This window comes from Triticum aestivum, chromosome 1D (assembly GCF_018294505.1).
Source record: "Triticum aestivum cultivar Chinese Spring chromosome 1D, IWGSC CS RefSeq v2.1, whole genome shotgun sequence".
Classification (NCBI taxonomy): Eukaryota; Viridiplantae; Streptophyta; class Magnoliopsida; order Poales; family Poaceae; genus Triticum; species Triticum aestivum.
This window is the reverse complement of record NC_057796.1, coordinates 330,338,269-330,409,844: the sequence shown is the minus strand read 5'-3', so window position 1 is coordinate 330,409,844 and position 71,576 is coordinate 330,338,269. Positions and strand designations below refer to the sequence as shown.

Below are 71,576 nucleotides of genomic sequence, written 5' to 3'. Positions count from 1 at the left end.
TAGACTGATACATTGGTAAATGTATAGCCTCTTCTAGCTTCCATAATCACAGCTTTCTGTTCTTCAGAGTTAAAAGTGGAGTGTTCCATGTTTTATCTGCAATCAGATTCTAAATTTTTCTATGTCACTGTTCCTAGTTCCTATATTGCCTCAAAATTGTTTACATTTGCAACGATAGTTTAATATGTTTGGTATGTTCGCTTGTTTCCAAAGTATGGCGTTAACACTTAACAGGCACATCCTGTGTCTTGATCCCATCTTTATTCTTTCTTAAATAATTATTTGTTATATGTGCTTGAACTTATACTGACAGAAATTCTTTTGCAGGAGGGTGAGCCTCTGTTGACAGAGAGAGTATGGGATGCAATTGTTAAGGCCTTTGCAAGCCAGCTGAAATCTGTCTTTACTGCGTCAAGCTTTGTCAAGGAAATATTTACTCTTGGATATCCAAGACTGTTCTCAATGATTGAGAACCTTCTTGAGAGGATTTCAAGAGATACTGATGTAAAGGGTACCCTTCCAGCACTTACTCCCGAAGGAAAAGATCACATGGTTGCAGCCATTGAGATATTCCAGACCGCCTTTTTGGCTCTTAGTCAGAGTCGTCTTTCTGATTACATCAATAGCATATTTCCTATGTCAAACCGTGGAAGTATACCATCAAAGGATCAAATATCAAGGCTAATATCTCGCATCCAAGAGGAAATTGAAGTTGTGCGAACTCATGGGCATTTGCTGCTTCTTGTTCTACGTGAAATTGGAAAGATCTTGCTTCTTTTAGCACAAAGAGCTGAATATCAGGTACACACTATTTTCTACTAATTATTTTTATAAGTCTGTAGGTATTTTCTGCTTTCTAAGTTTATTCATCAAATTTTAGCAAATGCTCCTCATGTCAGGTTGCATTGAATACAAGTTCCCAGTAATGTGTGTGAAACTTGTCTATACTTGTTTTTGCTGTCGTTTTAGCTCTTCCACATTGTTGAAATTTCTCCAAGCTTGGCTTGGCACATGTGTCGATTGACTTGAGCAGTTGAGCTCCAGCTTTAAAGATGCTTTGATCTTAATCCCTTCCAACTAGGGAGAAGCATTTTCCCTTGGCTTCTGCCGTATGCATGGTGTCCGCATGCCCGAGAAGCAGGAAATCAGTGTTGTCTCCTTAGGCGGCTATAGTTGTCTGCGAGCTCAATGTCTTGAACCGGTTGGTTTTTCATTCCTGAGTTGAGTGGGAACCTAATCAGTCACCTCCCGTCCCGACCTTTATTACTAGATGCCGCTCATCGTTTGATTCTTCTCATCTTCTGGACTTCAAAACTCCTGCTCACACTTGTCAGAAAGTCAAGCTTACCCATTGAGACCAATAAATATGCAGGTTTTAGTCAGGTCTGTGATTGTTTGGGTTAGCTTTCCCCTAGGTTGTGGTAGCTGTGGTTGCATCCATAAAAGTAATGCTTTCTTGTTGTTTTCGTTGGCTAAACTTTTTGTTCTGTTACAGCCGTATTGAATGTTGCAAGTAATGGAAGAAAATAAATAGAGTACATCAAACAGGAGAAATCATGAGAAAATGCTGTCCTGTAGCACACTGCTTAATGTGTCCCTGTCTTCATGTGCATTCCGATTCAGCAGTGTCAGCTGTCCCTCATCTTTTCCTACAGAAAGGCTGGATTGCCTTTCCAGGGAAGTAAAAGGGGCATGCATCATCTGAGCCTATAACTGCAATGGCTATACCTGTTGGTGCTGCTACATGACAGTCTTCTTTTTCGTTGTCTTATTTATAGTCTCACTGCCTGTCTATCCTTCATATGCATTTGATAATGCCTCCCTTCTTTCCTCGTATGTGCTGCCTTGTATATGTGCATACACTTGTGCAGTTATTGGCATCACTTCCATTATTGCGCGCATTTGCTGACATATATTTTGCTTCAAATGTAGATCTCTACTGGCCCTGAAGCCCGTCAAGTTACTGGCACAGTGACTCCAGCTCAATTAAAAAACTTTGCTCTGTGTCTACATCTCCACGAGGTTCACACACGTATTTCAAGCATCCTGTCAACACTCCCAAATGTTGCTTCTGAAGTCCTTTCCCCATCTCTTGGGGTCATATATGGGGTTGCTTGTGATTCGGTGACCTCCCTATTCCAAGCAATGCTCGATCGTCTGGAATCATGCATTCTGCAAATGCACGAGCAGGACTTTGGAGCTGATGGAATGGATGGAGCGATGGACAATAATGCATCAGCCTACATGGAGGAGCTTCAGAAGTGTGCCGTCCACTTCCGCAGCGAGTTCTTGTCAAAGCTTCTGCCATCATCAGCCTCCCGCTCGGAGACCATATGTACCATAATGGTTAGAAGGATGGCTTCAAGGATCCTTATATTCTTCATAAGACACGCTTCTCTTGTCAGGCCACTCTCTGAAGCAGGGAAGTTGAGAATGGCTAGGGACATGGCCGAGCTGGAGCTAGCTGTCGGTCAGAATCTGTTTCCTGTGGAGCAGCTGGGCTCTCCATACCGGGCATTGCGTGCGTTCCGCCCCGTCCTATTCCTGGAAACATGTCAGCTTGACAAGTCTCCACTCCTTCAGGACTTACCACCCAGCGTGATCCTCCACCACCTATATTCGCGAGGGCCGGATGAGCTACACTCGCCCTTACAGCGAAACAAGCTGACACCGCTGCAGTACTCTCTGTGGCTTGATTCACAAGGCGAGGATCAGATCTGGAAGGGCGTGAAGGCAACCCTGGACGACTATGAGATGAAGGTCAGGTCCCGTGGAGACAAGGAGTTCAGTCCAGTGTACCCTCTCATGTGTCAGATTGGATCTGCATTGTCACAGGCCACACCTTGACATGCGTTCAGTTCGGCTGTGCAGCGTACATTTGTATCACCATCCTGTAGGCATTGTTCTTGAGAGATCGCTTGAGCCCCGGCATAGATTTTATACCCATGAAATAGCACCTATATTTCTCTTTGATCACAAAAATGTTGAAAGTACAGAGCTTGTGTTTCTGGTGGGAATTGCCATGTTCTGAATTCTGATATGTTTGATCATTGTACATCGCTGGAGAATCATGTGAACTGAATCTGCAAACCTCATTAAGATGCGTTATGAAATTTAAAGTTCTTTCATTAAAAAAAGAGAGTTCTGAAAGGCTTGGAACGAATTTGCATTTTTTTTTTATTTTCTGAGAATCATTTCTATTCATCTCACCAAGGTACATGTTTTTTGTGTGTACTCCCTCCGTGAAGAAATACAAGAGGGATAGTAGGTGCTGCAACATTTGTGGTGCAACCGGTCATGTTCAATGGGATTGCATTGCATGTCGTGGGTCTTCATCGAAAATTGTTGCGTGGGTCCGGAAGGACCAGGTTGTTGACCGTTCTGTTGGGGCTCGGGTCTCAAGTAAGGAACAAAAGATTTGGCGCAGAAAATCTCGGAATCTGGTTCAACAGAATAAGGATAAAAAGCAAATTTGGATTATCAAACGGAACGGGAGGGATCCGGTACAATCTGTTGCCCGCTACACCAAAAATACCCCGGCCGTTTCGCCTCCTCACCAACCTATCACCATTGTTCAGATTCCCGAGACCACGGTGCCGCCCCTGTTTTCCCCGTCACCTTGCGCCCCTGTGCTCTCCTCTACCCCTAACCTCGAGCTCTCCTCCACTCCAATCCTTGCGCCGCCAATGGCTAACCTACCAGTGCTTCCCTACCAGTTTGTGCTGGGGGAGATGGACATCCAGCACGGTCCGGAGGGGAGGCTGCAGCGGAACATGGTGATCGTGGATGATCCCCCTCTGGATCACTCGCAGCATGCATTGGTCATGGTGGTGCCGCCCCCTGGAGATCTGCAGCGTGAGGAAGTCCTGGCAGAGGTCAGAAGGGTTCTTCGTGATGATCATGCTGCTCCTACGGTTGAGGGTGAAATCTATCCTTTCTGTGTTGGTTTAATCAGATTCAGCGACAGTCTTGTTCGAGATACGATGATTAGCATAGGAGAGCAACCTTTAGATGAGAACTCTAGCTTCTATTTGTTGCGCCATGATGAAGGTCCCGATATGCGTAGGCCTGTGATTGAGAGGGATGCTTGGGTTATGTTGCTTGTTTTTCCCCTGAATTACCAAACTGAGCATTACATCATCAAGGCGGTGTCCTGTTTTGGGAGATGTATGTATTGGCACCGCCCAGGTCATAGAAAATCGCGTGTGCTTGTGCGTGTGCTCATTAACGAACTTGCTCCGGTGCCCTATAGTCTGGGTGTTAAGAGATTCACTGATATCAGCGGTCTTGGCACCTCGTGGATTGTCCCTGTTTATGTGCTTAACGGAAGAAATCCTAGCCAGGGTCTGGTGGGTGATGAAGAGGCGCCTCCTCCATTGGGTGCTTCTCCACACCCTGAGCATCTACCTTTTCTGAATGCAATGCAACAGGCACAACACAATGCGCAGGTCTGGCAACTTCAAAATGCTGCCAATGCTTGGGAAGCAGCTCCACCGCCTCCTCCGCCACAGCAAGGCTGGGGTGAGTGGCCAATTCTTCCCCCTGTTCCACCTGTGTATCAAGGCTTTAGCTATAGAAGATTCACTGGTTATGAAGGTCCTTCTATGATGGATGGAATTCAGACTGCAGACTCTGGTTTTGATGATGGCTTGCGCATTTGGAACGAACATGTGGCAATGATCGAAGATGTGGCAGAAAGATTTATTCAGGGCAGTCCTAATGGAGATCTTGCTTTCCAGCAGGTGAACTCACATGAAGTGGTTGTTGAAATACCAGAGGAGGAGAACTGGCTTTCATTCATGATCTGTTTTTACTGCACGGTGTACACCCCGAGGCTTTGTTGGAGTTCTGAAGATGATAGCAGGACTAGTCTCTGGATAAAATTTGCCAATGGGCTGCAGAACACTCTGGTGGATCTGGTAGGAAGTGCATGCTTCACATCCTTCCCTTTTTCACCATTTGAACCAGGTACTAATGTCATTTGCTTGCCTGAAGATGCTTGGTCTTTTTGCTGTGATTTTGTGGCTGATCAACTTAACAAACTTCTGCATCTGGATAGTTGTGAGTCAATGACTGTGGAAGTCAACTCACAGTTGGAGAACGTACCTCATCTTGAACAGCAGCATGATATGATGGAGCTTGATATGGTCAGACGAAGTGTGAGGGCTAGTAGGTACCAGGGTTTCAAGCCACCATCTCCGGCGGACAACAAACGTAGGCCCTCATATGTTAAGCCGAGAAGGACTCCTGATTTCCTGGAGATGCAGCAAGGAAATGGAGCTGAGGAAACTTCTGCTGCAATGCACGTCCCCCCTCCCACTACGATTGAAACTCTGCAATATCTTGGCACAACCCAGTGTGTTATTCCTCAGGAGGAGCTCACTATTGAGAAGCTGCTTGCTCCTCTCAAGGGCAAGGAGAAGAACGAGGCCTAGGCCCTTATTTAGATTCCTTGTTCCATCTGCTCTGTTGCGTTTTATCAGCGTATTTCTGAACTCTTTTATACGCTTTATCTAGCTTGTTTCAAGACTTTAATGGCCTCGGTTATGTGGAATATTTTGTGCTGGAATATCCGTGGTTTGAATGCTACTACCAAATGTGATGCCCTTCATAATAAGATTGATGAATCAAACTGCTCGATCGTTTGCTTGCAAGAAACTAAGAAACCTGATTTTGATCATTCTTTTATTAGAAAATGTTGTCCAAGGAGATTTGATAAATTTGAGTTCATTCCGTCTGATGGCGCTTCAGGTGGTCTAGTTATTATTTGGTGTAGCAGTCAGTTTGTGGGCCAGATCATCCATCAGTTTTCCTTTGCGATCACAATTAAAATGACCTTGGTTCAAACAAATGAGAGTTGGCTTCTATCAAATATTTATGGACCATGTGATGGGCCTGAAAGATTAGTTTTCACAGATTGGATGGATAATTTAAACATTGAAGCACGGGATATGTGGCTTTTCATGGGTTCAACTTCATACGATCTTTGGATAACAGAAACTTACCTTGTGGAAATGTGGATGATGTGCTCAAATTTAATGAGATCATTAGTCACCTCGGATTGCTTGAAATTCCAATCAAAGGAAGGAAGTACACTTGGAGTAACATGCAAGAAAACCCCTTACTTGAACAACTAGATTGGTTCTTTTCTTCTCCAGAATGGATTCTCAAATTCCCAAATACCTTGGCAAAACCTCTGGCTCGACCAATCTCCGATCATGTTCCTTGCATTCTTTCAGTGGAAACAAAAATCCCAAGATCTAAGCTTTTCAGATTTGAAAATTTTTGGGCCTCTCATCCTGGATTTTTGGATGTAGTGAAAACATCTTGGTTAGCACCAATTAGGGCCTCTTCCAGTGCCACCAGAATCTCAGCAAAATTAAAGAGATTAAGATATGCTTTTAAAAAATGAAGTAAGTCCATCTCTAAGTTAAAGCTCTTAATTGAGAATTGTAATAAAATTCTGTTCCAGATTGATAACCTTGAGGAATTGAGACAGCTCTCCACCCCAGAAGCTAATTTCAGAAACATTCTTAAAGCACATGTGCTAAGATTGCTTAAATACCAAAGTGAATATTGGAAAAAACGGTGCACTTTTCGATGGGCAATCCAAGGTGAGGAAAATACCAAATACTTTCAAGCACGTGCAACGGAAAGGTTAAAGAGAAATGCCATCACAAATCTGCTCATGACTGACCGTCGTTTGATTGAGAACCATGATGAAAAGGCTGCGGCTTTTTATGACTGCTTTAAAAGAAGAATGGGGGTCTCTAACCAACTTGAGTTTGATTTTCAACTCTCTGAGCTCATTCAAAAATGCCAAGGTCTAGAAGAACTTTCGGTACCGTTCACGAAAGAGGAAATAGATAATGTAATTAAGATCATTCCAGCTGATCATGCACCAGGACCAGATGGCTTCAATGGACTTTTCCTTAAGGTATGTTGGGAGATAATCAAAGAGGATTTCTATGCTCTCTGTGAAGACTTCTGGAATGGTACAATAAATCTTTAGTGTTTAAACACATCTTTAATCACGTTGATCCCAAAAAAATTGACTCCTGAAACAGTCAATGATTATAGACCGATCTCCTTGCTAAATTGCGTTCTCAAGGTTATCACAAATTTTTTGTCTGAGAGGCTTCAACGCTGGATTTGAAAGGTAGTACATCGTAACCAATATGGGTTCATTAAGACTAGGACAATTCAAGATTGCCTCGGATGGGCATTTGAGTATTTGCACCAATGCAAACACTCGGGCAGGAAGATTGTGATTCTAAAATTAGATTTCGAAAAGGCCTTCGACACGATGGAACATTCTTTCATTCTGAAAATGCTAGAATGCAAGGGTTTTGACAAAAGATGGTGTATGTGGATTAAAATGTTGTTACAATCAGGATCTTCCTCGATTCTTCTAAACGGTATACCTGGCACATAATTTAAATGCAAACGGGGAGTGAGACAAGGTGACCCGATATCCCCCTTGTTATTTGTGCTCGCGGCAGATTTATTGCAGTCCTTAATTAATAAAGCATGGTTAGATGGTTTAATTAACCTACCAATCAATCAGCTTGCTTCAGAAGATTACCCGGTTGTGCAATACGCCGACGATACATTAATCATTCTCCCGGCAAATCAACATGAGCTCCAAACAATTAAGGGGATTCTTGACTCATATGCAAGGGCAACGGGTCTGAAAATCAACTACGCAAAATCACAATTAATGCCAATTAATGTGAATGCTCAAAAAGCTATTGATCTGGCCAGTGTGCTAGGCTGTCAGGTAGGAGATATGCCGTTTACTTATTTGGGACCGCCCCTCGGTACTACAAGGCCAACTGTTAGAGACTTGATGCCATTGGTCGACAGAATTGAAAGGAGATTGACTGGAATGTCTATCTGGTTATCCTATGGAGAACGAGTTCAACTGATCAACTCTGCACTTTTGTCACTTCTATCTTTTGCCATGTGTGTTCTTAAAATTCCACTAAAGTTGATCGACAGTTTTGACCGTGGGAGGAGACACTGTCTGTGGAGGAAAGAAGTAGACATAGATGCCAAAACTCACTCCTTAGCAGCTTGGGATATGATCTGTCGCCCAAAGAAAAAAAGGGGGTCTTGGGATCTTAAACTTGCAAATTCAAAACAAAGCATTACTACTCAAATACCTCCATAAGTTTATTCACAAAAAAGACGTGCCATTGGTAATGCTAGTCTGGAATTCTCATTATGATGAGTCACCCCCCGCGCAAAACCAAGTTGCGGTTCTTTTTGGTGGCGTGATGTTTTCTCTCTGATGGATATCTATCGCGGGATCACCACCTGTATTCCTGCTGCGGGAGATACGATTTTACTCTGGAAAGATGTTTGGTTGGATGAAAGACCGTTGATGGACACACATGAACACCTTTTCTCTTATACCAAAAACGAAGATATTTCATTGGCACAATACTACAACAACATTGGTCATGAGGATAATTTCCTCTTACCTCTATCAATGGAAGCCAGAGCTGAGCTGGACAACCTGCAAGAGATAATGGAAGGAATAACCTTGGAACCGATGGGGACAGACGAATGGATTTTATGCCGGGGAGATACAGATTTTAAACCTAAGAAGTTCTATAACTTCATGTTCAGAAATATAGTGGCGCCACAATGCATCGCCTCCATTTGGAAAACAAAATGTATCATGAGACATAAAGTGTTTGCATGGTTAATGTTGAATGACAGGGTCAATACAAGGGACATGCTACTTAGAAGACATTTCAACATTGGGGATGATCACAACTGTCCGGTGTGTGACATGGAGGTTTTGGAAACAAACACCCATCTATTCTACGACTGTCCATTTTCTACAAAGTGTTGGGAAACGGTGGGAATTCATTGGGATAATCAACTGGACATGCAGCACAAATATGAAAGAGCTAGAACAAGCTGGCAGGGTCCTCTCTTCAAGGAGATTACCATATTGACACTATGGAACATTTGGAAGCAACGAAATAGAGTGGTGTTTGATGGGGAGGTGGCCACCCACTTTGAATGGCTGAGGAAGATCAAGGAAGATTTTGTGATTTTGGCTTTCAGGATCAACCCTCAAAACCTATCCTTTTTGGAGGGTTTTAGCAACTCTCTTACAGTTTAAACCTTCTTCTTTGTAGTCTAGCTTATTTCTTCTTTTACTTCCTTTTGGATACTGCCGTTGATTGGCATATCTTTTTTGTGTATAACCATGTAAAACTTTCTTGTACCCCCACCCCTGTTAACCATAGGTTAACATTTGATTAATAAAAAGTAACAGTAGGAGTCTCTCCTGCTGTTTTCATTGGTCAAAAAAAGAAATATAAGAGGGATTAGATCACTATTTTAGATCACATGTATAGAACGGGTTGGTCTTTCATTCTTTCGTTTGTTTTCGTCTCTGGGAAGGCCTGGGGGTGATTGAAGAAGGATCTTTATCTTTTTTCTGTTACCGTGGGAAATTAACTGCACTATTCAAGTATAGTTCTTGCGAAACATAGTCCAAAATAACATAAACAAATAGGATATCAAGTGATATGAATTGTTACAGAACCTCAAACATAGGGAATTTTGAAGTGGTGTGATGTCTTTGAATGGCTCACAGAAAATAACATCCAAATTTTAGAGAAACGAAAAGAAGATGGACAAAAGTCGGACTTATAAAAAGTATACAATAGGTTCTGAGATCATGTAGGCTGTCAGGTACAATTGAGTGTAAAAAGGGAGAACTCTAATCCTATGATATAGCCGTTCTTGGCACATTTACTAAAGAATAAATTTCAAAATTTCATAGAAAAATACTCAAAAGGAATTCTCCAGGGAGGGCATTGTCTCATTTCGCAACAATTTTACTTTGAAATTTGAACACAACTCCCCACTCGAGCTCAAGCAGGCAAAAGAATGCTAAAATAAATCAAACACCATTTTTTTAATAATGTGTCTCATCATTTTTTAAATCAAGTCTAGGTTATATTAGATAATGACATCATCGAGTCTAATAATGGGGGTAACTGAACCACATACACAAAAACAACCATAAACAAATGTGAGACTACAACCACGAACGCGTGCCTCAAGAATTCCGTCAAAACTGCATCCTAACTTATCATCGTTGGTCACCATAGTTCTGCTGGTGATAGACTTTTTTTTGTCAAATTGAGATTGCTTTTACCACGCTTACCGCGTGGTCTCGCTGGTGATAGATAACATCAAGAAATTCAACCATTGAAATACTTGCAAAAACCTATAGAGGATCAAATCTTCGTTGAGTCATGTGTATAACAAGATTGACAATCGCACATTATACTATGGGGACACCACCCTGATTTAGGTTGACAGTCGACAAGTAGCACCAGTCAAGGGTGATGACCTTGCTCACAAAGGCTTGAAAGAAGGAGTTAATGAAGGTGACGAGGATATCGCGGATAATACCCATGGACCCACATCGACAAAGAACATGGCGGGAATAAGAACATCTAAACTCCTCAACAACGCCTGATCAAGTGCGTGAAAGTTGAGTTGAGGACTTTGAAGCAACACCGCCATCACCGCTAGAGCAATGTCACCACGACACCAAAGCCGAACAAAAAAGATCTTACTACACAACAAAAGAGGGACAATAATCCCAGCGTTCGAGCCGAAGGGGAGATTGATCTGGAATATAAGAGTATAAACAACAAATAAGTATTTCCTCTGTAAACTAAAACTAAAACGTCTTATATTAGTTTATTTATAGGTAGTACGATGATGAAATTAATTTTATGCCACATAAAGTAGATACACTAATGGAGTAAGTGATAGTCAAAGATTTATCCTAGTGAAACCTAAGGTTCAAAGTATTTTATATGGGAGGAAGTATTTTTAATGGAAAAAGAAATAGAGGAAGGGGGAATGAACTCAGTCCCCAACTCCCCATCTCCTCCAAGCAGGAATCGTCTTGACGCTGAGGAAGGGGAAGTAAGAGTGAGAGCAGCATAATGGGGCGGTGGTGTTCGCCGGCGTCGGCGGAGCCGCGGTCGGTGCAGCTGCTCCTGCTGGGCGTCGCCCTCGTCGCCGCCTCCTTCTACGCCGGCACCCTCTTCCAGTCCTCCGCCTCCCCCGCGCTCATATTGCCCCCTTCCGTCTCCCGGTCGCCCGGTTCCCCCAATCCCCAAGGTACCTATCTACTCTCCGCTCCCGGGCCTCAGTGCACGCCTCCCCTGTCGATCCGCCGCTGGATCGCAATTATTTGTTCAGTTCTGTCCAATACCTGCCGCGGCTTTAAGCTTCCTATTCAGGTTATCTCAGATGCTCCTACGTTGTCACTAGAGGCGTAATGCTTGAGAAATTCACTCTCCGAAATTGCTGCACTTGTCTCCGACAAGATGTAAATCTACTGGGCCTTGACATAGTTTGTTTCAGTTCATACGCAAAGTTATACTGTCAGTTTGGTCTTGACAGTTTGCCCTGGTTCTAGATTTGTTTTTCTCTTTCTCTGAGTTGCAGCTTACGCCAGAAATGTGCCATATCGCGCATCTATCCTGAACTCCTAGTGTACCATGAGAACGTTTCCATGCCAAAGAGGTTAAACCTGTTTGATTTCCACTTGCAGATGCTTCAGAGTTCACGAACAAAGTTGGTGTTAGTTACCGAACGGCGTCAATCTCAGTTCCTGATTATGGACTTGATGTGTGCCCTTTGGAATACAACGAGCATATTCCCTGTCATGATGCCGCCTATATAAGAAGCTTAAGGAACCTGGATAGATCTAGACATGAGGATCTTGAAGCTAAATGCCCTCCACGAGAGGACAGCTTGTTCTGTTTGGTGCCCCCACCAAATGACTACAAGATACCGATAAGATGGCCAACAAGTCGGGACTATGTATGGCGTAGTAATGTGAACCATTCACACCTTTCTGAGGTAAAAGGAGGACAGAATTGGGTGCATGAGAATGGTAGGCTTTGGTGGTTTCCGGGTGGTGGCACTCACTTCAAGCGTGGTGCATCAGAATACATAGAGAGGTAACCTTGGATTGCTTGCCTAATTTCCTGGTGTGTAGTTTAATATTTAGGCTGTATAATGGTCTGATCCTTGTATATCTTGTATATCAATATTTGGATGTGACGCCTAGTAGCAAAATTCTGAGCATTGTCAACTTTGATCTGATATTGCTCCCCTTTAGCAAACATCCTACTTGAAGCATAAACACCAAATAATAGCAGTCTCATGTTGCTGCCCTCTTGTATCTCGTACAAAAGATCTTGCGGTGAGATAATTTCTGTAAATGGATCAATGCAGGCTAGGAAATATGACAACCAATAGTACTGGTGATCTCCGCTCCGCAGGAGTTGTTCAAGTTTTGGATGTTGGATGCGGTGTTGCCAGCTTCTCTGCTTATCTTCTTCCCCTAGATATTCATACTATGTCATTCGCACCAAAAGATGGCCATGAGAATCAAATCCAGTTTGCTTTAGAGCGTGGGATTGGTGCAATGATCTCTGTGTTGGCCACAAAGCAATTACCGTATCCTGGAAATTCATTTGAAATGGTTCATTGCTCCCGATGTCGTGTTGACTGGCATGAAAATGGTAAGATTCACATACTGTTAGTGTTTATGCTAAGCTGCTGAGCACATTTCAAAATTTAAGATGTGGCAGTGTTTTTATGTGGGATCTTGTTAGTTATATTCTGTTTTCAGTTTATTGTAACAAGCCCTTAAAAGTAAGTTGGTTCGCATAAAAATGTGTCCTCTTTCATCATTGATATTTTTGTTCTACTAAAAGTTCCTTCTGATGATGATCCTTTGTTTATGAATTCTACTTTAGAAACGCACCATTCAACCAGTAGCTCTTTCCTTTTTTGCAGATGGAATATTGCTCAAAGAGGTCGATCGTCTTTTGCGACCTAATGGATATTTTGTATATTCTGCTCCACCAGCTTATAGAAAAGATAAAGATTTCCCTATTATTTGGGAGAGGCTAATTAATATCACATCAGCAATGTGTTGGAAGCTTATTGCTAAGCATGTTCAGACTGCTATATGGATCAAACCTGAAGATGAATCTTGCCGACAGAAAAATTCTGATACGGGGATCCTGAATATCTGTGACCCCAGTGACACTTCTTCATGGCAATCTCCATTAATGAACTGTGTTCGGTTGAACACGGACCAACCAAAAATTCAGAAACTACCTTCCAGACCTGAACGCCTGTTATTTTATTCGAGGAGTTTGGAAATAATAGGTCAGTCCATTTCCATTGCCTACAAAAGAGAAAGAACGAGCTAGTTTTGGTTCTGCATGTTTGGGCCATGTTCCATTCTGGAGCTCAAAATTTTGAAGTGAAACTTATTCCTCTATGTTTAACATATGTTTGAAAATCGGAAAAAAAGCGAGTATGCTTATTGGCTGTGGTACCTGCAACTAGCTGACTGTCAGCGGCTTACTGGAGTTTTTCTGAGTGTAGGCCTGTTGTTTAAAGCTTTTTTTTTGTCCCTTCAAATATTAAGGTTTTTAAAGAGCTGACCATTTTTGGAGCACTGAACATCAACCTTTCCTTAGTGTTAGCAAGCCAATCCTAAGGGAAGGGTAACCCCAGCACTTAGACCCCGGAAGGGAATTGGGTTAAGAATTTCCCAGGTTGGGATGTGGCGGTTCACAACGACGTTAGGAAGTCCGGAGACACCGGTGGGGGCCTCGAGAAGAGTTATCTTTTCTGCCTAATGGCCTGTCAACCCTGGAAGTCATTCTTGTGGCAGAGTCCTATTTGACATTCCTTGACCTTACTATTGAAATGTTGATATTACTGCTCACATAAGGCTTTAATTGAGCAAGACAATAATTTTGAGTAATAGGAAAACAGTTTGGGTGTGGCACTTCACAAATATGACATGTTACTTCTTGAAGCACACAAATATTTCTGTAAATTGCAGATATACCATCTGTGATTTAAATTGTACTAATATTTTTTTAGGTAAATCTAGTTTGATCTTTGGCTCGATCATGTAGCACATATGTATAAGTATAAACTATTTTCTGGAATATGTTTTCTAGGAGTTACTCCAGAGAAGTTTGACAATAATAACCAGTTCTGGCGGGACCAGGTTCGCAAGTACTGGTCATTTCTTGGTGTTGAAAAGACTAGCATACGGAATATCATGGACATGAATGCTAATTATGGTGGATTTGCTATGGCACTAAGCACTGATCCTGTCTGGATTATGAATATAGTACCCTATACAACCATCAACACACTGCCTGTTATCTATGACCGGGGGTTAATTGGTTCCTACCATGACTGGTTAGTATTTCTTCTGAACATATAAACCTCTATTTCCCTTGTTATGACGAAACAAAAACCATTATGCTGCAGGTGTCAGCCATTCTCAACATATCCTAGGTCATATGATTTGCTGCATGCTTTCCACCTCTTTTCACACTATCAAGGTCATGTAGGAGGTTGCTTATTGGAAGATATCATGCTAGAAATAGATCGCATCATTCGTCCACAGGTAATATTGATATATACTCCCTCCTTTTTATATACACAACTACCTTGTATTTTGTGTCTATCTTTGACCGTTGTTTTGACCAACAAAATATGAGTTATATGCCACAAAAAGTATATAATTGGATTCATATTTGAAAAAAGTTTCAAATGGTATATTTTTTAGTACATATAGGTATATAACATATGTTTTAAGGGCCAAATCGACGGTCAAAGTTAGACTCGAAATATGTGGCCTTGATTCAAATATGTATTTACACATTGCATATCATATCTAGGTTGCCAATGTTTGTAAGAACAGTATTTTTCTTCTTCCTTCTACCAACGGTTTTAATTTTTGAAAGAGTGATTCATGTTCATTGAAAGAGTGATTCATGTTCATCTCACAATAGAGTGCCTAAGCACAGTCTTGTTGCTTTAAATATCTAATATTTTAGGTATATCTATTTGTTGTATTTTCACAGATAAATAGAATGGAAATGTCTTCTCTTGTCATTGGATCTATTTTCTTAAAGTAATCCCTCCGTTCACTATTATAAGATGTTCTAACTTTTTTCTGAATCGGATATATATAGGCGCATTTTAGTGTGTTTGTTCACTCGTTTCAATCCGTATGTAGTCAATACTGAAATATGCAAAACGTCTTATAATAGTGAACGGAGGGAGCGCATCATTTTTCTAGTGAAAACTGCTCCTTCGATGTTTGAACATGCCATCGGTCAGGTTTTTATTTAATCACTTTACTAGATTTGTTAAGGACTAATTTTCAATTTGATTTTAAATTTCCCCAAATGGTGTGGAACATGCCTTATGACGGTTTTGTGCAGGGCCGCTTAAATACTGATTGAAATATCATAAATGGTCATGTGCAAGAAATGATTTCTCCAGGGAAATACGATAGTATGTGGTCTGATCAGCCTGTTTCTCAATGTATAACAATTGGCCATGTGCAAGAAATGATTTGTACCTAATGCAGTATAAATTGCAAGCAACCTTTCTCGCCACTTAGAAATATTTTTGTGTCAGCATGAGCTTCTATGTTTCTCTTTCTCGAATACCATAGATCAAATATGATAATATAGTGATGGAAATTAAATTCATAGACAATAATCCATTCTGCATCACAATAATTTTGGACATGCAGGGTTTTATCATTATCAGAGATGAGAATACCACTCTCTCAAGAATCAGTGATCTCGCACCAAAGTTCCTATGGGATGTCACCACTCACACGTTGGAAAATGAGGAAAACAGGCCGGAGCAGGTGTTGATTTGTAGGAAGAAATTCTGGGCTATAGTTTGACTGGTGCTTGTGCCTGAAGATTTTATCTTATGTCCTATCTTACCATCCTGTATCTTGCTGACACAACATAAGGAAGATTTTCGGGTGTACAAAAAAGATTTCAAGATGTTCCTCCAGTATGCACAAGACATTTTGTCGCGGATTCTTTCCAGCTGAGGTCACCGCATCACAGAAAAAAAGCAGAGGACATGACTGGGATTTCCTTCAGGAAATCTTCAGCCTGCTTTTCAGTGCTTGTGATTTAATGCCAACTTCTTATCTCGGAATGACGAATCGGCAGGTGTAGGACAAGATAACCAATGACTGTTCTAGATTTTCATGTAATTTGCTAATTTTGTAAACTAGTTTAGTTTAGTTTTTTCCTCTTCTTCTGGAGAACCTTGGTTACGACATACAGTTATGCAGCAAATGATGAGGCATAGTTTTTTCGTTATATCTGTTGTTACTGTTGCGGATCCAGTAAGTGTGAATCAGGCACTCGTGCTTTAACACGTACTGCCCAGGCTTGGATAGTGTGGAGAGAAATGGTAAAATCTTCGATTTGGTGAAACTAAGAGCCTGTTCACAATTCCGGCAGCTCCGCGAAATCCCGGGAGCTGCGGAGCCGGGAAACAGCAGCTTCACGATTTTTAACAGTAACCCCACCCGCTCTGGGAGTGGAGTTATGGAGCGGAGGTCCTCCAAACAGGTTCTAACTTGCGGTTGGTAAGCTTGAAATCTGGAAACAAACATCACGAGTCGGTACGTCCTGAACCCATGGGCATATTTTTTGTTGTTGAAAAATGCACCCACTTTCTGAAAAATGCATTTTAAACACATTTTAAAATGTCAAAAAATTCAAAAGAAAATTCCATGCATATATGTTTGCAAATGTGTGTGCGCGGCATAAAGTTTTGTGAAAAATGAATTTTCATTTTGTCTCCGCAAAAAAGACAAATTTTGGTGCTTCTAAATAACGTTTTATGACATAGTTTTTTGTCTTTTTTGCACGGGCCATAAAAAAGTTATTTTTTCACGAAAATTTATGCACGCACATGAAACATGAAGACGTATCCGTGAAATCTTTTTCAGATTTTTTTAGCATTTAGAAATGTGTTTTTCAAAATGGGTTCGTATGTACCCGGATTCATCGATGCACTTTCCCAAAAATCAAGTCCTATACATGAGCAGGACCTTTTCAAAGAAAAATTGAATAAATGTTTTTTTAGAGAATGGATCATGTGATCCTGATATCTGAGACCCATCAAGGACTTTTGGGCGGCCTCCACGATGGAAGTCGTGGAGCAGCGAAAACAAGCGAGTAATCCGCAAAGTAGGAATATGCTTTATGAAATATAACGGCAAGGCATAGACATGTCTGTGTCTAGATGTTTGTTTTTGTAGTCGGACCCAGCGACTTCAGCAGTCGCGACTGAAAGTGCTAGTTATCGACTAGAGGGGGGGTGAATAGGCGATTTTTATGAAAGTCTTCAAAACATGAGAGTTTCGAAGACAAACAATAGAAATGAACCTATTGATATGCAGCGGAAGGTAAACTATACTAAGCAACCCATAGTCAAGTATGCAATAGAGTGAAAGCACGAAGACTAATAGCAGCTAGGTAGTAAGGATCAGGATGGAAGATGGTATGAAGCCAAACAACGATAGTAGTCACACAGTGAAGACAAATAGGTAAAGCAAATAGGCAATGACTTCATGAAGACGAACTGTAAGTAAGGAGAGGGAGAGGATAGAACCAGTCACTTGTTGAGGACACAGGATTTGTTGGACCAGTTCCAGTTGCTGTGACAACTGTACGTCTGGTTAGGGAGGCTGAGATTCAACTCAGAAGACCGCGTCTTCACCTTATTCCCCTTGAGCTAAGGACACCCAGTCCTCGCGCAATCACTCTGGTAAGTCTTCAAGGTAGACTTCCAAACCTTCACAGACTTCGTTCACCGGCGATCCACAATGACTCTTGGATGCTCAGAACGCGACGCCTAACCGGCTGGAGGATTCACAGTCCTCAAGTGTAACAAGTCTTCAGGTCACGCGGACAGAAAGACTTCAGTGATGCCTAACACTCTTTGGCTCTGGGTGTTTGGGCTTTGTCCTCGCAAGGATTTCTCTCTCTCAAAAGCTTCGGAGGTGGGTTGCTCTCAAACGACAAAAGCCGTGCACTAACTCTGAGCAGCCACCAATTTATGGTGTAGGGGGTGGGCTATTTATAGCCACTAGGCAACCCGACCTGATTTGTCCGAAATGACCCTGGGTCACTAAGGAACTGACACGTGTTCCAACTGTCAGATTTCAAACACTCGCGGCAACTTTGCTTGGGCTACAAGTAAAGTTGACTTATCCAGCTCTGGATAAGATTTGCTCTCATTGTCTTCGCTCGAAGACATAGGATTTTGGTTGAGCATCACTTCAGTCATTCTGACTTTGTTCACTAGGACCCCACTTAACAGTACGGTGGTTCCTACGACTCAACAAAGAAGAAAAGGAAACAACGAAACAACTAAGTCTTCGCGCTCCATAGTCTTCACGCAATGCCTTCTCTTGTCATAGTCTTCAATGTGAATATCTTCACGTACCACCATTGTCTTCAATGTCTTCATACATTTTTAGGGGTCATCTCCGGTAGGTAAACCAACTCAATGAGGGACTACTACCTGTGTTATCCTGCAATTCTCACAAACACATTAGTCCCTCAACCAGGTTTGTCGTCAATACTCCAAAACCAACTAGGGGTGGCACTAGATGCACTTACAATCTCCCCCTTTTTGGTGATTGATGACAAACTGGTTGAAGTTTTCAACGGGGATAAAAATATGTGAAATTGTAAAGGATTTAGGTATTGTCTTCATAAGTAGCAAAAGGCTCCCCCTGAAGATGTGCATATAAGTAATTTGCTTTTGGAATGCAAATGCACATGGCAGGTTGTACTTGTGGAGATCCTCTTCAACTTATGAAGATAATTCATCATGCCTGATTTGATATAACAAAGATAATGACATGCACAATGAAAAATAGACGTCTGCAAAAATGACTAAGTGCGGAATTTATCCTCGCACATGCGGAATTTATCATCGCATCACACAATAGCAGAAAACGTAGCAGACGACCATCAAGTTTAAGTGTTACAACTCAAAGAACCAAATGTATCAAAAGCGAGAGTTGTAAACACTAGGCAAAATATAAAACAACCGCCCATATGGACCCGCTTGAAGACTATCAACTCATATGCTTCTCCCCCTTTTGTCAGTAAGGACCAAAAAGGTTTGAAGACATAGAGCCTCTACTCGTTCCCAGAAGGAGTAGGAGAGGATGCAGGGTCAGCGTCGGGGTTTGGCGGTGCAGACGAACTTGGTGCGGTGTCGATACGTGCTGAAGTTGGAGGAGGTGAAGTAGCATCATCTTGACCATCGATCACTCTTGCATTCACCGTTGCAACGGAGGAGGAATAATCAGAGTCTTCAAGAGACGGAGTTCGACGCAAGACATCATTCCTTGGAGGAGTGGAGTCAAACTTGAATCGTTCAGTGAAGCCATCGTCTTGAAGATCTGCTTCAGCACTCAGCAATGTCAAACTCTTCCATGACCTCCGACAGGTTTCATGAGTACCAAAGGCATTCTTGGTGGCAAGATTGCCAATACGATTGACGTCCACCAAGAGGCTTTGCATCTGACGCTTCAGCCAGAAGTGATGCTTATCCTATTTCTGATGCAAGGCGACGAGAAGTTCTCGGTCATTGAGAACACGAGATCGCTTCCGAGGCCTTTGAGCAATAGTGCTTTCAGTGGCTTCAGTTTGAGCACGGTGAGGTAAGCGTGTATTTCCAGCCAAAGGATAAACACGAGTGACGGCCTGGACTCCTTCAATGGGTTGCGTGAAGCTTTGGTGATCAGCATTGTGAACACAAACAGGCTCCTTGGCAGGCTCTGGGTATATGGCTTCAACTGACATATCAACCTCTGGCAGAAAGATCAGATGGTTGCGAGCAGAGGGCTGATAGTTAACAGCTGAGTGTAGCTTGATGAGGCGCATGACCCACAGAGCGTAGAACTTCAGTCCAAAGAGATCAGAGCCTGATGCAGCCAACTGCCTGATAAAGAAGTCTTGAGCATTGAAGCTGATGCCGTTGAAGATATAAAAGACCAAAGTCTTCATTGCTCCTTCAAGTTTTGCTGCTGAAGAATGTCCTTTGACAGGCCATAGAGTTCGCCTGATGATGTGATAAATAGTGCGGGGTAGATACTCTAGGTCTTCGACAAAGAACTCCTTTGGGTAATCAGCGTCATGTGGCAGAGGCTTCATCATGCTCAGCATTTGGCTCATGTTGGGCTCTGGCTTATGGAAGATACTCTCCAAAGCATTGCGGTGAAGCTGACAACCAGGTTCATATAATTCTCCTAGAGTGGGCAGGCCGGTTAGCTCAATGATGTCAAAAGCTTTGGCTTCATGATGGACATTGCCGGTCATCCACTCAAGGACCCAAGTCTTCGGATCCCTGTTGTAGCCGCGAATGTGGAGGGTGGCATAGAATTGAAGCAGAAGTTCTTCATTCCAATGCTCCTTATCAGTCACAAAGTTTAGCAAGCCAGCATCACGGAAGCATTCAAGGGCTTTTTAAAGGCATGGCAATCCAGCAATGGCTTCACAGTCAAGACGCATATGAGGAAAGATGCGCCCTTGATCGTAAAGAACACATGAATAATAACTGCGCTTCTGATAGCTCCAGAACCGATCTAATGAAATCCTTGGCTTGGAATAGGGGTTCTTGGCGCTATCAAAGAAAGTGTTGTGCGCAATGAAGCCATTAGCATTGAAGGACCCTGGTAAAGTGGCAGTACCTGGAAACCTGGGCAGTCTTGGCTTTGGCTTCTGGACCTGTGGCCTGTGCGCGACATGATAGTCAAATTGCGGACCAGCAGCAGGAGGAGGAACCAGAATAGGCCATCTGACAGTGACCAGCTGACCATAGTTGTATGCTTGCTCAATAGTATGTGGCCTGGGAGGCGGTACATGAGCAGTGGCAGTGGCAGTGACTTCAGGCTGCAGATTGGCATCAGGTGCAGCATTGACTTCAGGTGCTATCACTTCAGGGACCTCATTGACTTCAGGCGCCACATTAGCTTCAGCCATGACAACGTCATTGGCTTCAGTGTTGGTGTTGGTGGCCGCCTCAATGTTGTTAACCTCCACTTGAGTAGCTGGAGGGTCAGACATGTTCTCCTCGAGAACAACTTGGTTGGTAGGGGGGTGTAGCAACACGTTCTTCTTCTTCTCTTGGTTCTTCTTGGTCATCGGCTGATGCAGCCGGAATATCTTCAGCCATATTGGCTTCAGTCTCGGGGTTGTTCACAGTTGGAGAGGCTTCAGGAAAGACTTGGCGTGAAACGGATTGGCGCTCTTCTCCTTCTGGAACACTTGACATAGTGACTTGTGGCCTTGGTCCTTTGCGAAGCCTGCGAAACGCCGGCGACGCTTGTGAAGATGGAGTTGGTTGGGCCACAAAGTCTTCATCTTCAATCACCAGAGTGGTGACTTGAGTTGGGGGAGTAACTGGTGTTTCTTCTTGACGGGGGGATTCTTGTGGGTGATCAGCCCATGAGTCATCCTGAGCAATTGCGTCAATGGACGACCAATGCTGATGAGTTCGTTGTTCGTAAGAACAGGCGATGATACCACGTTGTGCTCGATCTGAGGAAGGACTTCATCATCTTCAACATTGTCTTGATGACCAATGTCTTCAGCTGCGGTGGGGTCAACAGCTGGAATGTCTTCAGCCTCAGGAGCCTCTGTGGAAGCAGGCTCATGAACTATCATTCGACGTTCTTGTTGTGCAGATTCAGGACGAGCAACAGAAATTGGCTCGACTACAAGGGGCTCTGTGGGAGCAGCCCGATCTCTCTTCTTGGTCTTGCGCTTCTTGGTGGGTGGAGCATCATCAGTGGTGTTCTTGGTCTTGCGCTTTCTGGCCTTGGCTTCAGCTGCCCTTGTCTTCTGAAGCTCTGAAGCCACTGTGGGGACCTTAGGCTTCACGCCTGTCATACTGGCTGGGAAGACAATGCGAGGTTCTTCCCGCCTAGATGGTTCAGTTTGGTCCATAGATGGCTTCTTCTTCTGCTTGGCAGCCATCTTGGGGTCGATGCCAGGACGCCCAAGTGCCTTGCGCTTCTCAGCTTCATTGTAAGCTTGAACACACTTGGCAGCAAGAATCTTCATGCGCTCACGAGAACCTTTGGCTTCATCACGTTTCTTGTGAAACGCTTCCTTGAGCTCATGCAGCATGACCTTGAAGTTTTGGACGTCTGCCACGCTGAGCTTGGCCATGTGCTTCTTGAACTGAGCCTTTTCACAATCGATCTTGTGCTTCAGCTCAACAATTTTCTGGGCAAGAGCCAACTCATGAGCAATGGCGCCATGAAAGGAGACGCTTAGGCCAATGGGAAGTTGTAGATCGTCAAAGCTGAGATTGGGGGTGTCAAACCACTCATCAATGAAGTTGTTCAATACTTCCACGTCAAAGAGAGGCAAATCATTGAAGATTTCTGCCTCTTGCTTGCTCTTTATCAGCTGCTCAAGAGCGTCATCAGCAAGATCGTCGTCACTTGACAGATCAATGGCGTCATTCTCGTTCCTCAGAACAGCAGCAGGGGTCAGAACTGGACCCGTGGTGTGCATAGGCTTCTTGTTCTTCTTCTCAGACTTGGAGATGCGTGAGAGATCTTCAGACTGCACACTTGGTGCAGGAGGAGCAGTGGCCAGAGGCTTCACTCGTGAAGCTGTTGGTGCAGGGGAAGGCTTTGAAGCTTTAGGTTTCTTCAGCTTCTTTGGCTTCGATGGTGCAGGCGCTTCGTCAGAATCAGCGTCGTCTGCAGGCTCATCCACGGTTGTCCCTTGAACCATAATATGTATGATGAGACCCTCTAGGTTGTAGAAGGGCCCAACAAGATTGGGTTCAGCTTCGCGTGTGCCATCGGCACGAGGAGGGCCTGGATTGAAGTCTAATCCCCGCGACTTCTTGTTTTCTTTGGCAGAGTTCTTGGCAAACTGGAAGTCGTGCTTGAACAGATTGTCGTCACGACACCATAGCAATGAAGATGGGTTGGCATCTTCAGGCTGTGGTCCACGGACCATGCAAGGGTAGAAGCCTTGTTCAATGGCTTCAACTCTGGACCTGGGTGGAAGATTTTTGTACAAAATGTCTCCCCATGGTCGCTTGATGGCATTCTTCTCAGCATATTCCTGGGTCACGAACCTGTACTTGTACCATTGTTCTACCCAATATCTTCGAATCCATTGGATTCGGGTTTTTCGCTGATTGTAGTCCTCCTCTGGATCTGTCTTGTATAGCTCATAGAGGTCAGGAGGCAAATCTCTTGAGGTGTTCCCATGGTGCTGTCTGCCACCCTTCCTTGCAGACTTCTCTGTTGCCATGAAGTTCAGACTTAATGGCTTCAACACTGTCAAGGGCTTCCGTCTGCTGGTCAGACAGGAACTGGCTTCGGGAGAGTTGATGTGATGCTGTAAGAATTCTGCAAATGAATGCAGACTATGAGAACCAAGGTATTCTCCCACGGACATGTACCTGTGACAGCACTAGAGATGCGAGGGAAGGGGAAGAGGTCATATGCATTCTCAGAAGATTTTGAAGATAAATCAGTTTAGAAGACATTGACCTCATAGCGCGAAGACATTCACTTATATGTTGAGAGTTGGTTCCAGATTTGTACGAATCCAAGAATAAGTACAAGTGAGGAACCTAACTATGTGTGAAGCATAAGTGAATATACTAGGCATTATATGAGATGCAGACAGGATAGATCCAAATTTGTGGAGGCAGAAACCACTTTTGGTAGAAAGGATGAATCTATAGGATCAAAAAGACGGTAAAAAGAGGGTTTTAATTTACCACACAATGAACTGCTAGACGGAGTAGAAGATGAGGCCGAGCAGTTCGATCTTCCGTGCCCTAACTTGGCGACGGAGGACACCTACGGCGGCGGCGGAGAAGACGATGTCCACGGCTGGCGTGAAGACGGCGTCGGAGAGGTCGCGGCAGCTAAGCGCTTCGTCGCCGGCGTCGTCGAGAGCTAGCGGTGGCGCTAGGGTTTGTCGAGGTGGAAGAAGGATTTTGACCGCGATTGGACAGGTATTTATAGGGAAAGGGGACGGCACAGCGCAATTACGCAGGTGCCCCTGGCGGTTCACATCTGAGGGACACGTGGCAAACATGCAACACATTTAGAGTTGTCCCATGTTCCCACACCCGCCTGGATGGTCGGATGGTTGTTCCGGCTTCTCCGGGTTTCAGGCAATAAGAGTTGAACATTTAAAACAGATTTAATGTTTGTCTCTGTATCTTCTGCTGACAAGGACGCAGTGAAGACATTCGACAGTTTCAACAGAATGCATATGATTTGGATAGACAGAGTTTGAGGTAGGAAGCATAGAGAGGTTATGGTCCGATCACATTCACTTAGTTCAAAGATTCAAACGAGAAGATATAGCTATAAGTGAATGCTGTAGAGGACAGAACACCAATATATGTATATATCAGAATGCAACCAAATCAACATAGTGAAGATAATCATGAAGACAAGTTGAAATTGAAGACAAACCAAATGCGAAGACATAGCAAATGTAACGCCATGAGAAAAACACTTCAAACAGAAGAATTTGGTGGTGGCGTTACCCACCGTATAGGAAGTATTAGACCCAGACACGGCGCACAATTATCGTGGCGCTCCGAAGTTAAATTCCGCGTTAATGTATTCACACTTAGAATGTAAGTCTTCATTGATTGAAGATATACTTTACTTCGTGTGTTGCACATCTAAGTCATCATCATGCATAAGCGTTAGGATGTGTGCCTGATCACAGGACATTTGAGGATTCCAAGATATTTAGCTCACACCGTAACTTGCAAAACCTTTTCTCATCCAAGGGCTTTGTGAAGATATCTGCTAGTTGCTCTTGTTGATATGTATGATATCAATATCTTCCTTCATGAAATGATCTCTGAGAAAGTGATGACGAATTTCAATGTGCTTTGTCTTCGAGTGCTAAACTGGGTTGTTGGCAATCTTGATGGCGCTTTCGTTGTCGCAGTAGAGTGGTACTTGTTTCAGATGGATGCCATAGTCCTTGATTGTTTGCTTCATCTATAGAAGCTGAGCGCAGCAAGATCCAGCAGCAATTTATTCAGATTCAGCAGTGGAGAGTGATACACAGTTCTGCTTCTTTGAAGACCAACAGACAAGTGATCGTCCCAGAAAGTGACATGTGCCTGATGTAGACTTGCGATCCACCTTGTCACCAACCTAATCAGCATCCGAGAATCCAACTAGATCAAACTCTGAGCCCTTTGGATACCATAATCCTAATGTTGGGGTGTAAGCCAAATATCGAAGAATTCGCTTCACAGCTAAGTGATGCGATTCCTTTGGTGCCGCTTGGAATCGAGCACACATGCAAACACTAAGCATAATATCTGGCCTAGATGCACATAAGTAAAGTAAAGAACCAATCATGGAGTGGTATACCTTTTGATCGAACTCTTTACCATTGGCGTCAGGACCCAGATGACTCTTGGTTGGCATTGGCGTCGTGTAACCTTTGCAGTCTTGCATTCCAAACTTCTTCACACAATCTTTGAGGTATTTCTCTTGAGATATGAATATGCCATTTCTTTGTTGACGGATTTGAAGACCAAGGAAAAACTTCAGCTCACCCATCATTGACATTTGATATTGCTCTTGCATCATGTGTCCAAATTCATCACTATATTTCTGGTTGGTGCAGCCGAAGATAATGTCATCCACGTATATTTGGCATACAAACAGTTCACCATCATATGTCTTCATGAAGAGTGTGGGATCCAGGGAACCAGGTTTGAAGCCTTTGCTCTTCAGGAAGTCTTTGAGCGTGTCATACCAAGCGCGAGGGGCTTGTTTGAGGCCATACAGTGCCTTGTTTAGCTTGTACACCATATCAGGATGTTTTGGATCTTCAAAGCCAGGAGGTTGTGCAACATACACTTCTTCTTCAATCTTGCCGTTGAGAAATGCACTCTTCACATCCATTTGATACAGCAAGATGTTGTGATGGTTAGCATAGGCTAGCAGTATGCGAATAGCTTCAAGCCTAGCCACAGGAGCAAATGTTTCATCGAAGTCAATCCCTTCAATTTGAGTGTATCCTTGAGCAACGAGACGAGCCTTGTTTCTGACAACTTGACCATGCTCATCTTGTTTGTTGCGATATATCCATTTTGTGCCTATTATGTTGTGTTTGCGGGGGTCAGGACGCTTGACAAGTTCCCAGACATTGTTCAGCTTGAACTGTTGAAGCTCTTCTTGCATAGCTTGAATCCATTCAGGTTTCATGAAGGCTTCAGCAACTTTCTTGGGTTCAGATATTGAGACAAATGCAAAGTGCCCACAGAAATTTGCTAGGTGTGTTGCTCTTGAACGAGTGAGTGGACCAGGCGCATTGATGCTGTCAATTATCTTCTCAATCTGTACTTCATTTGCAACTCGAGGTGAACCGGACGAAGATTTTGCTCTTGCTGATCATTGTCATCATTAGGAGGATTGTCTTTAGGCTGAGCATTGTCTTCAGGTTGATTAGGTGCGGAAATGATAAGTTCCTCTTCAGGCTATGCATCAGTCGGTATGATTTCTCCAGTTCCCATTAGCTTGATGGATTCACTAGGTGGAACTTCATCTAGCACATTTGGCAGGTGCTCTCTTTGCGAGCCGTTAGTCTCATCGAACTGCACACCCACAGTTTCAACCACTTTATAGTGAAAGAGGTTGAAGACTCTGTAGGAGTGCGAATCCTTTCCGTAACCAAGCATAAAACCTTCATGTGCTTTCGGTGCAAATTTTGAAGTGTGATGTGGATCCTTGATCCAGCGCCTAGCACCAAATACTCTGAAGTAACTGACATTTGGCTTCTTACCAGTGAGGAGTTCATAGGATGTTTTCTTCAGAAGCTTGTGAAGATAAACACGGTTGATGACATGGCATGCAGTATCAATAGCTTCAGGCCAGAACTTTCTTGGTGTCTTGTATTCATCGAGCATCGTCCGAGCCATCTCAATGAGTGTTCTGTTCTTGCGCTCCACGATGCCATTTTGCTGAGGTGTGTACGGAGCGGAGAACTCATGAGTGATTCCCAATGTATCCAAGTAAAGGTCGAGGCCGGTGTTCTTGAACTCTGTGCCGTTTTCACTCCTGATATGCTTGATCTTGACGCCATAGTTGTTCATGGCACGGTTGGCGAAGCGTCTGAAGACATCCTACACTTCAGTCTTGTAGAGAATTATGTGCACCCATGTATATCTTGAATAATCATCAACAATGACGAAGCCATAGAGACAAGCAGTAGTAGTGAGAGTAGAGTAGTGAGTAGAGCCAAATAAGTCCATGTGTAGCAGCTCGAAGGGTTGAGATGTCGTCATGATTGTCTTCGAGGGATGCTTGGCCCTAGTCATCTTTCCAGCTTCGCAGGCACCGCACAAGTGATCCTTCTTGAACTTGACGCCCTCGATGCCTATGACATGCTTCTTCTTTGCGAGAGTGTGTAAGTTCCTCATGCCAGCATGCCCTAGCCTCCGATGCCAGAGCCAGCACTCTGAAGCTTTTGCAAGAAGGCATATGGCAAGCTGTGGCCCTGCTGAGAAATCTACCATGTACAGATCATCTTTCCGGTACCCTTCGAAGACTAGAGACTTGTCAGATTCCATTAGTACAAGGCAACGATATTTTCCAAATATCACAATCATGTTCAAGTCACAAAGCATTGAGACAGACATTAAGTTGAAACCAAGGGATTCAACAAGCATCACTTTATCCATGTGTTGATCCTTTGAGATTGCAACTCTACCTAGACCCAATACCTTGCTTTTACCAGTGTCAGCAAATGTGATGTGACTCTTGTCGGATGGACATAAGGTTGAGTCCATGAGAAGACTTTGATCACCGGTCATATGATTAGTGCATCCGCTGTCCATAATCCATTCTGAAGCATGAGGTGTCATACCCTACAGTACAGTTAGGGGGATAGGCTTCACCAAGAGTATTGTGAAGCATAAACATTTGACGGGCAAGAGGATTATCAAAGCTCAGATCAAGATTAGGACTGATAGGATGATTGGCAAACGATTCAGGAACAAAATACATAGTGAGACCATTTGGGCATTTGATCTTGCGCCCTACAAGATGTTTTAGGTCCCCAGCTATAGCATCAGACGCCTTTGATTTCCGGCTAGAGACCTTTCCCTGCAAAAGAAAGTTAATTCTTCTTAACCACCCACATCTTCAGGGGTGGCTTAGAAGCAATGAGTCTAAGTGCAGCATCTGAGAACTTTGGCTTTGGAGCCCTAGCAAATAGCCTTGCAGGAGAAGAATGATACTCATATGAATAAGCAGAAAAGTTCTTAGTTTTATGAACATAGCGGTTTGAAGACACACGCTCATATTCATAAGTATGAGTATGGTTTCCTTGCAAAACATTGGCGTTAGGGTGACTCAGTTGAGTCATGTATCTGTATGAAGCCTTTGGACCATATGAAGCCTTTGGTCTGGGATTTGTCTTCTTCCCAGGTGGTGTCATGTTGACATTCACGGGAAGATTCTCAAGACAACTTTTGGGAACCCAGATCTTCTTCATAGGTGGCCCATTCCTGCAGTTAGTACCAATATATCTGGCAAACACTTCACCATTCTGATTCTTAAACAGTTTATAGTTTGCATCAAAGGATTCATCAATGATAATAGGGTTAGCATAGGTGAAGCCAGATAAGGTGGATGGATCCACCGAAGGTCCCTTTGCAGCAACCCATGTGGTTTTGGGGTACTGCTCAGGCTTCCAGTAGGAGCCATCAACATTCATTTTCCTCTCGAACCCAACACCCTCTTTCCTAGGGTTTCGGTTCAGAATCTGCTTTTTGAGGACATTGCACAGTGTCTGATGCCCTTTGAGACTTTTGTACATCCCTGTTTCAAGCAATGTCTTCAACCTAGCATTTTCATCAGCAATAGTAGTGGTATCCTCAGCAGAGGGGTTAGTTACCACATCAGCAGTTGAAGATATTGCAACAGTAGCAGCAGTAGAATATTCAGCAACAGAAGTAGCGTTATCACGCTCAAGGCATTTTAGACATGGTGGTTCAAATCCTTCCTGAGCGGAACTGATCTGTTGAGCGCGAAGTGACTCATTCTCTTTTTGAAGATCTTCATGAGTCGCTTTCAATTTCTCAAGCTCTTGCTTCCTTTGAAGATAATCATAGGAGAGCTTTTCATGAGTTGTTGAGAGCGTTTCATGACGACTTTCAAGTTCCTGGTACTTAACATGAAGATTTTTTATGTCTTCAATTAAGGACTGAGAACGGGTCATTTCAGCGTCCAACAGGTCATCGCTTTTATCTAACAGTTTTTGAATATGTTCCATAGCTTTCTGTTGTTCAGTTGCAATTTTAGCAAGTGTTTTGTAGCTGGGTTTGGATTCACAATCAGAGTCATCTTCACTAGATGTTTGAAAGTAAGCATCACGTGATTTTACCTTGGCACCACGTGCCATGAAGCAGTAGGTGGGAGCAGAGTCGTCCTTGTCATTAGCTTCAGCGTTGGTGACGGAGCCATTGTCTTTAGTGTTGAAGATGGACTTGGCAACGTAGGCTGTAGCTAGAGCCAGACTTGCAACGCCAGGGTCGGACACCTCCTCAGACTCCACCTCCGCCTCCTCAGAAGCAGACTCCTCCTCTGAGTCCATCTCCTTGCCGACAAAAGAATGAGCCTTGCCAGATGAGCTCTTCTTATGGGATGAAGACTTGGATGAGGACTTGGAAGAAGACTTTGAGGATTTCTTCTTCTTCTTGTCATCTGAATCATATTCCTTGCTCTTCTTCTTCTTCTTCTTCTTCTTCTTCTTGTTCTCATTGTCCCACTGTGGACACTCAGAGATGTAGTGTCCAGGTTTCTTGCACTTGTGACATGTTCTCTTCTTGTAGTCATGAGTGGAAGCTTCATCATTTCTTGAGCTGGATCGTGAAGACTTTCTGAAGCTCTTCTTCTTAGTGAACTTCTGGAACTTCTTCACAAGCATAGCAAGTTCCTTTCCAATGTCTTCAGGATCATCAGAACTGCAGTCAGATTCTTCTTCAGATGAGGAAACAACTTTTGCCTTCAAAGCACGAGTTCGTCCGTAGTTGGGATCATAGATATCTCTTTTCTCAGATAGCTGGAACTCATGTGTGTTGAGCCTCTCAAGTATATCAGACGGATCGAGTGTCTTGAAGTCAGGGCGTTCTTGTATCATGAGGGCAAGGGTGTGGAACGAGCTGTCAAGTGATCTCAGTAGTGTCTTGACGATTTCATGCTTGGTGATCTCAGTGGCGCCGAGAGCACGAAGCTCATTTGTGATGTCAGTGAGCCGATCAAACGTGAGCTGGACATTCTCATTGTCGTTTCTCTTGAAGCGGTTGAAGAGGTTGCGAAGAACACTGATCCTTTGATCTCTCTGGGTTGAGACGCCTTCATTGACCTTGGAGAGCCAGTCCCAGACTAGCTTCGACGTTTCCAGAGCACTCACACGGCCATACTGTCCTTTGGTCAGATGACCACAGATGATGTTCTTGGCAGTAGAATTCAGTTGAATAAACTTCTTGACATCAGCAGGGGTGACACCTTCACCAGTCTTGGGAACACCATTCTTGACGACATACCAGAGGTCGACATCAATGGCTTCAAGATGCATGCGCATCTTATTCTTCCAGTAGGGATATTCAGTTCCATCAAAGACGGGGCAAGCAGCGGAGACTTTGATTATCCCTGCAGTCGACATAGCTAAAACTCCAGGTGGTTAAACCGAATCACACAAAACAAGGGAGTACCTTGCTCTGATACCAATTGAAAGTGCTAGTTATCGACTAGAGGGGGGGGGGGTGAATAGGCGATTTTTATGAAAGTCTTCAAAACATGAGAGTTTCGAAGACAAACAATAGAAATGAACCTATTGATATGCAGCGGAAGGTAAACTACACTAAGCAACCCATAGTCAAGTATGCAATGAAGTGAAAGCACGAAGACTAATAGCAGCTAGGTTGTAAGGATCAGGATGAAAGATGGTATGAAGCCAAACAACGATAGTAGTCACACAGTGACAAATAGGTAAAGCAAATAGGCAATGACTTCACGAAGACGAACTGTAAGTAAGGAGAGGGAGAGGATAGAACCAGTCACTTGTTGAGGACACATGATTTGTTGGACCAGCTCCAGTTGCTGTGACAACTGTACGTCTGGTTAGGGAGGCTGAGATTCAACTCAGAAGACCGCGTCTTCACCTTATTCCCCTTGAGCTAAGGACACCCAGTCCTCGCGCAATCACTCTGGTAAGTCTTCAAGGTAGACTTCCAAACCTTCACAGACTTCGTTCACCGGCGATCCACAATGACTCTTGGATGCTCAGAACGCGACGCCTAACCGGCTGGAGGATTCACAGTCCTCAAGTGTAACAAGTCTTCAGGTCACGCGGACAGAAAGACTTCAGTGATGCCTAACACTCTTTGGCTCTGGGTGTTTGGGCTTTGTCCTCGCAAGGATTTCTCTCTCTCAAAAGCTTCGGAGGTGGGTTGCTCTCAAACGACAAAAGCCGTGCACTAACTCTGAGCAGCCACCAATTTATGGTGTAGGGGGTGGGCTATTTATAGCCACTAGGCAACCCGACCTGATTTGTCCGAAATGACCCTGGGTCACTAAGGAACTGACACGTGTTCCAACTGTCAGATTTCAAACACTCGCGGCAACTTTGCTTGGGCTACAAGTAAAGTTGACTTATCCAGCTCTGGATAAGATTTGCTCTCATTGTCTTCGCTCGAAGACATAGGATTTTGGTTGAGCATCACTTCAGTCATTCTGACTTTGTTCACTAGGACCCCACTTAACAGTACGGTGGTTCCTACGACTCAACAAAGAAGAAAAGGAAACAACGAAACAACTAAGTCTTCGCGCTCCATAGTCTTCACGCAATGCCTTCTCTTGTCATAGTCTTCAATGTGAATATCTTCACGTACCACCATTGTCTTCAATGTCTTCATACATTTTTAGGGGTCATCTCCGGTAGGTAAACCAACTCAATGAGGGACTACTACCTGTGTTATCCTGCAATTCTCACAAACACATTAGTCCCTCAACCAGGTTTGTCGTCAATACTCCAAAACCAACTAGGGGTGGCACTAGATGCACTTACAGCGACGACCAACCTCTACCCTACCGGTGAATAGTCTCGAGCGGAGGTGCCTTCGCCTTCGCCTGGAGTGTCGCGGTGGTCCTCACAAAGGAACCAAACTAGAAGAAGGGGAAGGGCGCTACGGGTGCCTTTGCCCCTCCTTGCTTCCTCTGGCAACTGGCTAAACAAGGGCGGCTTCCCAATCGTGCGTTGGATCAACAACGACCATGAGGTAAAAAACATTCTTTGTCGTGTATTAGGGTTTTGTTTGATTGAATGAGAGGTCACCGTGCAAAATTGTTGGCAAATGTGCAATGTTTGTGATTTAGTGGTGACATCCTCAATTTGGGAGAATTGACCCTCAACAATGATGATTTTCTCAATATAATGATTGGTGAACTCGGTACAAACGATGTTGATTTCGAGGGCGCATCATTGTCGCTTTCCTATCATGATTCCGTCCAAGATATGGAATTTGATCATTTTGATGCCACCGACTCATCAAAGAAGAAGGCAATTCGGAGAAATAACTTTAAGCCCGATGAGGATGTTGCGTTTATATGGGCATGACAAGATATCTCCTTGATGTGATCGTCAGGAATAATCAGTCGGCATGAAAGTATCAGAAGTGCATTGAGGAGCGTTTCACATTTTATCTTGGGCGGAGAACAAAACATACGCTCAAGTCTCTCACAAAACGATGGGGTACATCCAAGCGATGTGCATCCGTTCGGCGGGTTGCAAGGAGCAAGTGAAGCACGCTCCTCCTAGCGGTTCAACCATTGCTCAATATGTAAGCAATTTTGTTGTTGTTTTATTGCCATATTTCCAATACTTTGAACATTCTCATCACTTTATGCATTCGTATGTTTTAGGACGAGATAGCTCAAGAGAGGTACAAACAAATGGTCATGAAGGGCAAACCATTTTGCCTCCTACATTGCTCGGATTTGTCGGAAGAGCATGAGAAGTGGAAGATGAGGTATGAGGACGACAATCCATAATCTGTGAAGGGCGTCAATTCATCTTTGAAGATGGATGACGACGGAGATGATGTTGATGAAGAGGAAATGAGAAATGTGCCTAGAAGTACCATTCCGGCGGCTAGCACTAGTCGCTCGTACCGAGGGGATGAAGAGAGGAAAAGGAAGCAATAAAAGCTTGAGTTGGAGAAGAATAATGAAGAGAAGGTGCTCCAACTTAAGTCAGAGATGGAGTGGAGTAGGCTTCAAATTAAGGTGGATTAGATAAGAGATGCCCGCCTACACGGTCGGAATCAGTTCATCACCTTTTGCCCTCGTTTAAAAAAAAATCGGTTCAGCATGATGTATCCGGGCACAATGGCTCTAGGGGCTCAAGAATTACGGGAGAAGGTGCGAGATATCATCATACATTCGAGAAACCTCGAAGAAGAGCACAATACTCACCTCGGAGGAGGAGGGGCTGGTGCACACTCTGATGGAAGGGATGGCTCACATAACGACGTGGTGTGATTTGGACATGTCGCTCGTTAATATTTTTGTTTTTGCAACTTCTCTAAAACTATATATGTCCATGATTTCTTGATGTGTCAAACATTTATTTTTGAAGAGAACCTAAGTGTTTGAACGAGAAAATGGGAAAAAAATATGGAGCTTGAGATATGATAACACTATATTTGTGTGTCGTCTCGACAACCTCTATATCCGTATGAAGCACGTTTCATATGTATTATGGCGGTCGTCAATGTGGGACTCTGCTAGAGTTGCTTTAGCCCTCTCTATCCAATGACAGCTGCACCCCTCATTTTGCGGTCAGTGATTTTTTTTAACTTAACGAAATTCGTGAAATAACTAGGATGTAAGATGAGGGTACAACAGCCGTTGGATTGAGATTGTATGGTGGATGAGAGGCTAATCCGCTTGCAGCAAGGCATCAGGCAGCACGGGATGCACGGCCCACCAAGACAGCTCTCAGGGCAGCTGACACCGGGGCCCAAGGAGCGAGCGCAGAAGGGTTTTACTCCCTGCAGAAGAGAAGAACCTTTGCCCCGCCGCCGCCGCCGCCGCGCCCAGCAAGCTTGTATATTCGCTCAGCCTCTCTCTCTCTCTTCTCCTTACCCAGCCGCCTCGTGCCCTCGTCCTCTCCCGTCTCCGACTGCGCCGCCGCCCCCTCCCCCAGCCTCGCTTCGCTCCCGCGGGGATGGAAAACCGCGATGGTTCCTCACTGCCAGACTTTCTTGAGCTCCAGCGCACCCGTGTTCTCTGCAAGGCCGATGCCCCCACTCATGTATTCATCTGCTCCCTACCCCGTTCTTTTGCTTCTTTACGTCTTAGTGATTCTCATACACCTATTCTGCCCGTGTGCAGTGTTTTATGCGCTTAAGTTGTTTGTGGTGACATTTTTTTTCGCAGGAATCATGTCCTCTGTAGTGTAGACTTCTTATTTAATAACCTGATTTCCCATAGGAACATAAATCATTCTCTCTTAGCATCCAATTGGCCTACTAGTATAATACATTGAAAATGAAGGTGATTTTGGTTCCCATCACCGTTTTGATGTGCTATTTTGATTCTGTTCAAAGGCTTGAACATGTTCTCTTAAATATCACTGCTTGTTTACTTGTGCTCGGTTTAGATGGAAAAGGTTGGCATGGTGAGGTATTTACTTGGAGGAATTTGGTTGCAAACCAAAATCATTTTTTTCTTCAGTTTTGCAGTATTTATATGCTGTGTCATGATTGTCCAGTTATACTGGCAAAATGTTGCTACTTTAAGAACAGATTGGGCATTTATGATCTTCATATGATTTTTGAAGCATTTTTTTTTTCTGTTTATTGTTATTGAAGGCTGTCATATGATTATATGGATAGCTCATATCTTAATTTTTATGTTTTCTCTTTATGTTTCAAAAGACAGAAGGGTTTCAATACTCGGGTGCTTTTGCTGCTATGGGAGTTGACACTAGTGTTTCAGTTGAGAAGTTCTGCAAGAACTTTAAAATCGAGATAAATCGACTTACAGATGAGGATATGGAGTTTGATATGATTGGCGTTGATGCATCGATAGCTAATGCTTTCCGGAGAATCCTCATTGCAGAGGTGTGCACATTGTTGTCATCTGCACCATCTCAAAAACTATTTGCTGGGTATTCCAATATGTTTCCTGTTTAACATCTAAGCATTATATATGTATTGTATAATATTAATTCATAGGTTCCTACAATGGCCATTGAGAAAGTCTTCATGGTTGACAATACCTCAGTTATAGCAGATGAGGTCCTTTCACACCGACTAGGCCTTATTCCACTTGATGCTGATCCAAGGCTTTTTGATTATATCTCTGGTCAGTGTCATAAATATCTGTAGTTTCACATTCATAAACGTGGTTGCATCCAGCTTATGCTTTTCCTTTCTTTTGTAGATGATGTCCCAAATGAAAGGAACACTATTGTGTACAAACTGCATGTTTCATGTGAAAAGGGTTCCCAAAGGCTTACAGGTATATATTCTTTGCCTGCAAGCTGGATTCTAGTGCAGTTTCCAATCATCTTACCATTTTCTTATTGGGAACTTTGTCCTTCAAATGTATATCATCAACAAATTATTTCGTCGTCTATAATTAGCTTCAGCTTATTCTTCTGTATCATGTCTGTTCATTGCTTTTGAAACTAAATGCATATATGCCTTTTACTTTTTGAATATCTTGTGTACAACCTAAAGCACATAAGGAAACCTATTTTGCTGATATGTATTAGAACAAAGATTCAAATAGTGGATATTTGGTTCTTGGTACTGTACCTCTGCTTATGTCCATTCTTGTAACATTGTTTGACTTAGAAGTCATGCAGTGCCCAATCTCATAATCTCTTATCTTAATCAATCATCAATAAGTTACTTTGCTAAATAACTGCATCTTATGTCAATGATTAATTAGACATTTCAGTTTTGTTAGCTTGTTGTTGTTGTTGTTGTTCCTATATACTCCATTGCAAAATAAGTTTTACTAAAGTTGACACTTATTTTGGGACGGAGGGGTAGTATATACTGTTAGCATTATCCAATTTTATTCATGTGATATGATTGGGCTTTAGCAGTATACAGTTGCTTACAGCTTTCCTGGCTCGCAGTTAAGTCTGGTCAATTGGAGTGGTTGCCAGAAGGCAGTCAATTAACTATGGCATCTCCTGCGCAATCTGGGGACAATCAGAGGACCTACACATCCTTTGGTCAAAGCCAACAGAATACCTCTGAAAGGCCTCTCGGTGTGAAGTATAATGACATAACAATTGCCAGGCTTGGGCCAGGACAGGTTATTTTGTTACTAATAGTTATAGTACTTGGTTCCTTCATTTAGATGAATAACCTTTTTGTCATGATTTAAATAATCAAGTCTAAGTTTATGTGAGTCAGTGTATGCCTAATAGAATTTTTTGATGCTACTTTAAAATTCTTCTACGCATTTTCAGGGAGTGCCGTTTGTGTTAATAGTCAATCATCGCGTGTTCTAATATTTTTTGTTCTATTTCAGGCTATTGAGCTTGAGGCACATGCTGTTAAGGGAGTGGGGAAAGTTCATGCGAAGTGGTCTCCAGTTGCTACAGCCTGGTACAGGATGCTCCCCGAGGTAAGATTCGTGTTATGGCATTTCCAGTAATTATATGTCGAGTAACTGCAAACTATTCTTCTCCACTGCTGATTGTTTTGTTATCATGTAGGTTGTTCTTCTCAAAGAAATTAAAAATGGTGATGCAGAGGAGCTAGTGAAAAGATGCCCAGTTAATGTTTTTGACATTGAAGACCTGGGAAAGGGTAACTTGTCTTTGACTTCCTATTTTGAGAGGCTGAGAAGTTTTAGTAGCTGTTGGTGTGCTTTTTTATTGACTGTTGTATCTGAGTAGCAAGGGAGGGGTTTTTTAATCCTAGTAACACAAGGTCTTTTGCATTTTCTCGAAAAAAAATCCTAGTAACACCATGTCTACCAGATCATCATCTTGTGATATTGCCTAAATTTTACAAATAAAAAGTCCTAGGCCTAGTTTCATTTCCATTGAAAATGGAAGATCTAATTAACTGCAGTCCTAGGTTTGAGCTTTTTTATACCACCACTACGCTGAAGATGGACACAACCTCCATGACTACTAGATCATTATAGCCACTAGAGTCCTGGCACCGCTAGCTCTACAGAGACAAAAACACAGTACACAAACATTCCATTGTTGCTGCAAATAACCATCACAGCATGTGCAGGGTCTCTCTCAGTTCTTCCAGGGTCACCACATCTCCCTTGAGCATTTCCTTTCCTATGGCGCCCACAGTAAACAAACATTCCATTGTTGCTGCAAATAACCATCATAGCATGTGCAGGGTCTCTCAGTTCTTCCAGGGTCACCACATCTCCCTTGAGCATTTCCTTTCCTATGGCGCCAGCCATCTTTCTGTGACCCCATTGACGTTTCCAAAGTCCCAATAAGTTGTAATGTATAGCCCCAGCACAACAATCTCCTGGCACTTGACCCTGTCTATATCTCTATCATGGTACCTCCATCTGGAAGCAGCAATCCTCAGGAACAGTGAATAATTTCTCAGTTTCCATGCAAATCACATCACTGCAAAAGAAATAATATCGATAGGTGTAAGTTTGGAATCACCGAACAGGGACTAGCAATTCAACCATAGTACATACCAGTATCTTCCCAACCAATTCAGAAGCTCCCCCCCCCATAATTTGGCACTAGCACACTCTGGAAACAGGCAATTAATACTTTGGGACTCGAAGCAAAAAAAAAAAAGCAAGGCACCAACATTTTAGCTTTTTTTTGTTAGACAGCATCCGCAAAATTATATGGATTCTAGGTGGCCACGAAAGCTTCTGAAGTGCAGGAATGAACACATGAGTACTCTAATTGCAGAGCAGCAATTGGCTTGACACCAAGTTGTTATGGACCTTTGTCCATGATGGGTAAATTGGGGATAATGTTCCAGAAAGACCGGCTCTGTAATCCAGTGGCAGGGCTTGTCCCTGAGGCTGCAGTCCAAGTTGTCTTTAGTGTCTATAACTCCTGCTATTGTTGGCCTGTCTGACAAGTTCCGATTTATTTGGATGTTTACGAGCACTTTAGTCCATTTATGTTGGCATTTAACTAGTATCCGAGCACCCACTGGACCCTAATTACTTAAGTTTAGATTACCAAGATGGTTGTTTTTGAAGCATTTCTAACTTGCCAAATGTCCTCAACATTCATTTTGTACTAGTCAACATGGGAATAAATTGGTTCAAAGTTCAAACAAGTAACTAATAAGGGCCAAGAGATCAAAAGCAATTAGATAATCCGCGTGGCGTCAACATGAAAAGTGTCTAGTGTTTATAGGTGCCCGTATGTTGTGCCTTTATTTTTCCAAGCTGCGTTCTTGCCCGAAGCTTATGTTCACCCCTTATATCTCCATTGTCCAGGGGAGAAGAGAGCAGTTGTTGCAAAGCCAAGATCATGCACCCTTTGTAGGGAATGTGTCAGACTGGCTGACGATCAAGTAGAGCTACGGCGTGTTAGAGACCACTTCATTTGTAAGTAGCAAATGACCTGTTTATAATGGTTCTGATTCTTTTTTTTTTCGGGGGTTCCGATTCTTCTAGCCTGCTGCTAATCAGAGTGTTTTTTGTTGCTTGTTTCTGCTGGTTTAGTTACAATCGAGTCCACCGGAGCTCTTCCGCCAGAGGTGCTCTTCACAGAGGCCGTGAAGATCCTTGAGGAGAAGTGCGAGCGAGTGATATCCGAACTTTCCTGAGCCTGATATAAAGTTTTCAGTACTGTTCTGATGTAGTTTTTCTATTGCTATGTTGTGTCGAGGACGAAAGCTTAGTGTACTAATATAGGTTACTGTGAAACTTCTGTATCCAATATTCTGGAGTCACATTCAGCTAATTTATTACTGAGCTGGTATATGCAGCAGTCCTTTCTTCGGCATTTCAAGTGCCCTGAGATTGAGACTGACTTCCTCCGATGAAAGGAGTGAAAGGAGATCATGTGGTCCCGACACCTAGCAGGAGTTTTCAGCTTGTCAATGCATAACACTGAAGTGAAGCAGACGGCTGGATTGGCCGTCGTTCCTTTGTCGTGCAGGCGTTTTTGTCCGCACAACAGTTCCGTTTTGAGGGCACTGCACGGGACTCCTTGGTGAAAGTCGTGGATGATAAAAGCAGCAGAAACAAGCTGGGGAATCGGCAAAATCGTCGGGAGCCATACCTCAAGCTATAGCAGCACGAATCTGCTTTTCTTTTTAGAACACAACGGCGACGCGTAGATATGTCCGTGTCTACGACACGATCTTACCTTGTCGCTGGTCGGCGAAAGTGGTAGCAATATCAGCAGATTTTACGCCCGGTTGACAATTTTAACATTCCATATCGTATCCGATCTTGGTCAAAGCGGCAGAAGGCATGCAGATCTTGAAATTAACCGCAGTAATTTGCACAACGTGTTTGCTTCCGCTCGGGTAATCAATCGTGTTGAGGTTCTCTTGGCTCAAATGTAAAGAAATCAACAACAAATTATACTCATTGTATAATTACAATTCTGACACATAACTTTCAAAGCTAAAAAAGAACTTCCAAAGCTACTTTTTCCCCTTTCAGATATACATATTCGATCTCATTTATTCCTGGATTGCTGCAACCGCCTGGAAGATGTCAGGAGAGCGACTCAAGAATATATTCAAAGAACACAAACTAGCTACGTGCTCGATCGTCCGCATGGAGGCCCTGCCTCTCACACCTTATTTTTCTTCGCTCAACACATCAACCATCCAAATCGGTCGGCAGCTGCAGCCAGCCAGAGATCGAAGCATTGCATTGAACCTCTCGATCGATCGGAACTGAATAACTGATGGAGAGGAGCATGACGAACAACCCGCCGCCTCCGCCAGGTGAGGTGGCGAACTAACGGTCGATCCACACATCGAACTCTTAATCAGCTTGCTGCTGCCAACACATTTCTCTTTGGCCGTATTACGTACCACCGGCTACCCTAGGGCGGGTGATCGTTCGGACGGGAAGCAGGGCGCGGACAAGAAGAAGACGACGACGAAGAAGGGCTGGTGCGTGCATTACATACATGAATTGCGAATCGATTGATTTCTCTAAATTAACTAAAACAATGCCCGTGCGTTGCAACTGGGTATAAATTTTCTAGTATGCCGGCTTATGATTTACATGTCTATAATAATGCGATTATGTAAATAAATGATCATCAAATTCTGCCCATGATTTATCTTATATTTTGATCCGAAGTTTAGTAAGTAAATTAAAATGGAACTGGTTCAAAAGATAAGTAAATTAAATTGGTTTATTATCATACAAGGAAGGTTGGACAAAGGGGTGATGAAAAGAAAGATGAAATGGAACCTTATGTTCTTTTTTAAGTAGTAGAGATTTATTAGTCCGCCTTAGATTAAAAAGCCTTCTGATGGTTCTAGGATGGCTGTTTTGGCTTTGGGAGCATATGCTCGCTGATGAACAGTAAATTAAAAATAAATAGTAAATAAAATAAAATAAAACTGTTTTTTTGATGTTTATGTTAGTGTAACAAACATGCTTGACAATTTCCATGCGAAACCGATATCAGTGCTTTGTCGGTGAAAAAAATACAAAATTAAGTGTAACATTTGAAGGTAACATTTGAAGTTTGACTTGTTTTTTCACATCTCAAAATGCTTAAGATTTCCTTTTAAAATTTGCAGGTAGCATTTAGGTGTGACAATAAATATAAAAATAAATATTAACATCAGCAAAAAAAATTTGGCACGCAGATTTCCGCTTCTGATGCTTCTTGTTTGATCTCAGCATTGCTACGCTCTGCTGCTGCTAGCTCTGTGAGTGTTGCTGCAACCGATCGAAGAATGGGGGCAACAGATTCGATGGTTTGAGGAGATATACAATTTTTTTAGAACGAAGACACGACGGGACGTGATCAGCTTTAAATTAATAAAGCCCACACCACATGCATATCTCAAGATTTGTATGATATTAGTTTTTCTTTTGCTACCACGAGGAGATGAGACTTGCCGATCTGCGATGTCGTTGATGCTCTCATGTCCTGGTGTTTCTTTTGGTAGCTTGGCAGTTGGTTGTGGTTGGCTATACTAGAGTAATGCTACATTTACAAAAAGTTACTTTTTTTAGAAGCAAGCTGATGTGGAGGATTACGTCTTTTCGCTTTTCCCCTCGTCCAAACTCCCATCTAGGGTTTCCCTTGAAGGAAATATGCCCTAGAGCAATAATAAAGTTATTATTTATTTCCTTATATTATGATAAATGTTTATTATTCATGCTAGAATTGTATTAACCGGAAACATGATACATGTGTAAATACATAGACAAACAGAGTGTCACTAGTATGTCTCTACTTGACTAGCTCGTTGATAAAAGATGGTTATGTTTCCTAGCCATAGACATGAGTTGTCATTTGATTAACGGGATCACATCATTAGGAGAATGATGTGATTGACTTGACCCATTCCGTTAGCTTAGCACTTGATCGTTTAGTATGTTGCTATTGCTTTCTTCATGACTTATACATGTTCCTATGACTATGAGATTATGCAACTCCCGTTTACCGGAGGAACACTTTGTGTGCTACCAAACGTCACAACGTAACTGGGTGATTATAAAGGTGCTCTACAGGTGTCTCCAAAGGTACTTGTTGGGTTGGCGTATTTCGAGATTATGATTTGTCACTCCGATTATCGGAGAGGTATCTCTGGGCCCTCTCGGTAATGCACATCACTATAAGCCTTGCAAGCAATGTGACTAATGAGTTAGTTGCGGGATGATGTATTACGGAACGAGTAAAGAGACTTACCGGTAACGAGATTGAACTAGGTATTGAGATACCGACGATCGAATCTTGGGCAAGTAACATATCGATGACAAAGGGAACAACGTATGTTGTTATGCAGTTTGACCGATAAAGATCTTCGTAGAATATGTGGGAGCCAATATGAGCATCCAGGTTCCGCTATTGGTTATTGACCGGAGACGTGTTTCGGTCATGTCTACATAGTTCTCGAACCCGTAGGGTCCGCACGCTTAAAGTTAGATGACGATCGGTATTATGAGTTTATGTGATTTGATGTACCGAAGGTAGTTCGGAGTCCCGGATGAGATCGGGGACATGACGAGGAGTCTCGAAATGGTCGTGACGTAAAGATCGATATATTGGATGACTATATTCGGACTTCGGAAAGGTTCCGAGTAATTCGAGTATTTTTCGGAGTACCAGAGAGTTACGGGAATTCGCCGGGGAGTATATGGAGAGGAGGCTGCGCGCCCCCCCAAGGCCTAGTCCGAATTGGACTAGGGGGAGGGGCTGCGCCCCCTCCTTCCTTCTCTTCTCTCTTCCCTTTCCTTGACTCCTACTCCTACTACGTGGAAGGGGGAGAATCCTACTCCCGGTGGGAGTAGGATTCCTCCAGGGCGCGCCATAGGGGCCGGCCCTCTCCCCCCTCCCCCACTCCTTTATATACGTGGTCAGGGGGCACCCCATAGACACAACAATTGATCATTGATCTTTTAGCCGTGTGCGGTGCCCCCTCCACCATAATCCACCTCGGTCATACCGTAGAGGTGCTTAGGCGAAGCCCTGCGTCGGTAGAACATCATCATCGTCACCACGCCGTCGTGCTGACGGAACTCTTCCTCAAAGCTCGGCTGGATCGGAGTTCGAGGGACGTCATCGAGTTGAACGTGTGCTAAACTCGGAGGTACCGTGCGTTCAGTACTTGATCGGTCGGATCGTGAAGACGTACGACTACATCAACCGTGTTGTGCTAACGCTTCCGCTTTCGGTCTACGAGGGTACGTGGACACACTCTCCCCTCTCGTTGCTATGCATCACCATGATCTTGCGTGTGCGTAGGAATTTTTTTGAAATTACTACGTTCCCCAACAGTGGTATTAGATCCAGGTTTTATGCGTAGATGTTATATGCACTGAGTAGAACACAAGTGAGTTGTGGGCGATACAAGTCATACTGCTTACCAACATGTCATACTTTGGTTCGACGGTATTGTTGGATGAAGCGGCCCGGACCGACATTACGCGTACGCTTACGCGAGACTGGTTCTACCGACGTGCTTTGCACACAGGTGGCTGGCGGGTGTCAGTTTCTCCAACTTTAGTTGAACTGAGTGTGGCTACGCCCGGTCCTTGAGAAGGTTGAAACAACACTAACTTGACGAACTATCGTTGTGGTTTTGATGCGTAGGTAAGAACGGTTCTTGCTCAGCCCGTAGCAGCCACGTAAAACTTGCAACAACAAAGTAGAGGACGTCTAACTTGTTTTTGCAGGGCATGTTGTGATGTGATATGGTCAAGACATGATGCAATATTTTATTGTATGAGATGATCATGTTTTGTAACCGAGTTATCGGCAACTGGCAGGAGCCATATGGTTGTCGCTTTATTGTATGCAATGCAATCGCCCTGTAATGCTTTACTTTATCACTAAGCGGTAGCGATAGTCGTAGAAGCATAAGTTGGCGAGACGACAACGATGCTACGATGGAGATCAAGGTGTCGCGCCGGTGACGTTGGTGATCATGACGGTGCTTCGGAGATGGAGATCACAAGCACAAGATGATGATGGCCATATCATATCACTTATATTGATTGCATGTGATGTTTATCTAATATGCATCTTATCTTGCTTTGATTGACGGTAGCATTATAAGATGATCTCTCACTAAATTTCAAGGTATAAGTGTTCTCCCTGAGTATGCACCGTTGCGAAAATTCTTCGTGCTGAGACACCACGTGATGATCGGGTGTGATAGGCTCTACGTTCAAATACAACGGGTGCAAAACAGTTGCACACGCAGAATACTCAAGTTAAACTTGACGAGCCTAGCATATGCAGATATGGCCTCGGAACACTGAGACCGAAAGGTCGAGCGTGAATTATATGGTAGATATGATCAACATAGTGATGTTCACCATTGAAACTACTCCATCTCACGTGATGATCGGACATGGTTTAGTTGATTTGGATCACGTGATCACTTAGATGATTAGAGGGATGTCTATCTAAGTGGGAGTTCTTAAGTAATATGATTAATTGAACTTAAATTTATCACGAACTTAGTCCTGATAGTATTAGCATATCTATGTTATAGATCAATAGCTCGCGTTTAGCTCCCCTGTTTTATTTTTGATATGTTCCTAGAGAAAACTAAGTTGAAATATGTTAGTAGCAATGACGCGGATTGGATCCGTGATCTGAGGATTATCGTCATTGCTGCACAGAAGAATTATGTCCTTGATGCACCGCTAGGTGACAGACCTATTGCAGGAGCAGATGCAGACGTTATGAACGTTTTGACGAAAGCTCGGTATGATGACTACTTGATAGTTAAGTGCACCATGCTTTACGGCTTAGAACTGGGACTTCAAAAATGTTTTGAACGCCACGGAGCATATAAGATGTTCCAAGAGTTGAAATTGGTATTTCATACTCATGCCCGTGTCGAGAGGTATGAGACCTCTGACAGTACTTTGCCTACAAGATGGAGGAGAATAGCTCAACCAATGAGCATGTCCTCAGATTATCCGGGTACTACAATTGCTTGAATCAAGTGGGAGTTAATCTTCCAGATAAGATAGTAATTGACAGAATTCTCTAGTCACTATCACCAAGTTATTAGAACTTCGTGATGAACTATAATATGCAAGGGATGACGAAAGTAATTCCCGAGCTCTTCGCGATGCTGAAATTGACGAAGGTAGAAATCAAGAAAGAGCATCAAGTGTTGATGGTTAACAAGACCACTAGTTTCAAGGAAAAGGGCAAAGGGAAGAAGGGGAACTTCAAGAAGAACGGCAAGCAAGTCGCTGCTCAAGTGAAGAAGCCCAAGTCTGGACCTAAGCCTGAGACTAAGTGCTTCTACTGCAAACGGACTGGTCACTGGAAGCGGAACTGCCCCAAGTATTTGGCGGATAAGAAGGATGGCAAAGTGAACAAAGGTATATTTGATATACATGTTATTGATGTGTACTTTACTAGTGTTTATAGGAACCCCGCGGTATTTGATACTAGTTCAGTTGCTAAGAGTAGTAACTCGAAATGGGAGTTGCACAATGAACAGAAACTAGTTAAGGGTGAAGTGACGATGTGTGTTGGAAGCAGTTCCAAGATTGATATGATCATCATCGTACACTCCCTATACTTTCAGGATTAGTGTTAAACCTAAATAAGTGTTATTTGGTGTTTGCGTTGAGCATGAATATGATTTGATCATGTTTATTGCAATACGGTTATTCATTTAAGTTAGAGAATAATTGTTGTTCTGTTTACATGAATAAAACCTTATATGGTTACACACCCAATAAAAATGGTTCATTGGATCTCGATCGTAGTGATACACATATTCATAATATTGAAGCCAAAAGATGCAAAGTTAATAATGATAGTGCAACTTATTTGTGGCACTGCCGTTTAGGTAATATTGGTGTAAAGCGCATGAAGGAACTCCATGCTGATGGGCTTTTGGAATCACTTGATTATGAATCACTTGATGCTTGCGAACCATGCCTCTTGGGCAAGATGACTAAAACGCCGTTCTCCGGAACAATGGAGCGAGCAACAGATTTGTTGGAAATCATACATACTGATGTATGTGGTCCGATGAATGTTGAGGCTTGCGGCGGGTATCGTTATTTTCTGACCTTCACAAATAATTTGAGCAGATATGGGTATATCTACTTGATGAAACATAAGTCTGAATCATTTGAAAAGTTCATATAATTTCAGAGTGAAGTGGAAAATCATCGTAACAAGAAAAATAAAGTTTCTACGATCTGATCGTGGAGAAGAATATTTGAGTTATGAGTTTGGTCTTCATTTGAAATAATGCTGTCGGTGTGGAACGACACCTATGGGATCACGAGAATCCCTACTACGGTTGCCGGGGCGCGGGGTTGCCAGAAGAGCGGGGTTAGTAGCCAGCACAAGGGTCGTTTACCTAGGTTCGGACCACGAGGATGCGTAAAACCCTAGTCATGCTTTGGTGTGTGTATTTCAGAGAGTTCTTGAGCTCTCGAACTAGCTGTGGTCAGTGCGTGGTTCGAAAGAGCCGAATCCTTTTCCAGTATGCCATGGGCCTCCTTTTATAGTCAAAAGGGGCTGCCACAGTGGCACACAGGAGGTGGAAAGGCGTACAGTGCCTTGAGCTTATCGCTCGTATTACAGGACAAGACGCATTTAATGCGTAGCTTAGGTGTCCCCTTGCTTTATTGGGGACGGGGGCGAGGCCCGTCCCGTCCGTCGCCGCTCCTTCTCGCTTCGACACGCGCCCTGGCCAGTGAGGAGTGCGGTGCCATGTAGGCAGGCAGGTAGCTGAGGTGGTGCAGTGGCGGAGCCTTCACGAAGATCTGCATGCCGCCACGCTGGTGCTCGATGAGTTGGCCTGGGAGCTGCATGTTGCCACGCAGGTTCCTGCCCAGCTGGTTGGGCTGGAGCTGCATGTGAACGGTGGTGGAAGCTTGGTTAGCGTGGGCCTGGCGGTGGCGCTGCTGGCGTCCTTGGTGAGGGCCTTGCTGGGTGGCCCGGCAAGGGTCTTGCCGTGGCACGCTGTCGTCCCCGGCAAGGGCCTTGCCGGGGGTCTGGTGGTCTTCCTCGGCAAGGATCTTGCCGAGGATCGTCGTCTTCTAATCCTCATCTGATCTTGAATATGTCTTCACAAAGATCTGCATGCCACCACGGAGGTGCCTCCCGAGCCCTGGCCCAACATGGATGATGGCGTCGGGGACCGTGGGCTCAAGGGTGGCTCGCTCTGTTGGTGTGGGGCGAGCTGCCCCGGCAAGGGTCTTGCCGGGGGAACCTGCTTCGTCCCTCTGCTCTTTGTGGTCTTGGCCTTGGCGTTGCTCTTATTATCTTGGGCTTTGGTCTTACCTTGGCTCACCTCCCCTGTTCTGCTTGGCGTGACCGTAGGCGCGGCTCCGACTGCCCGTGCACAGGTATAGGGGTACAAAAACGCACCCCTCTTTTTGTACACCGACAGGAGACCCGGGGCCTGGGCCACACATAAGCGCGACATGTTGTTGGGCCAGGCCCAAAAACGATGCGCGGGCAGGCGGGGCGGTTTTTACCACGGTAAAACTTTTCGCGTGCGGCGCTTCCCACGACCCGCGCGCGCGGCGCGGCATGGAGGGGTGTGCGTGACGTGGGCGGCATGCGTGGGGCGGTTTCCACACGCATGCGTCACATTGCAGTAAAGAGGTGGCTCGTGCCTTCCCCGTAAAAAGAGAGAGGCATGGAGGCGCGGCTCATTTACTAAACGGGGCCGGGGCGCGGTCTTCAAGGCGTCCACTCCCCATGATCACGGGGTGGGGAGAGGTCGCTTCGCCTGTCCCCTCGGTTCTGCGCGTCCGCCACGCGTCCTCCATGCACCTAGGGTTGCAAGCGGTGGAGGCAGGAAACCGGGCCGTCGCTGGTTGGGGCAGCGGGTCGGTCCTGATTCCTTGCGCCTCTGGTGGCTAGATTGGCCGAGCGGGGCAGCCGAGCCCTGTCCCCGCCTCCTTATAAAGAGGGGGAAGGGGGGATGGCGTCCCGCACTCTTCCGTCATCTATATCCTTCCGCTTCTGCTTCTTCCTTTCACTCGCCATGGAGAAGGGGAATCTTGGTCCCTCAACGGTGATGGCGAGGGTCGCCGCTCGACAGCGTGTCCCTCCTCCTGAGCCCGCGGTGGTGGAGCCAGCCGCGAAAGGAAGGGGGAGGGGGCGAGGCCGTGGGCGAGGCCGGGGCAGAGGTCGTAGTTCTCGGGGAAGAGGAGGACGGGGCGGCGCGCCGGCTTCGCCCCCGCCAATGATGCCTTTTCCAATGGAAGGCCATGTTGGAGACTAACCCCGTGAGTTCTTCATTAGGCTGCGCCGGCCTCCGCGTCGCCGTCTTCGTCTTCCCGCCCCATTCGCTCGGGAGATGGAGCGTGACCCGCCCCAATCCCTCAGATTGCACATGAGGGGTTGTGGGAATGGGGGCACGCGGGTCGACGTTGACTTCCCGGCTCCTCGGGTCATGTACCTCCGTCGTGGGTGGAAGACGTTTGCTCGTATCCACAGCCTGACGGCGGGGCTCGTCCTCTACTTCAAATTAATGGAGGACGGCCTGCTCTCCGTCAAGGTCTTCGGCGACTTCGAGACTCGCCTGAAGTGCTGCGTGGAGAGCTCCTCCGATGGAGATTCCGACGATGGAAGCTCTTCCTCGAGCGAAAGTGATGAGGAGGACAGCGGGGCAGACGGCGGGGACGAGTCCGACTAGGCGTCGGACGCCCCGCGCCTGGGCGGGTGCGGCAACAGCAACATCTGCACCTGGCCGCTCCTCCGGCAGAGTTTTGCCGGGGGCGGAGCCAGCTCCTTGAACTTCTCGGGGCCGTCTCCTTGGGCGGCTGGCGTCGGGAGGCTGCAGAAGAGGAAGAGGGCGGGTGGCAAGGCTGTCAACTTGGAGTACGCGGGCACCGACGCCTTCGTCGCGTATTGCCGGTCCTGCCGCCTCGTCTTCCAGCTCCTTTCCCGGCACCGTCATCACCGGCCCGCTCCTGGGCGGTCGCCGAGGTGTTCTCTTGGTACTTTCTGCTGCTCGTAGCTCGCCTAGGCGCCCCTTTTGCCCTCTCGCCTCCTTGACCTGCCTCCTGAGGAGAGGGACAAGAAAGGGATCACGGGCATCTTATCTCTCTTCTTTAGTTTGTAAGCCTGCGGGCCTTTGTTAAATTCAGAACTCGTAATCCCCTTGCTCATGTTTTTCATTCCGTATGAACTGTACCTGTATGGGATGTTTTTAATGAAAAAGGTGTTGGGGATCGTAGCAGAATTTTAAAATTTCCTACGCATCACCAAGATCCATCTATGGAGTATACTAGCAACGAGGGGAAAGGAGTGCATCTACATACCCTTGTAGATCGTGAGCGGAAGCGTTCAAGTGAACGGGGTTGATGGAGTCGTACTACCGTGATCCAAATCACCGATGACCGAGTGCCGAACGGACGGCACCTCCGCGTTCAACACACGTACGGAGCAGCGACGTCTCCTCCTTCTTGATCCAGCAAGGGGGAAGGAGAGGTTGATGGAGATCCAGCAGCACGACGGCGTGGTGATGGAAGAGCGGGGATCCCGGCAGGGCTTCGCCAAGCGCAAGCGGGAGGGAGAGGTGTTGCAGGGGGAGAGGGAGGCGCCAGGGGCTGTGGTGCTGCAGCCCTCCCTCCCCCCACTATATATAGGCCCCCTGGGGGTGGGGCGCTGGCCCTGGATCCCATCTACAAGGGGGGGGGGGGCGGCGGCCAGGGGGGAAACTTGCCCCCCAAGTCAGGTGGGGCGCCCCCACCCCTAGGGTTTCCAACCCTAGGTGCAGGGGGAGGCCCATGGGGGGCGCCCCAGCCCACTAGGGGCTGGTTCCCTTCCCACTCCAGCCCATGGGGCCCTCCGGGATAGGTGGCCCCACCCGGTGGACCCCCGGGACCCTTCCGGTGGTCCCGATACAATACCGGTGACCCCCGAAACTTTCCCGGTGGCCGAAACTTGACATCCTATATATAATTCTTCACCTCCGGACCATTCTGGAACTCCTCGTGACGTCCGGGATCTCATCCGGGACTCCGAACAACTTTCGGGTTTCCGCATACTAATATCTCTACAACCCTAGCGTCACCGAACCTTAAGTGTGTAGACCCTACGGGTTCGGGAGACATGCAGACATGACTGAGATGCCTCTCCGGTCAATAACCAACAGCGGGATCTGGATACCCATGTTGGCTCCCACATGTTCCACGATGATCTCATCGGATGAACCACGATGTCGAGGATTCAATCAATCCCGTATACAATTCCCTTTGTCAATCGGTACGTTACTTGCCCGAGATTCGATCGTCGGTATCCCAATACCTTGTTCAATCTCGTTACCGGCAAGTCACTTTACTCGTACCGTAATGCATGATCCCGTGACTAACTCCTTAGTCACATTGAGCTCATTATGATGATGCATTACCGAGTGGGCCCAGAGATACCTCTCCGTCATACGGAGTGACAAATCCCAGTCTCGATCCGTGCCAACTCAACAGATACTTTCGGAGATACCCGTAGTGCACCTTTATAGTCACCCAGTTACGTTGTGACGTTTGGCACACCCAAAGCACTCCTACGGTATCCGGGAGTTGCACGATCTCATGGTCTAAGGAAATGATACTCGACATTGGAAAAGCTCTAGCAAACGAACTACACGATCTTTAGTGCTATGCTTAGGATTGGGTCTTGTCCATCACATCATTCTCCTAATGATGTGATCCTGTTATCAATGACATCCAATGTCCATAGTCAGGAAACCATGACTATCTGTTGATCAACGAGCTAGTCAACTAGAGGCTTACTAGGGACACGTTGTGGTCTATGTATTCACACATTATTACGATTTCCGGATAACACAATTATAGCATGAACAATAGACAATTATCATGAACAAAGAAATATAATAATAACCATTTATTATTGCCTCTAGGGCATATTTCCAACAGTCTCCCACTTGCACTAGAGTCAATAATCTAGTTACATTGTGATGAATCGAACACCCATAGAGTTCTGGTGTTGATCATGTTTTGCTCTAGGGAGAGGTTTAGTCAACGGATCTGCTACATTCAGGTCCGTATGTACTTTACAAATATCTATGTCTCCATTTTGAACACTTTCACGAATGGAGTTGAAGCGACGCTTGATATGCCTGGTCTTCCTGTGAAACCTGGGCTCCTTGGCAAGGGCAATAGCTCCAGTGTTGTCACAGAAGAGAGTCACCGGGCCCGACGCATTGGGAATCACCCCTAGGTCGGTAATGAACTCCTTCATCCAGATTGCTTCTTGCGCTGCCTCTGAGGCTGCCATGTACTCCGCTTCACATGTAGATCCCGCCACGACGCTTTGCTTGCAACTGCACCAGCTTACTGCCCCTCCATTCAAAATATACACGTATCCGGTTTGTGACTTCGAGTCATCCAGATCTGTGTCGAAGCTAGCATCGACGTATCCCTTTACGACGAGCTCTTCGTCACCTCCATAAACGAGAAACATATCCTTAGTCCTCTTCAGGTACTTCAGGATATTCTTGACCGCTGTCCAGTGTTCCATGCCGGGATTACTTTGGTACCTTCCTACCAAACTTACGGCAAGGTTTACATCAGGTCTGGTACACAGCATGGCATACATAATAGACCCTATGGCCGAGGCATAGGGGATGGCACTCATATTTTCTCTATCTTCTGCCGTGGTCGGGCATTGAGCCGTGCTCAATTGCACACCTTGCAATACAGGCAAGAACCCCTTCTTGGACTGATCCATATTGAACTTCTTCAATATCTTGTCAAGGTACGTACTCTGTGAAAGACCAATGAGGCGTCTTGATCTATCTCTATAGATCTTGATGCCTAATATATAAGCAGCTTCTCCAAGGTCCTTCATTGAAAAACACTTATTCAAATAGGCCTTTATACTTTCCAAGAATTCTATATCATTTCCCATCAATAGTATGTCATCCACATATAATAAGAGAAATGCTACAGAGCTCCCACTCACTTTCTTGTAAACACAGGCTTCTCCATAAGTCTGTGTAAACCCAAACGCTTTGATCATCTCATCAAAACGAATGTTCCAACTCCGAGATGCTTGCACCAGCCCATAAATGGAGCGCTGGAGCTTGCATACCTTGTTAGCATTCTTAGGATCGACAAAACCTTCCGGCTGCATCATATACAATTCTTCCTTAAGAAAGCCGTTAAGGAATGCCGTTTTGACGTCCATTTGCCATATCTCATAGTCATAGAATGCGGCAATTGCTAACATGATTCGGACGGACTTCAGCTTCGCTATGGGTGAGAAAGTCTCATCGTAGTCAACCCCTTGAACTTGTCGATAACCCTTAGCGACAAGTCGAGCCTTATAGATGGTCACGTTACCATCCGCGTCTGTCTTCTTCTTAAAGATACATTTATTTTCTATGGCTCGCCGATCATCGGGCAAGTCAGTCAAAGTCCATACTTCGTTTTCATACATGGATCCTATCTCGGATTTCATGGCTTCTAGCCATTTGTCGGAATCCGGGCCCGCCATCGCTTCTTCATAGTTCGAAGGTTCACCGTTGTCTAACAACATGATTTCCAGGACAGGGTTGCCGTACCACTCTGGTGTGGAACGTGTCCTTGTGGACCTACGAAGTTCAGCAGTAACTTGATCCGAAGCTTCATGATCATCATCATTAACTTCCTCCCCAGTCGGTGTAAGCACCACAGGAACATCTTCCCGTGCTGCGCTACTTTCCGGTTCGGAAGGGGTGACTATCACCTCATCAAGTTCCACTTTCCTCCCACTTAATTCTTTCGAGAGAAACTCTTTCTCCAGAAAGGACCCGTTCTTGGCAACAAAGATCTTGCCTTCGGATCTGAGGTAGAAGGTATACCCAATGGTTTCCTTAGGGTATCCTATGAAGACGCATTTTTTCGACTTGGGTTCGAGCTTTTCAGGTTGAAGTTTCTTGACATAAGCATCGCATCCCCAAACTTTTAGAAACGACAGCTTAGGTTTCTTCCCAAACCATAATTCATACGGTGTCGTCTCAACGGATTTCGACGGAGCCCTATTTAAAGTGAATGCGGCAATCTCTAAAGCATAGCCCCAAAATGAGGGCGGTAGATCGGTAAGAGACATCATAGATCGCACCATATCCAATAGAGTGCGATTACGACGTTCGGACACACCGTTTCGCTGAGGTGTTCCAGGCGGCGTGAGTTGTGAAACGATTCCACATTTCCTTAAGTGTGTACCAAATTCGTGACTTAAATATTCTCCACCACGATCTGATCGTAAGAACTTTATTTTCCCGTCACGTTGATTCTCAACCTCACTCTGAAACTCCTTGAACTTTTCAAAGGTTTCAGACTTGTGTTTCATTAGGTAGACATACCCATATCTACTTAAGTCATCAGTGAGAGTGAGAACATAACGATATCCTCCGCGAGCCTCAACACTCATTGGACCGCACACATCAGTATGTATGATTTCCAATAAGTTGGTTGCTCGCTCCATTGTTCCGGAGAACGGAGTCTTGGTCATCTTTCCCATGAGGCATGGTTCGCACGTGTCAAATGATTCGTAATCAAGCGACTCCAAAAGTCCATCTGCATGGAGCTTCTTCATGCGTTTGACACCAATGTGACCAAGGCGGCAGTGCCACAAGTATGTGGGACTATCGTTATCAACTTTACATCTTTTGGTATTCACACTATGAATATGTGTAACATCACGTTCGAGATTCATCAAGAATAAACCATTGACCAGCGGTGCATGACCATAAAACATATCTCTCATATAAATAGAACAACCATTATTCTCGGATTTAAATGAGTAGCCATCTCGAATTAAATGAGATCCAGATACAATGTTCATGCTCAAAGCTGGTACTAAATAACAATTATTGAGGTTTAAAACTAATCCCGTAGGTAAATGCAGAGGTAGCGTGCCGACGGCGATCACATCGACCTTGGAACCATTCCCGACGCGCATCGTCACCTAGTCCTTCGCCAGTCTCCGCTTATTCCGCAGCTCCTGCTTTGAGTTACAAATATGAGCAACCGCACCGGTATCAAATACCCAGGAGCTACTACGAGTACTGGTAAGGTACACATCAATTACATGTATATCACATATACCTTTGGTGTTGCCGGCCTTCTTGTCCGCTAAGTATTTGGGGCAGTTCCGCTTCCAGTGACCACTTCCCTTGCAATAAAAGCACTCAGTCTCAGGCTTGGGTCCATTTTTTGACTTCTTCCCGGCAACTGGCTTACCGAGCGCGGCAACTCCCTTGCCATCCTTCTTGAAGTTCTTCTTACCCTTGCCTTTCTTGAACTTAGTGGTTTTATTCACCATCAACACTTGATGTTCCTTTTTGATCTCCACCTCCGCTGATTTCAGCATTGAATATACCTCAGGAATGGTCTTTTCCATCCCCTGCATATTGAAGTTCATCACAAAGCTCTTTTAGCTTGGTGGAAGCGACTGAAGGATTCTGTCAATGACCGCGTCATCCGGGAGATTAACTCCTAGCTGAGACAAGCGGTTGTGTAACCCAGACATTCTGAGTATGTGCTCACTGACAGAACTATTTTCCTCCATTTTACAACTGAAGAACTTGTCGGAGACTTCATATCTCTCGACCCGGGCATGAGCTTGGAAAACCATTTTCAGCTCTTCGAACATCTCGTATACTCCATGGTTCTCAAAACGCTTTTGGAGCCCCGGTTCTAAGCTGTAAAGCATGCTGCACTGAACGAGGGAGTAATCATCAGCACGTGATTGCCAAGCGTTCATAACGTCTTGGTTCTCTGGGATGGGTGCTTCACCTAGCGGTGCTTCTAAGACATAATCTTTCTTCGCAGCTATGAGGATGATCCTCAGGTTCCGGACCCAGTCCGTATAGTTGCTGCCATCATCTTTCAGCTTGGTTTTCTCTAGGAACGCGTTGAAGTTGAGGACAACGTGGGCCATTTGATCTACAAGACATATTGTAAAGATTTTAGACTAAGTTCATGATAATTAAGTTCATCTAATCAAATTATTCAATGAACTCCCACTCAGATAGACATCCCTCTAGTCATCTAAGTGAAACATGATCCGAGTTAACTAGGCCTTGTCCGATCATCACGTGAGACGGACTAGTCAAGATCGGTGAACATCTCCATGTTGATCGTATCTTCTATACGACTCATGCTCGACCTTTCGGTCCTCCGTGTTCCGAGGCCATGTCTGTACATGCTAGGCTCGTCAAGTCAACCTAAGTGTATTGCGTGTGTTCCGAGGCCATGTCTGTACATGCTAGGCTCGTCAACATCCGTTGTATGCGAACCTTAGAATCTATCACACCCGATCATCACGTGGTGCTTCGAAACAACGAACCTTCGCAACGGTGCACAGTTAGGGGGAACACTTTCTTGAAATTATTATAAGGGATCATCTTACTTACTATCGTCGTTCTAAGGAAATAAGATGCAAAACATGATAAACATCACATGCAATCAAATAGTGACATGATATGGCCAATATCATTCTGCTCCTTTGATCTCCATCTTCGGGGCGCCATGATCAACTTCGTCACCGGCATGACACCATGATCTCCATCATCATGATCTCCATCATTGTGTCTTCATGAAGTTGTCACGCCAACGATTACTTCTACTTCTATGGCTAACGCGTTTAGCAATAAAGTAAAGTAATTTACATGGCGTTATTCAATGACACGCAGGTCATACAAAAATAAAGACAACTCCTATGGCTCCTGCCGGTTGTCATACTCATCGACATGCAAGTCGTGATTCCTATTACAAGAATATGATCAATCTCATACATCACATATATCATTCATCACATCTTCTGGCCATATCACATCACAAGGCACATGCTGCAAAAACAAGTTAGACGTCCTCTAATTGTTGTTGCAAGTTTTTACGTGGCTTCTATAGGTTTCTAGCAAGAACGTTTCTTACCTACGTAAAACCACAATGTGATATGCCAATTTCTATTTACCCTTCATAAGGACCCTTTTCATTGAATCCGTTCCGACCAAAGTGGGAGAGACAGACACCCGCTAGCCACCTTATGCAACTAGTGCATGTCAGTCGGTGGAACCTGTCTCACGTAAGCGTACGTGTAAGGTCGGTCCGGGCCGCTTCATCCCACAATGCCGCCGAAACAAGATAAGACTAGTAGTGGCAAGAAAAATTGACAACATCTACGGCCACAACTGCTTTGTGTTCTACTCGTGCATAGTAACTACGCATAGGCCTGGCTCATGATGCCACTGTTGGGGATCGTAGCAGAATTTTAAAATTTCCTACGCATCACCAAGATCCATCTATGGAGTATACTAGCAACGAGGGGAAAGGAGTGCATCTACATACCCTTGTAGATCGCGAGCGGAAGCGTTCAAGTGAACGGGGTTGATGGAGTCATACTCGCCGTGATCCAAATCACCGATGACCGAGTGCCGAACGGACGGCACCTCCGCGTTCCACACACGTACGGAGCAGCGACGTCTCCTCCTTCTTGATCCTGCAAGGGGGAAGGAGAGGTTGATGGAGATCCAGCAGCACGACGGCGTGGTGATGGAAGTAGCAGGGATCCCGGCAGGGCTTCGCCAAGCGCAAGCGGGAGGGAGAGGTGTTGCAGGGGGAGAGGGAGGCGCCAGGGGCTGTGGTGCTGCTGCCCTCCCTCCCCCCCACTATATATAGGCCCCCTGGGGGGGGCGCTGGCCCTGGATCCCATCTACAAGGGGGGGGGGGCGGCGGCAAGGGGGGAAACTTGCCCCCCAAGTCAGGCGGGGCGCCCCCATCCCTAGGGTTTCCAACCCTAGGCGCAGGGGGAGGCCCATGGGGGGCGCCCCAGCCCACTAGGGGCTGGTTCCCTTCCCACTCCAGCCCATGGGGCCCTCCGGGATAGGTGGCCCCACCCGGTGGACCCCCGGGACCCTTCCGGTGGTCCCGGTACAATATCGGTGACCCCCGAAACTTTCCCGGTGGCCGAAACTTGACTTCCTATATATAATTCTTCACCTCCGGACCATTCCGGAACTCCTCGTGACGTCCGGGATCTCATCCGGGACTCCGAACAACTTTCGGGTTTCCGCATACTAATATCTCTACAACCCTAGCATCACCGAACCTTAAGTGTGTAGACCCTACGGGTTCGGGAGACATGCAGAAATGACCGAGATGCCTCTCCGGTCAATAACCAACAGCGGGATCTGGATACCCATGTTGGCTCCCACATGTTCCACGATGATCTCATCGGATGAACCACGATGTCGAGGATTCAATCAATCCCGTATACAATTCCCTTTGTCAATCGGTACGTTACTTGCCCGAGATTCGATCGTCGGTATCCCAATACCTTGTTCAATCTCGTTACCGGCAAGTCACTTTACTCGTACCGTAATGCATGATCCCGTGACTAACTCCTTAGTCACATTGAGCTCATTATGATGATGCATTACCGAGTGGGCCCAGAGATACCTCTCCGTCATACGGAGTGACAAATCCCAGTCTCGATCCGTGCCAACTCAACAGATACTTTCGGAGATACCCGTAGTGCACCTTTATAGTCACCCAGTTATGTTGTGACGTTTGGCACACCCAAAGCACTCCTACGGTATCCGGGAGTTGCACGATCTCATGGTCTAAGGAAATGATACTCGACATTGGAAAAGCTCTAGCAAACGAACTACACGATCTTTAGTGCTATGCTTAGGATTGGGTCTTGTCCATCACATCATTCTCCTAATGATGTGATCCCGTTATCAATGACATCCAATGTCCATAGTCAGGAAACCATGACTATCTGTTGATCAACGAGCTAGTCAACTAGAGGCTTACTAGGGACACGTTGTGGTCTATGTATTCACACATGTATTACGATTTCCGGATAACACAATTATAGCATGAACAATAGACAATTATCATGAACAAAGAAATATAATAATAACCATTTATTATTGCCTCTAGGGCATATTTCCAACAAAAGGGATGCTTGCCGGGTTTTTCGTACGTGGGTAGACCCCGCGACAAGGAGCGAATCCTTGTTATTATTTAAGATAAATTTTTTTCGCCTGGCAACAGGCCTTGCCGTCCCCCCACTCCACTCGACCATTCTCGCGCTCTTGGCGGAGGCAGGGATGAAGTGGGATTTAGGCTCCTCATTCTACCTCCTTTCTGCTGCGGCTAAAACCAAATCCGGACCCAGGAAATAATCCTTAGGTATAGGAAAAAGGGGAGCACGACAGCCTAGAGATAAAAACGAGGTTTCACATGCCCCAGTTCCGTTCCGAAATGCATGACAGAGGATGAAAGACTTATCTGGATCTACAACCCCCGGAAATCTCATCTTGCCGCGGTTGGACCCTTGTGCTTGCGGCCCCCGGCAACTCTGGTTTGCCGGGGTCGGGACGCCGGTCCGTTTCCTTTCTTCCAAGTAGCTCGGCAGAAGTGCTCATGTGCCCTGCGAACCAAAGGAGGACAGAAGAGAAAAAGATAGACGCGCACTCGACCTCTAAGCTAGGGGTTAGTCGCTGCTGAGCACTATCAACCCTAACCAAGGAAGAGACTCGACCTAGCATGCATGCTATGACTTAGGGCGCCAGCGCTTCATTTATTTATGCTCAGGGTCTGCGCCTGGCTTTGTACGAAGGGTTACATGCCTTGCCGGCAAATCTTGTACAAAAGGTGGCTTGCCGGGAGGCCCGGCAAGCCGCGCCTTATGGGTAAAACTTGCGAAGATGCTCGATGTTCCAGGAGTTGCTCACTAGGACGACATCTTCGGTCTCTAGGCGGACTGCGCCGGGCCTGGTGACTCGTATTACCTGATAAGGGCCTTCCCACTTCGGCGTCAACTTGTTGGCATTCTTGGCCGACTGAACGCACCGAAGAACAAGGTCGCCTTCCTCAAAGCTTCGGGCATGAACCTTGTGGCTATGGTAGCGGCGCAAGGCTTGGTGGTAGCGTGCTGCTCTCACAGCCGCCCGAAGACGATCTTCCTCAAGGAGCGTCGCGTCATCTTGGCGCAACTGCTCTTGCTCAAGCTCGTAATAAGCGAGCACTCGAGGTGACCCGTATATGAGTTTCCGTGGGGAGAACTACTTCTGCCCCGTAGACCAGGGCAAAAGGTGTCTGGCTGGTGGCTCGATTTGGCGTCGTCCTGATCGACCAAAGAACCGCCGGCAATTCATCAATCCAGCGCCTTCCGCTCTTGTGCAGCTTGTCAAAAGTCTTTGTCCTTAGGCCTCGCAACACTTCAGCATTCGCCCTCTCCGCTTGGCCGTTGCTCCATGGGTGTGCCGCGGAAGCAGAACAGACCTTGCTGTCGAGGTCTTGAATGTACTGCATGAAGGTGTGGCTCGTGAACTGTGTGCCGTTGTCGGTGATGACTCTATTTGGCACACCAAAACGGCAGACCAGTCCTTTGAAAAACTTGATAGCTGACTGAGCAGTCACCTTTCTCACTGCTTCCACCTCCGGCCACTTCGTGAACTTGTCGATTGCAACGTACAAGTACTCAAAGCCCCCGACAGCGCGGGGGAAAGGCCCCAGTATGTCGAGGCCCCAGACCGAGAATGGCCAGGAGAGAGGGATTGTTTGAAGGGCTTGGGCTTGTTCATGAAGCTTCTTTGAATGGAACTGTGACACCCAAATTTTTATTTGGATTTTTCAAAAGATTTTATTTAACTTAAGGGAGGTGATTTAAATTTTTTCAAAAGAACTCTCCCTTTCAAATATTTTTTTATGGCAAGAGTTTTATTTGGATTCACCCAAGATCTATTTTTGGTCTTGGAGGTTCTTGCTTTTTATTTGGACTCAAGACAAATACTTTTCACTTGAGAAAAATGACTTTTGAAAATCTCTTTGAAAAATGCACTATGGCTTTTGGAATAATCCTTTGCCACTTTCAACATTTCTCTCTTGCCATGGCCTTAGTGCAAATACTCTCTCCTAAACTTTCCCTCACCTTTGGATCATGATTTGCATCAAATCCAGCAAGTTGAACCTCCCCATATAATTATTTTCCATTTAAATCTTATTCAAACAAAATTCTGTCTTCTATTCTAGCCATTGGTGATTTACAAAGGAGCTACACTTTCTGCTTTGATTTTTGCCCCCAAACCAACTCCCCTTCCTAGTCCTTTGAACCCTCAACCAAGATCCATGAAGATCCACTGGTCTTCAATTCAAAATTTTCAAACTACACTTGCTGCAAGTTTGGACCAGATTTGTCAAATTGGGTAAAATTCATTCAAATCCTTCTCCAAAAATTCCAAGAAAAATCAGGCAGCCTCTGGGTGCATTGAGTGGTCACCTCACCAAGTACCAGCTCCAGAAAAAAATTTCTGCTTGCCAAATCATTCTGTCGAACACCTGCAGTGCATTGTCAAAGTCAGGTTTAGAAAAGTTTAGAGAACATTTCAGTGCACCGTCGTTTTCTTCAGAGCCCGATGTCGATCTCGCCAGTGCCGCTGTGTCGCCGTGTTCCCTGTCCCCTCCCCCTTGTCCTCTGCACCGCACGAGCGTCTGGCACCTTGCGGACGTCGGCGACGAGCAGCAGAAGGTGCGCCGCCCCGTGACCGAGGAGAAAGTTAAACAAATCAGGGACAGACTCAAGACAGCACAGAGCCGACAAAAGAGCTACTATGATCAGAAGCATCGTGAGGTCAGCTTTGAACCCGGTGATTCCGTATACCTCCGAGTATCTCCTATGAGGGGTCTACAGCAGTTCAAAATTAAGGGGAAGCTAGCCCCAAGATTTATTGGACCATTTTGTGTAAAGGCACGAAGAGGCACGGTAGCCTACCAACTAGACCTACCCAAGGAGCTGTCAGACGTCCATGACGTATTCCACGTCTCACAATTGAGAAAATGTGTGAGTAACCCGGAGAAGCATGTACCTCATGAGGGCATTGATGTACAACCAGATCTCACCTACAGAGAGAGGCCGGTAAAGATATTGGAGGAATCTGAAAGGAGGACCCGTCAGAAAACGACAAAAAATTTCAGGGTTCAGTGGAGCAACCACACTGAGGATGAAACTACATGGGAAAGGGAAGATTTCCTTCGGACAGAATATCCATATCTATTTGAGGATCGGCAGAAATCTCGAGGACGAGATTTTTCCTAAGGGGGTAGGTGTTGTGACACCCAAATTTTTATTTGGATTTTTCAAAAGATTTTATTTAACTTGAGGGAGGTGATTTAAATTTTTTCAAAAGAACTCTCCCTTTCAAATATTTTTTTATGGCAAGAGTTTTATTTGGATTCACCCAAGATCTGTTTTGGTCTTGGAGGTTCTTGCTTTTATTTGGACTCAAGACAAATACTTTTCACTTGGGAAAATGACTTTTGAAAATCTCTTTGAAAATGCACTATGGCTTTTGGAATAATCCTTTGCCACTTTCAACATTCCCTCTTGCCATGGCCTTAGTGCAAATACTCTCTCCTAAACCTTCCCTCACCTTTGGATCATGATTTGCATCAAATCCAGCAAGTTGAACCTCCCCATATGATTATTTTCCATTTAAATCTTATTCAAACAAATTCTGTCTTCTATTCTAGCCATTGGTGATTTACAAAGGAGCTACACTTTCTGCTTTGATTTTTGCCCCCAAACCAACTCCCCTTCCTAGTCCTTTGAACCCTCAACCAAGATCCATGAAGATCCACTGGTCTTCAGTTCAAATTTTTCAAACTACACTTGCTGCAAGTTTGGACCAGATTTGTCAAATTTGGTGAAATTCATTCAAATCCTTCTCCAAAAATTCCAAGTAAAATCAGGCAGCCTCTGGGTGCATTGAGTGGTCACCTCACCAAGTACCAGCTCCAGAAAAAATTTCTCATTGCCAAATCATTCTGTCGAACACCTGCAGTGCATTGTCAAAGTCAGGTTCAGAAAGTTCAGAGAACATTTCAGTGCACTGTCGTTTTCTTCAGAGCCCGACGTCGATCTCGCCAGTGCCGCTGTGTCGCCGTGTTCCCTGTCCCCTCCCCCTTGTCCTCTGCACCGCACGAGCGTCTGGCACCTTGCGGACGTCGGCGACGAGCAGCAGAAGGTGCGCCGCCCCGTGACCGACGCCAGCGGCGGCTTTGCGGGCACCAGAGAGCGGCGCGGCGCTGACGGCGCCACCCAGCGCCGCCCAAGCCACCGGAGCTCGCCGCGTGGCCTTCCACTCCCCAGAACACGCTGCCACCCTCGTCGTGAACCGCAGGGCGCGGAGCGCGCTCTCTGCCGCCGACGTGCCCGTGCGGCCACCCCACCGTGGACCGGCGCCGTTACGCCAAGACCAGCCGAGATTAGCGGGGGAATGACACCAGTAACTTCCACTGATGCTGCCTGGCCACTCAAACCTCCTGCCAATCCAGTGCATCGCCGTAATTGCTCGCCGGAGATTCTCCGTTCATGGCCACCCCGTCGATCCGCTTATAAATAGAGGCCCCGAGCTTCAACTCGAACCCACACCATCCCTGCACTCCACCTAGAGCACGCCTAGCCACTGGAAGAGCCCCGAGGAGGTCTCCTTCCTCGACTCCGGCCGCCGCGACCCGCCACGGGATCCAGCTCGATTCGCTCCCGTGCGTGCACCTCTGCCTCCCATCTCTTGCCAGTAGCTTCACTATGCATCTCTCCTTCTGACCCGCGCTTCAATTCGAAGTTTGCAGCCCCCCACCGGAGTTCTCCACCCTCACCCGAGCCGCCGTCCGCCGGAGAAAGTGTCGTCATCGACGTGGTGCTCCCCGTTGGTCGAGTCCACCACCCACCGACGCGGAAGGACACGCTGAAGCTCTTGGTACCCTCCGATCCTCCTGACTCGCCGTGGTTCGACGCCGGCGTCCACCGCAGTCTTCGGGCGCCGGCGAGCTTTTTAAACCTGACATGTGGACCCCCATGTCAGCCTCTGTTATATTCTCCCTCGAACCGTTTTCTGTTGGCGCCTTCGGGCAAAATACGCTTTCCCTCTTTAGCTAGCGCATTTCTTTCCGAAGCATTTTCTGTTTTCTCAGTTTAAACCCTGGAACTTTTCTGTTTCATTACAGATAAGTCCCTGGACAGAAACCTTTATAACTTTTTAATAAAAAGGGATTTTTGAGTGATTCTTTTTCTGACAGTCTTAAAATTTTGTCTAGTTTTTTATGGGATTTATTTGGAAAATTTTTGGAGAAGTTTCTGTGCACGCGTTGGTTTTCACGTTAGTGCCCGTTTTCGTTATTGCCGTAGGTTCCGGAAGAGGTGACGGAGCCGCGAACTTCGCCGAGCTAGACTCCGACTTCTCCGAACCAGGCAAGCATGTTTGAACATTTGATATGACAGGTGTTTTGCATGTTTGCGTGAAGTTTGTGCGTGGCATATGAGTGTCGGTGAGTACCTCGTTGCTTGTGAGGCAACTACCCGCATGTTTCCAAAGTTGCGATGATCTCTGATGAGAGATGGCCTAATCATGTGGTGACATGAAGGGCAGCAAGGTGGTACTGTTGTAGCATACCAGCCTTGCGTCATCCGACGAATTCCGACGTTAACGTGGACGGAGTCACGTTATCGTCTTTTCCACTCCGTGCTGCCACATGTTTCATTTGCCAGGATGCGGTTTAGTAAGTTGGTAACCTCTTTCCGTGTACACACCAAACAGAGGGGCCGGGATGATGGTACCTTGGCCCAGGATTAAAGCCAGTCATCCGGTCAGGGGGCATGGGTGTTTCCGGTTGGGACCGAGAGGGGGGGCACCCCCTTAGAGCGCGCGTATAGAAATTTGATCCCATGCTACGCGAGGTTGTAGCCTCCCCGTCTCAAGGTTTTTCTTGAACGTTGCTGAGGGTGATCCCTGGCTTCGGAATGTTGAATGGGTGTGTACTGGTTAGACGTGTTTCTTCCAAAACACCGTAAACGGAACTAGTCCCCGCGACTACTGAAATCCGTTGGCTGTGGTTAAGTACAAACTCTGCAGAGTCAAATTCTTCCAAGTCATCGTATCCATGATCAGTAGTGAAATCAGTATATCCATATCTATCCGCGTGGAAAACTTGTCCCCGGTGAACAAGCTCAAGTGGTAAACCCAGTTTAATTATTATTACTGTGGATGGACTAACCTTATATTTGTCTCGTACTTGTATAATTTATTTCTCGAGCTACTGAATTATTGAGCTACAATATAAGCCCTTTATGTGACGTCGCGCAGACGTCCGACTGTGGCGTGTTTTGTTTCTTACTTTAAATATAAGCCCTTTATGTGATGTCGCTCAGACGTCCGACTGTGGCATGCACTGCTTTATTTTCTGTTATAAGCCCTTTATGTGGTGTCGCCCGACGCCCGACTGTGGCATTATTATTCTTGCAGTTTCCCTCGAGGAGTCATTCAGACCCGTTTGGCACCAGTATTATTATTCTTGCAGTTTCCTCTCGAGGAGTCATTCAGACCTCGTTTGGCACCAGTATTATATTCTTGCAGTTTCCTCTCGAGGAGTCATTCAGACCTCGTTTGGCACCAGTATTATATTCTTGCAGTTTCCTCTCGAGGAGTCATTCAGACCTCGTTTGGCACCAGTATTACTATTCTTGCAGTTTCCTCTCGAGGAGTCATTCAGACCCTCGTTTGGCACCCAGTATTTATTATCTCTATGTCTGAACGCACTGGTTAACTTGTTCATATGCTTCATGTTTACATTTGTTATATCTTATGTCCGAACTGTCTTGCGAGTACTTTCATAGTACTCACCTGGCTTGTTGATTTGGCCAGATGTTGACGAAGGCGATCTCTTGGATGAAGAGTTTGATAGCGCGTCCGACGCCTAGAGGAGTCCCAGTCAGTCCTGCGCGATCCCGGATATTGGTCACTTGTATTATATACGCTTCCGCCACCCGCAATAAGTCTCCTCGAGCCTCACTCCGACGCTCGAAGAGCTGTAGTCTTCAGGAGTCATATCACTCGCTTCGCGGTGATATTTCCACCACCGTTATTATCGTGAGTTAGTAGTTATGCCACCCTATCCGCCGTCTTGTTTTATCGGCGTGCATGTAATAAATTGTTGGGCAGTCTCCGCTCAACCTTGTATTATATTCAGTACTCCTGGTATTTTTCTTCTGTGACCAAGATATTGTCTACCAGTGAGAAGGAATTCTTCCTTACTGGTCCGTAAAAGGGATTGGTCTCTCAATAATTATTTTATTGAAAAACCGGTCGTGACAAGCTTGGTATCAGAGCCAGGCTGACTGTAGGAAGCCACTAGGTGCGATCGCTAATCGGTTATTAGCGTCTTTTGTGCTTTTTCAGCATTTTGCAATTGTAGCTATTTTCTGTTGGTCATCATAAATTTATGACATGACTACTCAGAATTTTTGCCTACTTTTGTAGATGGCTGGCAGCAGCTGTGAGAATCGAGTGTTCACGAACGTGCCCGAGGGGTTTGTCAAGCTCCTCGTCTCCATCACCAAGCTCGCGATCGGGCCAGCAGCTCGCCCGGAGTTCACGCTCTACCAGCACAAGCTCAGCGACGACGTGTCTATGCACCAAGCTGTGGTGCAATTCAAGGGAGGACGTTCTGCAGCTCGCCACTTCCGTTTTGTGGGAAGGGCCATGCCTACGGAGAGGCATGCCATGCAGATGGCTGCCCGTGAGGCGATAGCTCGTCTTCGGGACATCCTTCCTACGATGAAGACTCGTCGCTACCGCTACCTCCCATGCCATGTGCCATACACCAGTCACTATGCATTCGCCTGCCATCGGGGAGAGCGAGATGAAGCCATCGAGATGGTTGTGGAGTATCTCAAGGCTCTGGAGGAGTCTTTCGACAACCTCGTAGACGATCTTGTGGCTGCCCGCATGGACTTAGTCCGGGGCGGTCCTGCCAGCAGGAAGGAGCTTCTCAACACGGCGCCGCCTCTGACATTCGTCTCGTCTTCAGCCTCGTATGCACCGGCCGTTTTGGCCACTGCTCGCCGTCTGCCTACCACTGAGGAGTTCGACCGAGTCATCGCTCCTACTCCAGTCAGAGCTGCACCGCCTGCCGCACCCGCTCTACCACCAGTCGCCCCCGCACCATCACCGCAGCGCAGCGTTACGCGCCAGGAGCCAGCTAGAGAGGAGGTGGAGGTTGATTCTCCTGGACCGCTGAGTCTTGCCATCGGCAAGGGAAAGGAAATCTTCACCATCTCCGACTGAGAGCGCCGAGTAGCCGCGCGTTATGTCTGCTTGTATGATGTGTTGTTTTATCTGTACGCTAGTTTGTATTGGTGTGTTTGCTGCCTTCCGGAGGAGTACGCTAGCCTAAATAACATGTCAGGAATGTGTACGCGCATCCTGAGTGCTGTATCGTGTGTTTGCTTTTCGCGTGTAAGATATATGCTAAGCAGTTCTTCTCCGTGCAAAATCGTTTATGTTTTCTTGAAAACCTTGAGGTCTTTTAAATTGTTGCCTTTGCAAGAATTTTTTTTTTCCTTGTGCTACACAGTTTTTCTCATGGGTTTTGCAAAATAATACCCCAGACTGGAAAAATGTCTCGCCCGTGGACTCGCTCCATGCCCAATCAGCCAGAAGAGGTTTATGGGACACAGACTAGCAACAATTTCACTCAGGGTCAGTCCAGTCAACAAGACAGCGAAGCAGCCCTGTCTCAAGTATGCCGTCTCTTCGAGCAAAGCCAGCAACAGCACCAAGAGATGATGAATCATGTCATCAATATGGGAAACCACCGTGAGCCCTATCAACCACATTCCAAGTTATCTGAGTTACAGAAGACTCGCCCCTCAACTTTTGCTCACACCGATAGGCCGCTGGAAGCCGATGATTGGCTTCGTGACATTGAAAGGAAGCTGATTATTGCTCAGTGTTCAGATCATGAGAAGGTGCTTTATGCACCACACTACCTTACTGGAGCAGCTGCAGCATGGTGGGAAAACTTCCTACACATGCATCCCAGTGAACACAACATCACCTGGGAAGAGTTCAAGGAAGGCTTCCGTGGGGCGCACATCCCCAGGAGCATCATAAAAATCAAGAAGAGAGAGTTTGATGACCTGAAGCAGCGAGGCATGTCAGTGACAGAATACAATGGTCAGTTTACCCAGCTGTCTCGTTATGCCTACGACGAGCACATGACAGAAAACAAGAAGATGGAAAAATTCCTGGACGGCCTGGCACCAGCACTAAGATGCCAACTGATTGTACACACCTTTCCGGATTTTAAAACTCTGGTTGACAAGGCCATTACCTTGGAGAATGAGCGCCGTAGTCTGGAAGATATCCGTAAGCGAAAGAGGGACAAGACGACTCTTGCTCGCAACAACCGAGGCAAGACTGAGGTTCCAAGGACAGAAGCAAGGAGATCCACGACTACTGATCCAAGGCCCGTCAGACAGTTTCATGCCAGGGACAAGGAGTACACGTACCGTCCAGGGGTCACCTGCTATGCTTGTGGTCAAGAAGGGCACTATGCTAAACAGTGCCCAAAGCCAAGGAACTCGGCACCCAAGCCAAACAATGGTGGAAACAATCCAGCCCCCAAGCGCAACAATTTCAACCCCAACAACAACCACAGGAAGAGTCACCTGAACCATGTGACCAGGGAAGAAGCGCAGAATGCCCCAGACATCGTGCTCGGTACGTTCCCTGTCAACACAGTACCTGCCACGGTTTTGTTTGATTCTGGAGCTTCCCATTCGTTCGTTTCGAAGAGTTTTGTTTTGCAACATGGTTTTCCGATACTTCCCTTGGAAAAATCTATGATCATCAAGTCCCCCGGAAATAAGCAAATCGCTCAGGGTTACTGCCAAGGAGTGGTCATTGAGTTCGAAGGACTACAATTCCAAGCAAATCTCATCGTGTTGGAGAGTAAAGGACTGGATGTCATTTTAGGGATGGACTGGTTGACCACCAACAAAGGATTCATTGACTGTTTCAATCGGACCGTGATTCTCACCCACCATCACGGCAAGACAATAAGGGTTTCCGCTCAAGAAAGGCCACGATCACAGCAACCAAAACTGAACAAAATGGACATTGCAGAACTGAGAAAAGTTCCAGTGGTATGCGAGTTTCCTGATGTGTTCCCTGAAGAACTACCAGGCATGCCACCAGACCGAGAGATAGAATTCAGCATTGAACTAGCACCTGGCACCGCTCCCATCTATAAGAAGCCTTATAGAATGGCACCCTCAGAATTGGTGGAGTTGAAGAAGCAGATAAAGGAATTATTGGACAAAGGATTTATTCGAGCCAGCTCCTCACCTTGGGGTTCGCCAGTGTTGTTCGCCAAGAAAAAGGATGGGACACTGAGACTGTGTATAGACTATCGAGCCCTCAATATGGTCACCATCAAAAACAAATATCCGATGCCACGGATAAATGATTTGTTTGACCAGCTCGCACAAGCCAAGGTATTCTCAAAGATTGATTTGAGATCGGGATATCACCAATTGAAGGTACGGACAGAAGATATCCCCAAGACAACATTCACTTCCAGATATGGGTTATACGAGTTTACCGTGATGCCTTTTGGACTAACGAACGCCCCCGCATATTTTGTCCACCTCATGAACAAAGTGTTCATGAAATTCATGGACAAATTTGTTGTGGTATTCATTGACGATATTCTGGTTTACTCAAGGACACCAGAAGAGCATGCTGAGCACCTCAGAATTGTTTTGGGAGAATTAAGAAAACATCAGTTGTACGCCAAATTTAGCAAGTGCGAATTTTGGCTAAGGCAAGTTGGTTTCTTAGGCCATATATTGAACCAAGAAAGCGTGGCCGTAGACCCAGAAAAAATCAAAGCCATACTTGACTGGAAGCCACCCGCCAACGTTACAGATGTGCGGAGTTTCCTAGGAATGGCCGGATATTACAAAAGATTTATCAAAGGATTCTCCACTGTGGCAAAACCAATAACACAGTTGCTCAAGAAGGACAAGAAATTTGTATGGACGGAGGCATGCGAGAAAAGCTTCCAAGAGCTCAAGAAGAAGCTGACAACCGCACCAGTCTTAACTGTGCCAGACATACACAAGAGTTTTGAAGTATATTGTGACGCGTCCCGAAAAGGTCTCGGATGTGTGCTAATGCAGGATGGAAAAGTTGTCGCATATGCCTCCATGCAGCTGCGAAAACATGAGGAAAATTACCCAACACATGACTTGGAGCTAGCAGCAGTTATACATGCACTCAAGGAGTGGAGGCACTTTCTGTTGGGAAATCGCTGTGAATATACACGGACCATAAGAGCCTCAAATATATTTTCACACAGCCAGAGCTAAATTTACGCCAACGACGCTGGTTGGAATTGGTCAAGGAGTATGATGTCGGTATTCACTACCATCCAGGGAAAGCAAACGTAGTGGCCGATGCCCTTAGTCGAAACCCCAGCCCAGACAACGACGGTCCGCAAAACTTGAGGCCTGAGTTTCAGCAAGAGTTCGCTAGGCTCAACATGATGTTAGTCTCTGAGGGCACCATATCAAATCTGGAAATACGACCCACCCTGGTGGAACAAATTAAGAAGGCTCAGCAGGGACATCCCAGCATCGAAGGTATAAAGAGGAAAATGAACCTTGGTAAGGCTTCAGAGTTCGTCACAGACAGTGAAGGAACATTATGGTACGGAGACAGACTTTGCGTACCTAACATTGAGGAACTCAAGCAACAAATCTTAACCGAAAGCCACACCGCACCATACTCGATCCATCCTGGAGGAACCAAAATGTACAAGGACATTCAGGAAAGATTTTGGTGGCACGGTATGAAAAGAGATATAGCCACATTTATTGCTTGTTGCGATTCATGTCAGCGCATCAAGGCCGAGCATCAAAAGCCAGCAGGGCTACTCCAGCCAAACAGGATACCGGAGTGGAAATGGGATGAAATAGGAATGGACTTCATTGTCGGATTACCCCGATCACAACGCGGAAATGACGCCATATGGGTCATCACAGACCGACTAACCAAGGTTGCTCATTTCATTCCCGTGAAGACTACCTACTCCACACAAAGACTGGCCAAACTTTATCTCTCCCGTATAGTTTGCTTGCATGGAGTCCCAAAGACTATAATATCAGACCGAGGCACACAATTCATCTCCAAATTTTGGTATCACCTACAACAAGCTCTGGGCACGCAACTAGCTTTCAGTACAGCGTACCACCCTCAGACTGATGGACAAACGGAACGTGTAAACCAAATCCTAGAGGATATGCTAAGAGCCTGTGTGCTCACCTATGGATCCAGTTGGGAAGAGAGTTTGCCGTATGCCGAATTTGCTTACAACAACAGTTACCAAGCCAGCTTGCAAATGGCACCCTATGAAGCATTGTACGGACGGAGGTGTCGTACCCCACTAAACTGGTCAGAAACAGGTGACAGCCGTATCTTCGGCCCAGACATGCTTAAAGAGGCCGAGGAGAAAGTTAAACAAATCAGGGACAGACTCAAGACAGCACAGAGCCGACAAAAGAGCTACTATGATCAGAAGCATCGTGAGGTCAGCTTTGAACCCGGTGATTCCGTATACCTCCGAGTATCTCCTATGAGGGGTCTACAGCAGTTCAAAATTAAGGGGAAGCTAGCCCCAAGATTTATTGGACCATTTTGTGTAAAGGCACGAAGAGGCACGGTAGCCTACCAACTAGACCTACCCAAGGAGCTGTCAGACGTCCATGACGTATTCCACGTCTCACAATTGAGAAAATGTGTGAGTAACCCGGAGAAGCATGTACCTCATGAGGGCATTGATGTACAACCAGATCTCACCTACAGAGAGAGGCCGGTAAAGATATTGGAGGAATCTGAAAGGAGGACCCGTCAGAAAACGACAAAAATTTTCAGGGTTCAGTGGAGCAACCACACTGAGGATGAAACTACATGGGAAAGGGAAGATTTCCTTCGGACAGAATATCCATATCTATTTGAGGATCAGCAGAAATCTCGAGGACGAGATTTTTCCTAAGGGGGTAGGTGTTGTGACACCCAAATTTTTATTTGGATTTTTTCAAAAGATTTTATTTGACTTGAGGGAGGTGATTTAATTTTTTTTCAAAAGAACTCTCCCTTTCAAATATTTTTTTATGGCAAGAGTTTTATTTGGATTCACCCAAGATCTGTTTTTGGTCTTGGAGGTTCTTGCTTTTTATTTGGACTCAAGACAAATACTTTTCACTTGAGAAAAATGACTTTTGAAAATCTCTTTGAAAAATGCACTATGGCTTTTGGAATAATCCTTTGCCACTTTCAACATTTCTCTCTTGCCATGGCCTTAGTGCAAATACTCTCTCCTAAACTTTCCCTCACCTTTGGATCATGATTTGCATCAAATCCAGCAAGTTGAACCTCCCCATATAATTATTTTCCATTTAAATCTTATTCAAACAAAATTCTGTCTTCTATTCTAGCCATTGGTGATTTACAAAGGAGCTACACTTTCTGCTCTGATTTTTGCCCCCAAACCAACTCCCCTTCCTAGTCCTTTGAACCCTCAACCAAGATCCATGAAGATCCACTGGTCTTCAGTTCAAATTTTTCAAACTACACTTGCTGCAAGTTTGGACCAGATTTGTCAAATTTGGTAAAATTCATTCAAATCCTTCTCCAAAAATTCCAAGAAAAATCAGGCAGCCTCTGGGTGCATTGAGTGGTCACCTCACCAAGTACCAGCTCCAGAAAAAAATTCTGCTTGCCAAATCATTCTGTCGAACACCTGCAGTGCATTGTCAAAGTCAGGTTCAGAAAAGTTCAGAGAACATTTCAGTGCACTGTCGTTTTCTTCAGAGCCCGACGTCGATCTCGCCAGTGCCGCTGTGTCGCCGTGTTCCCTGTCCCCTCCCCCTTGTCCTCTGCACCGCATGAGCGTCTGGCACCTTGCGGACGTCGGCGACGAGCAGCAGAAGGTGCGCCGCCCCGTGACCGACGCCAGCGGCAGCTTTGCGGCCGCCAGAGAGAGGCGCGGCGCTGACGGCGCCACCCAGCGCCGCCCAAGCCACCGGAGCTCGCCGCGT

The 71,576-nt window shown here is 45.5% G+C and overlaps 3 protein-coding genes across 3 annotated transcripts in view; all 3 read left to right on the top strand.

Moving 5' to 3' along the window:
• The window catches only part of LOC123181835 (conserved oligomeric Golgi complex subunit 5), a 5,076-nt gene extending 1,926 nt beyond the window's left edge, over positions 1 to 3,150 (top strand). Inside the window, exons 2-3 of the mRNA XM_044594227.1 lie at positions 328 to 801; positions 1,933 to 3,150. Of these exons, the coding sequence (XP_044450162.1) occupies positions 328 to 801; positions 1,933 to 2,847 (1,389 nt within the window). The 3' untranslated portion in view covers positions 2,848 to 3,150. The remainder of the gene's footprint in view (positions 1 to 327; positions 802 to 1,932) is intronic.
• A 7,731-nt stretch (positions 3,151 to 10,881) lies between these two features.
• Positions 10,882 to 16,238, top strand: LOC123181833 (probable methyltransferase PMT7). The gene is made up of 7 exons (XM_044594225.1): positions 10,882 to 11,169; positions 11,606 to 12,017; positions 12,295 to 12,584; positions 12,862 to 13,239; positions 14,049 to 14,295; positions 14,368 to 14,506; positions 15,647 to 16,238. The coding sequence occupies exons 1-7, from the start codon at positions 10,992 to 10,994 to the stop codon at positions 15,803 to 15,805; spliced, it is 1,803 nt and encodes a 600-aa protein (XP_044450160.1). The 5' UTR covers positions 10,882 to 10,991; the 3' UTR covers positions 15,806 to 16,238.
• Positions 16,239 to 33,992: 17,754 nt separating this feature from the next.
• On the top strand, positions 33,993 to 38,966 carry LOC123181834 (DNA-directed RNA polymerases I and III subunit rpac1). Its single transcript, XM_044594226.1, has 9 exons — positions 33,993 to 34,292; positions 34,918 to 35,103; positions 35,218 to 35,347; positions 35,426 to 35,503; positions 36,132 to 36,313; positions 36,533 to 36,628; positions 36,720 to 36,813; positions 38,456 to 38,566; positions 38,684 to 38,966. The coding sequence occupies exons 1-9, from the start codon at positions 34,206 to 34,208 to the stop codon at positions 38,785 to 38,787; spliced, it is 1,068 nt and encodes a 355-aa protein (XP_044450161.1). The 5' UTR covers positions 33,993 to 34,205; the 3' UTR covers positions 38,788 to 38,966.
• The last annotated feature ends 32,610 nt before the right edge of the window (positions 38,967 to 71,576 follow it).

Coding starts and splice junctions, on each gene's coding strand:
- LOC123181833 (XM_044594225.1), top strand. CDS start 10,992: ATGGGGCGGTGGTGTTCGCCGGCGTCGGCGGAGCCGCGGTCGGTGCAG. Junction 12,018..12,294: donor GCATCAGAATACATAGAGAG/GTAACCTTGGAT, acceptor GGATCAATGCAG/GCTAGGAAATATGACAACCA. Junction 12,585..12,861: donor TGTTGACTGGCATGAAAATG/GTAAGATTCACA, acceptor CCTTTTTTGCAG/ATGGAATATTGCTCAAAGAG.
- LOC123181834 (XM_044594226.1), top strand. CDS start 34,206: ATGGAAAACCGCGATGGTTCCTCACTGCCAGACTTTCTTGAGCTCCAG. Junction 35,104..35,217: donor GGAGAATCCTCATTGCAGAG/GTGTGCACATTG, acceptor ATTAATTCATAG/GTTCCTACAATGGCCATTGA. Junction 35,348..35,425: donor GCTTTTTGATTATATCTCTG/GTCAGTGTCATA, acceptor TTTCTTTTGTAG/ATGATGTCCCAAATGAAAGG.